Here is a 64,248-nt window from a genome sequence, read left to right as displayed (position 1 = left end):
TAAGAGGAATTGATGCTACGCCTTTGGCCAAGAATAAGCCTCAGTATTGGACCCAGTTGACCATGTGCATGGCTCCTGCACATCAGGAAGATATTCGCTTTTTGGTGTTGCATAATTTGCATGATGTGGTCGTGTTGGGTTTGCCACGGCTACAGGTCCATAATCCGGTATTGGACTGGAAATCAATGTCTATGTCCAGTTGGGGTTGTCAAGGGGTCCATGGTGATGTCCCATTGTTGTCAATTTCTTCTTCTACTCCTTCTGAAGTACCTGAGTTTTTGTCGGATTACCAGGATGTATTTGATGAGCCCAAGTCCAGTGCCCTACCTCCTCATAGGGATTGTGATTGTGCTATTAATTTGATTCCTGGTAGTAAGTTTCCTAAGGGCCGACTTTTCAATTTATCTGTGCCAGAACACACCGCTATGCGGAGTTATATAAAGGAGTCCTTGGAGAAAGGGCATATTCGCCCGTCGTCATCACCGTTGGGAGCAGGGTTCTTTTTTGTGGCCAAGAAGGATGGTTCTCTGAGACCTTGTATAGATTACCGCCTTCTTAATAAAATCACGGTCAAATTTCAGTACCCTTTGCCTCTACTGTCTGATTTGTTTGCTCGGATTAAGGGGGCTAGTTGGTTTACCAAGATAGATCTTCGAGGGGCGTATAATCTTGTGCGTATTAAACAGGGCGATGAATGGAAAACCGCATTTAATACGCCCGAGGGCCATTTTGAGTACCTGGTGATGCCATTCGGGCTTTTTAATGCTCCATCTGTGTTTCAGTCCTTTATGCATGACATCTTCCGAAAATATCTGGATAGATTCATGATAGTATATTTGGATGATATTTTGGTCTTTTCGGATAATTGGGAGTCTCATGTGAAGCAGGTCAGAATGGTGTTCCAGGTCTTTCGTGCTAATTCCTTATTTGTGAAGGGGTCTAAGTGTCTCTTCGGAGTTCAGAAGGTTTCCTTTTTGGGCTTCATTTTTTCCCCTTCTACTATCGAGATGGATCCAGTTAAAGTCCAGGCCATTTATGATTGGACTCAGCCTACATCTGTAAAGAGCCTTCAGAAATTCCTGGGCTTTGCTAATTTTTACCGTCGCTTCATCGCTAATTTTTCTAGTGTTGTTAAACCACTGACTGATTTGACCAAGAAAGGTGCGGATGTGGTGAATTGGTCCTCTGCGGCCGTTGAGGCTTTTCAGGAGCTGAAACGTCGTTTCTCTTCGGCCCCTGTGTTGTGTCAGCCAGATGTTTCGCTCCCTTTTCAGGTCGAGGTTGATGCTTCTGAGATTGGAGCAGGGGCTGTTTTGTCTCAAAGAAGTTCTGATGGCTCTGTGATGAAGCCATGTGCTTTCTTTTCTAGAAAGTTTTCGCCTGCTGAGCGTAATTATGATGTTGGCAATCGGGAGTTGTTGGCTATGAAGTGGGCATTCGAGGAGTGGTGACATTGGCTTGAAGGCGCCAAGCATCGCGTGGTGGTCTTGACGGATCACAAGAATCTGACTTATCTCGAGTCTGCCAAGCGGTTGAATCCTAGACAGGCTCGATGGTCACTGTTTTTCTCCCGTTTCGATTTTGTGGTTTCATACCTTCCGGGTTCTAAGAATGTGAAGGCTGATGCCCTTTCAAGGAGTTTTGTGCCTGATTCTCCGGGAGTTCCTGAGCCGGCCGGTATTCTCAAAGAGGGGGTAATTTTGTCTGCCATCTCTCCTGATTTGCGGCGGGTGCTGCAGGAGTTTCAGGCGGATAGACCTGACCGTTGTCCAGCGGAGAGACTGTTTGTCCCTGATAGATGGACTAGTAGGGTTATCTCTGAAGTTCATTGTTCGGTGTTGGCTGGTCATCCTGGAATTTTTGGTACCAGAGATTTGGTGGCTAGGTCCTTTTGGTGGCCTTCCTTGTCACTGGATGTGCATTCTTTTGTGCAGTCCTGTGGGACTTGTGCTCGGGCGAAGCCCTGCTGTTCTCGTGCCAGTGGGTTACTTTTGCCCTTGCCGGTCCCGAAGAGGCCCTGGACGCATGTTTCCATGGATTTTATTTCAGATCTCCCTGTCTCTCAAAGGATGTCGGTCATCTGGGTGGTTTGTGATCGCTTCTCTAAAATGGTCCATTTGGTACCCTTGCCTAAGTTGCCTTCCTCCTCTGATTTGGTTCCATTGTTTTTCCAGCATGTGGTTCGTTTGGATGGCATTCCGGAGAACATTGTGTCGGACAGAGGTTCCCAGTTTGTTTCAAGGTTTTGGCGGTCCTTTTGTGCTAAGATGGGCATTGTTTTGTCTTTTTCTACGGCTTTCCATCCTCAGACAAATGGCCAAACTGAACGAACCAATCAGACTTTGGAAACCTATCTGAGATGCTTTGTTTCTGCTGATCAGGATAATTGGGTGACCTTCTTGCCATTGGCTGAGTTTGCCCTTAATAATCGGGCCAGTTCGGCTACTTTGGTGTCTCCTTTTTATTGTAACTCTGGTTTCCATCCTCGTTTTTCTTCTGGGCAGGTTGAGCCTTCGGACTGTCCTGGTGTAGATTCTGTGGTGGACAGGTTGCAGCAAATATGGACTCACGTAGTGGACAATTTGACATTGTCACAGGAGAAGGCTCAACGTTTCACTAACTGCCGTCGCCGTGTTGGTCCCCGACTTCGGGTTGGGGATCTGGTTTGGTTGTCGTCTCGTTATGTTCCTATGAAGGTTTCTTCTCCTAAGTTTAAGCCTCGTTTTATTGGGCCTTATAAGATTTCTGAAATCCTCAATCCTGTGTCATTTCGTTTGGCCCTTCCAGCTTCTTTTGCCATCCATAATGTGTTCCATAGGTCGTTGTTTGGGAGATATGTGGCACCTATGATTCCTTCCGTTGACCCTCCTGCTCCGGTGTTGGTCGAGGGGGAATTGGAGTATGTGGTGGAGAAGATTTTGGATTCTCGTATCTCGAGACGGAAACTTCAGTATCTGGTCAAATGGAAGGGCTATGGTCAGGAGGATAATTCCTGGGTTCTTGCCTCCGATGTCCATGCTGCCGATTTAGTTCGTGCCTTTCATTTGGCTCGTCCTGATCGGCCTGGGGGCTCTGGTGAGGGTTCGGTGACCCCTCCTCAAGGGGGGGGGTACTGTTGTGAATTCCGTTCTCGAACTCCCTCCTGTGGTCAGGAATGGTACTTCTGTGAGTTCTGTCCGTGGACTCCCTCTGGTGGCTGAAAGTGGAGCTGCTGGTCTTGAAGTTGCTTCCTCAGCTGCCATCGTTTAGGACTGGGCTGGATTCTCTATTTAACTCCTCTCAGATCGTTGCTTGATGCCAGCTGTCAATGTATCAGTACTGGTTCAGATCTCTCTTGGATCTTTCTGATGTCCTGTCTACTTCAGTAGAAGCTAAGTCCCTGTTAAGCTCATTTGTTGTTCATTTGTGTACTGAATATATTTCTTAGTACTTGCTAAGTTCTAGTCCAGCTTGCTATCATGATATTGTCTTGCTAGCTGGAAGCTCTGGGTTGCAGAGTGGCACCACCGCGCCGTGAGTCGGTGCGGGGGTCTTTTTGCACAACTCTGCGTGGCTTTTGTAGTTTTTTGTGCTGACCGCAAAGATCCCTTTTTCTATCCTCTGTCTATTTAGTAAGACTGGCCTCCTTTGCTGAAACCTGTTTCATTCCTGCGTTTGTACCTTCCTCTTAACTCACAGTCAATATATGTGGGGGGGCTGCCTTTTCCTTTGGGGAATTTCTCTGAGGCAAGGTGAGGCTTAATTTCTATCTTTAGGGGTAGTTACCTCTTAGGCTGTGAAGAGACGTCTAGGCAGAGTTAGGTACGTTCCACGGCTAATTCTAGTGTGTGTGATAATAGGATTAGGGTTGCGGTCAGCAGAGTTCCCACTTCCCAGAGCTCGTCCTGTTTTTCAGTTTAACTATCAGGTCCTTCCGGGTGCTCCTAACCACCAGGTCCATAACACATTGAACACCAAAAAGGAGCCATTGAGTCTTCATTCTAGATGGACTAATAGCTTGGCATTGCATTGGTTTATTGGCAGAACCATTGGTGCAGATATTTCTCCAAAGTGTCCCAGGAGCCATTTTTCAAAACTACAACACCAGGCTATATGTTGCTTGTGTTATTTTGAGCCGTCTTCACGACCTAAACCTCCTCCCATGTCTGCAGCATCTCCAGACTTGTCTCCCCTCGAGCACATCTGGGACGCCATTGGTCGGTGACTGCACACGAGCTGCCAGCAGAGGATCTTGATGATTCACCCAAGTGTATTCAGCAGCAGAACCTTCATCAGTCGACCATTGATAATCTCATTGATAGCAGCCGATGCTGTAATTGCTGGGATTTCTGCACGTGGCTTGTACTCCACGCTGAATAAAGTGAAATTGATGAAAATGTTGTTTCTATTTTTCATCATTTACAGATCAGTAACATGTCTCCATCCTGTAATTTCCATCATTTATTTTCTTTTTCATTCATTTCTTTATTTCCTTTTTATTTTTCAATATTTATTTATAGATCTTTTTATGTTCTTTATTCTTTTAATTATTTTTTTTTCCTTATAGTTTTAATTTTTTTCTTATTATTTTTCTCATTTCTTATTTATTTTTCCAATGGAATTTGCCATATTTTACAAATATTATTTTACATCATTATTTCTTGCACTATTTTGTGTAACACACATATAATTATTTAATTTTTTAACACCTTCACATCATTTCATTTTTTGCATTCACATTCTGTTTTTTTATCTTTATTATTCTTTATTCACATCCATCAATGTATTTTGCTTCACCATTATCACTTTTGCTTTATCAATTCTACTCTATTTATTTTGCTGTACTCATTATCATTCTTCCTTTTCATTATCTATATTTCCACTATATTATTTTTCTTGTTTTTTTTATTTATGCATTATTTAATTTTTATATTCCAAACTTTCAGTCAAAGTTTGCTTTGCATTTATAGATACTTTTCTCCAGGTTTTCCATTTGTTTCTATTGCTCGTCATTCCCTTATTTCCCTTGTTAGTACTCTATGTCTGTCCTCCTAATGTTGGGCATGCGCTGGTCTCCAGTGGGCCAGCATATTTCCTTCCGTGTCTCTAGTCGATCGTAGTCCAGACTATGTGACTGCCCCACCCTGCCGGTTGACTTTGATTGGCAGTTGTCAGTTTCGGCAGAAAGTGGGCATCTATTTAAACCTCGGCTTTCTGGATCTGGAGCCGTCTGACTGAAGATTTCTGCACTGATGCATCTCCCCGCCCTCCCGCCTCTTTTTAATTGCTGTTTTCTTGTTGCGGCGTTTCTTTTTAGGGGGTCACCCTGTTAACTCTGGTTGGACAGGATTTTAATGTATTGAGGCAGTTTTTGGTATAATTATTCATTAAATATTTGATTAAAATGTATTATTATTTGAATTTACTTTGGGTAACCCTAAATAAACACTGCGGCCTTTATACCAACTTCTGTATGTGTCTCATAATTTTTTAATTACATAATATGTAGACTGTTAAGTTATAGGCAAGTATGAGCCCAAGAAGCCGGCTGCTCACAGAGTGCTGTATCCAAGCATATTAACCCTTTCACGACATGCGTGTCTCCCCATTTGATGTGGGCTCCGGCCGTGAGCCCACATCAAAGTCGCGACATGTCAGCTGTTTTGTACAGCTGACATGTGCGCGCAATAGCGGCGGGTGAAATCGCGATTCACCCACTGCTATTAACCTGCTAGGTCAAACGCAGACAGCGGCATTTAACCGGCCCTTTTGGCCGGGCGGCCGGAAATGACCTCATCGCCGACCCCCGTCACATGATCGGGGGTCGGCGATGCATCAGGATGGTAACCATAGAGGTCCTTGAGACCTCTATGGTTACTAATGCCGGCCTGCTGTGAGCGCCACCCTGTGGTCGGCGCTCACAGCACACCTGCATTTCTGCTACATAGCAGTGAACCTCAGATCGCTGCTATGTAGCAGAGCCGATCGGGTTGTGCCTGCTTCTAGCCTCCCATGGCATGGAGGCTATTGAAGCATGGCAAAAGTAAAAAAAAAATGTTTTTAAAAATATGAAAAAAATAAAAAAAATATGAAAGTTTAAATCACCCCCCTTTCGCCCCATCCAAAATAAAACAATAAAAAAAAATCAAATGTACACATATTTGGTATCGCCGCGTTCAGAATCGCCCGATCTATCAATAAAAAAAAGCATTAACCTGATCGCTAAACAGCGTAGCGAGAAAAAAATTCGAAACCCCAAAATTACGTTTTTTTGGTCGCTGCGACATTGCATTAAAATGCAATAACGGGCGATCAAAAGAATGTATCTGCACAATTGTGGTATCATTAAAAACATCAGCTTTAAACACAAAAAATAAGCCCTCACACGACCCCAGATCACGAAAAATGGAGACGCTACGGGCATCAGAAAATGGCGCTTTTTTTTTTTTTTTTTTAGCAAAGTTTAGAATTTTTTTTCACCACTTAGATAAAAAATAACCTATACATCTTTGGTGTCTATGAACTCGTAATGACCTAGAGAATCATAATAGCAGGTCAGTTTTAGTGAACTTAGCAACAAAGCCAAACAAAAAACAAGTGTGGGAATTGCACTTTTTTTGCAATTTCACCACACTTGGAATTTTTTTTTCCATTTTCTAGTACAAGACATGATAAAACCAATCATGACTTTCAAAAGTACAACTCGTCCCGCAAAAAACAAGCCCTCACATGGCCATATTGACGGAAAAATAAAAAAAAGTTATGTCTCTGGGAAGGAGGGAAGCGAAAAACGAAAACACAAAAACGAAAAAGGGCCGCGGCATGAAGGGGTTAATGGACAGTTGAGTGGAAGGAAAAAGTGTGGTAGAAAAAGGTGCACAAGCAACCAGGATAACCGCAGCCTAGAAAAGATTGTTAAGAAAAGGCCATTCAAAAATTTGGGGTAGATTCACAAGGAGTGGACTGCTGCTGGAGTCATTGCTTCACGAGCCGCCACACACAGACGTATCTAGGACATGGGATACTAGTGTCGCATTCCTTGTGTCAAGCCACTCATGACCGATAGACAACGCCAGAAGTGTCTTACCTGGGCCAAGGAGAAAAAGAACTGGACTGTTGTCAGTGGTCCAAGGTGTTGTTTTCAGATGAAAGTAAATTTTGCATTTCATTAGGAAATCAAGATCCCAGAGTCTGGAGGAAGAGTGGAGAGGCCACAATCCAAGCTGTAGGAGGTCTAGTGTGAAGTTTCCACAATCAGTGATGGTTTGGAGAGCCATGTCATCTGCTGGTGAAGGTCCAATGTGTTTTATCAAGACCAAAGTCAGTGCAGCCGTCTACCAGGAAATTTTAGAGCACTTCATGCTTCTCTCTGCCGATAAGCTTTTTGGAGATGGAAATGTCATTCTCCTGCAGAACTTGGCACTTGTCCACACTGCCAAAAGTACCAATACCTGGTTTACAAACAAGAGTATCACTAGGCTTGATTGGCAGCAAACTCGCCTGACATTAATCCCATAGAGAATCTATAGACTATTGTCCAGAGGAAGAGTGAGTGAGTGCATTTACTGAACATATATTTCAGTAGGCCAACATTTCGGATTTTAAAATAATTTTTCAAGCTGGTGTTATAAAGTATTCTAATTTACTGAGATAATGACGGTTTTCATTGGCTTGTAAGCCATAATCATCAACATTATCAGAAATAAACACTCCATATAATATATGAGACACACTTTTTGTATTGAAGAACTGAAATAAATTGACTTTTTGATTATATTCTAATCGTATATGAATGCACTTGTATATGAAAACATGTACAATAGTTTCCTAGGTTTATATTAGAAATCTATCCTTAAAAGTTGGATGCCGCTCCGAAGGTCCCTTTGGGATCCGATTATTTTATAGACTTGAATGTGTGAATCTCATCTGAGACAGGGAGGAAATTGATTTCAACTATGTACAGAACTCCTATATTCACAACGTTCTGCAGTCCTGTACAGCCTACAAACTGGGCGTCATGATCTTTGACGAGGTTTGATGAGCTATCCAACCTGTCGCAAAAATAAAAGTTCTACGCATTTGATTCAAGTGACCAACATTTCCCACCCCAGATTTTTGAGTCATGGGCACTGCCCCAGACCAGATCTCCTGTATACAGATCCCAGACCAGACCCCTGACCAGATCTCCTGTATACAGACCCCAGACAAGACCCCCTGTATACAGACCCCAGACAAGACCCCCTGTATACAGACCCCAGACCAGACCCCCTGTATACAGACCCTAGAGCAGACCCTCTTTATACAGACACCATATACAAACTCATTTATCTAGACCAGGTCTGCATAACATATAGCCCAGAGACAGGAGAGGGGCAGTGTGGGGTTACATTATGGAGAGGAGAAGTGTGGGGGTGGCATTATAGAGAGGAGCAGTGTGGGGTTACATTATGGATAGGGGCAGTGTGGAGTTACATTATGGAGAGGGGCAGTGTGGGGTTACATTATGGAGAGGAGCAGTGTGGAGTTACATTATAGAGAGGAGCAGTGTGGCATTATGGAGAGGAGCAGTGTGGGGTTACATTATGGAGAGGGGCGGTGTGGGGTTATGGAGAGGAGCAGTGTGGGGTTACATTATGGAGAGGACCAGTGTGGGGTTACCAGGCACGGACTGGGGCTGAAATTCTGCCCTGGCATTTGAAATCACACAGGCCCAAGCTGTCCCCATCTCCAAGCACCAGATGGGATATATTACTAATATTACCCTAGATGGAGGAAAGCAAGATTTACTACAAGACCAATATTTTTAACGATACCCATGGCCTGCTGGGGTAAGTGACTGAGTCAGCGACTTTGTGCTCCATCACAACCCTTAACAGTATGTGTGTCTTGAGAACACAGATTCTGCTAACAATGTAGCAGACAAGGTAACCCACGACCAGACAGGCCCTTCTGGCATTTGCCAGAATTGCCAGATGTCCAGTCCGGCCCTGGGGGTTACATTATGGAGAGGGGTGGTGTGGGGTCACATTATGGAGAGGACCAGTGTGGGGTTACCTTATGGAGAGGAGTAGTGTGGGGTTACATTATGGAGAAGAGCAGCGTGGGGGTGGCATTGTAGAGAGGAGCAGTGTGGGGGTTACATTATGGATAGGGGCAGTGTGGAGTTACATTATAGAGAGGAGCAGTGTGGCATTATGGAGAGGAGCAGTGTGGGGTTACATTATGGATAGGGGCAGTGTGGAGTTACATTATAGAGAGGAGCAGTGTGGTGTTATGGAGAGGAGCAGTGTGGGGTTACATTATGGAGAGGGGCGGTGTGGGGTTACATTATGGAGAGGACCAGTGTGGGGTTACATTATGGAGAGGGGTGGTGTGGGGTTACATTATGGAGAGGACCAGTGTGGGGTTACCTTATGGAGAGGAGCAGTGTGGGGTTACATTATGGAGAAGAGCAGTGTGGGGGTGGCATTGTAGAGAGGAGCAGTGTGGGGTTACATTATGGATAGGGGCAGTGTGGAGTTACATTATAGAGAGGAGCAGTGTGGCATTATGGAGAGGAGCAGTGTGGGGTTACATTATGGAGAGGGGCGGTGTGGGGTTACATTATGGAGAGGACCAGTGTGGGGTTACCTTATGGAGAGGACCAGTGTGGGGTTACATTATGGAGAGGAGCAGATTGGGGTTACATTATGGAGAAGGGACAGTGTGGTGGGACATTATGCAGAGAGGCTGTGTGAGTGTGAGGGGGACATGTTGGACAAGGGCAGTGTGTGTGTTGGAGAGGGGATGTTATGGAGAGAGGCAACGTGGGGAGCATATTATGGAGAGGTAAAGTGTGGGGGGATATTACTATGGAGATGAGCAGTTTGAGGGGAAGGATATTTTCTGCAGGAAACACAGTGATTGGAAATTATTTATTAAGGAGAACAGCATGGGAGACATTTTTATTTATGGGGCACTTTTATTTTTAAGGGCACCGTGTTGGGATGTGCTGCTGAAAATGAAGAAGAGAGAAGTCAGGAGAGATGAACTCTGGGCGTGAAATATCATCTCAAACTCTGTACTACATGAAGACAAAAGAGATGGGAGTGACTTCAATCAGAGAGTATGTCATCTATAAGGTACCTCAATGTAAATGTTTATTTGTGATACTGCCTGCATCTAATCAGCACTGTGGTCCCTATATGGTTCATAGTCTGATAATGGCTAGCAAAAGCAACTCCTAGTATCTCCTTACCATTATTAAGGGCATACTGGGAGTTATAGATTTATACGATACAATTGTATATGAGGCTGACCTGACATGGCAATTAATCGCTGTATTAAGCTTGGTGGTGTATTTATGTACTGATGGTGGTTCTGCTCATATATTCATGTACTGATGGTGGTTTTGACACTGCATTTATGTACTGAGGGTGGTTCTGGTGCTGCATTCATGTAGTGGTGGTGGTTTTGGTGCTGCATTCAAGAACTAACAGAGCTTCTGTCACTGCATTCATGTACTGACAGTGGTTCTGGTGCTGCATTCATATACATAAATTGCTTCTGGTATTGCATTCATGTAGTGATGGTGATTCTGATGCTGCATTCACGTACTGATGGTTGTTCTGGTACTGCCTTCGTGTGCTGATGTTGGTTCTGATGTTGTACACATGTATCAATCGAAAAGTATTTCATGACTATGCTAAAGCTTAAAAATCCTCAAAGCTACCCCTTTACATTTTTTGCAGCCCTTGGGATTGGTTCAGAACAGCAATGTAGCAGTTGGACCAAAACATGTTGTGAACCCCTAATCTAGGCCCTAAACCAGATCAATCTATATGAAGATCCCAAGCAAGACTCCTGTGGATACAAATTCCATATCAGACAATTTAATACAGACCCTGGACCAGACCCCACTGTATAGAGACCCCAACTCAGATCCCTGCGGATAAAGACTCCATACCAGGCTTCTTTTATATAGACTCTTTTGTATACAGATTAGATCTTGCTGTATAGAGACCTCAAAGCAGAGCCCCCTGTATACAGACCCCAGACCAAACTCGCTGCATACAGAACCCAGACCAGACCTCCCCCCTGTACACAGACCCTAGACCAGAGCAACCCTCTACCAATACATCAGGATGGCTGCTGAGAAAAAAAAGTAATATAAAAACGACATTATACATACACCTGCCCAGTCTTTTATTACTACTTTTAACTGCTTCAGGCTTCCCGAATGTAAAGAAATTCTGGAATTTTCCACTGTGGTGAAACCTGTATTTTAGCATTAATGTCTCCATCTGTTTCACTTTCATTATGAGTCGCAAGATTATTTTCTTTCAGTTTTGAGCCGTTGCTATAATAGGAAAAAGCAAACAAGAGGAAAAGACAGACGACCGGAGGCCGGAGAGGGAGCTGTGCTGTACGGTGAGGACCCGGTACTCCGCCATCCTGTGCTGTGTCATGTGCTGCGTGGGAAGGAGATGATCACTCCCATCATCCTCACACTTCCCCCAGCGACGAGGAATGCTTATGTGTATAATCTAGGCTTATATATAATCTAACATTACAGCAAGGGAAAAGTAAACTTGTACTTATTATCGAGGCACTGTTATATGGGTACTATATAGCACTGTTATAATGAAGTCGCTGTTATATGGATGCTATATACCACTGTTATTATGTGGGTACTCCTATATGGGTGCTATATGGCAGTTTTATTATATGGGTACTGTTATATAGGTGCTATATGGCACTGATATTATGTGGGCACTGTTATATGGGTGCTATATGGCAGTGTTATTCTGTAGGCACTGTTATATGGGTGCTATATTGCACTGTTATTATGAGGGCACTGTTATATGGGTGCTATATGGCACTGATATTATGAGGGCACTGTTATATGGGTGCTATATGGCACTGATATTATGTGGGCACTGTTTGGTACTCTTTAACCTCTTCTCACCCTGCATGTGCATGTAACAACTTTTCTAAACTCTCACTTGAACATGTTCCTCTATAACCATGCCCATTTTATAGGCCTCCACTCTAACACGGTCCCCTCCCCCAAAGTGCACTTTTGCCCCTGTAAAGCTGTGGTAGCTTCGTACCCAGTGAAGAAGCAGTGACCCACAAATTCGAACACAAAAGTCTCTTTTATTGTGTTACTTCACACAGTCAATATAGTAAACGGATTCTACATACAGTCCATTAAAGGGAACCCCGTGGCCATTTTCCTGAAGCCCCGGGCAGCAGAGCGCTCCATCTGCGCACGCGCGGCCACAGGAAAGATGGCCGCGCCCACCGGTAAATGGCTGAATAGCGCAGATCGCGCTGTTTTTCATCTCCTGGGCAGTGGCTATTCTCTTTGGACATGCGCACACCACTACGCCACCAACGTAATGATGAGCAGGATTCTGGGGGAGAAACAGCGCTGTCACCACGCCCATAGGACCAGACCAGCGTGAGTGACAGCAGAAAACGGCGACTTTACAAAGGTATTTCGGCAGCATAGGTGGGTAATAAAGGCACACAAAGACACTAATGTAACGCTCAGCTCTGCCCCTATTTAACGCTATTTTTAGCTCATCTTCAAAAAACGGGGTGACAGGTTTCCTTTAATAATGCATGGCTATATGACGCAGTCAATACACAGGCCGAACTTCCCTCTGTCCAGTTTCCCTGGGTGACCGCACGCCGGTAACAAGTCTCTGTACTCACTCAGCGCACTTCACTCTTTATCCTCTGGAGTGCAGCCGGGTACAAATAAGACAGCCCAAGATGCAGGGTGTCAGTCCTCTGTACTCACTCAACGTACTGCACTCTTCATCCTCTGGAGTGCAGCCGGGTACACATAAATGCATATAACTTCAGTGATCAGTTTACACCAGTTCAATGCAATACATATCACATGGCTTTAGATTTGCGGTCCCTAAACAGGCCAGACTTCCCTTGTCCAGTTTCCCTGGGCGACCGCACGCCATCTCAGACTCTATACATCTCCATACACACAGCCTCATATGTTGCAGACACTACTCACGCCAGCCCTCCTCTGACTAGTTCTCGTGGGTGTCCTGCATCGCTGTATCACAGTCTCTTGCAGACTCTTTACTCACACAGTCGTACACAGTTCAGGATATCCTCCGGATAGCAGCCGGGCACCATATCCACCTGTTTGCAATCGTTGCACATGCTAGTCCTCTTTCGGGCACAGGACATCCACCTCCGGGCACAGGACTGTCCACCTCCGAGACCAGTACCATGGACGACTTGCATCTCTGTGTACGCTGCGGGTGCCAGGCTATTCAGCTGCCCTGGGTGCTGGCTCTGCTGGCCTCCATGCACTCTGCAGACCAGCACACAACAGACTGACACTGACGTGCACCTCGCACACCTGGCCAGACGCCTGACACGGCCTGACACGGCCATACCCCTTACTGCAGGGCTTTTAAACACACACAAACCTGTGGCCTTCAGCCACCTGGAAAACCCGGACCGGAAATCCATGACTCTCATGCACACCTATGGACTTCATCTGTCTGCATGCACATTCTGGGGAGAACAAACAGCGCCCCCTAGCTGTATCAGAGGCCACATCCTCACACCCCCTAATAAGTCAGGATTCCAAGTCAAATATCAACAGGAACAACAGCCAAGTGAAGAATGTTAATGTAGCGCCCCCACTGCCGCAGGGCCGAGGGGTACCCGGTACCGGGCCTCTGAGTTTCTGCTCTGGGATTGTCACGGTGGCTAGGCCCCGGTCCGTGACCCTGCCGAGGGGCGCACAGTAAACGTTATGATGAATGGTGGATGTGGTGGTGGTGCGGTGCAGTAAATAACGAGGACACCAGGTTGCAGTCTCTTTACCTCTTTACTGAAGATCTCTGGGTCCTCAGTCCGGAATCCGGATAACCAGGCTGCGCAAGTCCAGCCGGTCCGATGGCACCTCCAGAGTTCTCTTTACAGGTGGAAATCTGTGCCTTCCTTCTAGCGCTATGTGTTGCGGTCCTTCCCTGCTGTGCTTACGGAAAGTCCCCACAACTGTTGTGTCTGTTTCTTAAGTTCCCTCACAACACGATTAGTTGATGTTCTGCTAATCTTCCGTCCCTCCCTGTTGTTACGGTTAGGACGGCACCCGTTTGACGGGTAGGCTCGGAGCTCTTCCGGGACCCTAGAGTCGCCCCTCTCCACAAGTTGCCCCCCAAGACTGCATAGGTGATTTAGGTGAGACAGCCCGCCTGAGACTGACTGTCCTGCCGTAGGTTCGAAGTATTGCCTGAAGCTGTATATAGAAATACTTCCTTCGGCGTTCCGGCCACCGGTTGTTTGCGCCTCAGTAGGATGTTGCCTCGGTCTTACAGCACGACCCCTACTGGTATTCTCCTTCTTGCTTTGATCTCGTTTCTCACTCAGCACAATCTATCTCTCTTCTAATCCTTCCTTGGGCACCGCCGCTATGCTGAGCAGGCACGGTCCCGTTACGTTCTTTCCTGTAGCCAGGCCTCTGTCAGGATCCCACCCCTGACAGGGACCCTACCGAATCTTCCCCTGCAACACCCTCTGCCACAAGGTGTTGCCTGGTTCCAACCCAGTCAGCTTTCTCTCTAACTTCCTGCCTGACCCCCAGTTTTACCAGTATGTGAGGAGTGGCCTAGTAAATAGAACCCTTAGCTCCCCCTGGAGGCCCGGCGGTGAAATGTATTGGTGTCTGTGATACCTGCTCAGATGAACTCCTTCAGTGCCATCAGACGTACCATAGCTCCCCTTAGTGGCGGAGCCACAGTACTGCAACGACCAGGACTCTGGGGCGCTGCACTCCCCCCCGGTTAAATCCAGTACTCCGGGACTGGGAAGAAAACAACAATACAGGTTAGCAAAAAGACATATAAATTGTTGAGTGCAATAACAATAAGTATGCTTGAACAGAGCTTCCCTTTATGGGAGGTGAGGACACTTGAACGTTACAAACATGGTTAAATATCATAGCAACATGCTATAAGTAACTCTTCTTACCCAACCGGGTATTCTACTTAGTACAAATTCTTGAACAATAATTTAACATTGTCTTTAAGGACGTACACTCTAAATCCGCTAAAGACCTTCTTATAATTATATTATAAGGCAATTTAACTTTTACATTCTCCTTCTTTAAATCTGCAGGACCGCCTGTCCTAACGGCACCAGACCTACTGCCTCTCCTTTCTTTACAGGACCGCCCCTTTCAGCCCGGGCCTACTGCCTTTTCAACTACTATACACAGTATAGAACATAACATTTTTCCTTCAGTTTAAGAGCGCCGAGCCATCTCTATATGGCTCCTAAGAGGACTCACCAACTAACCCCTACGGGTTCACTTTCTGTCCTCATTTTTCTATCAACATTATCAAACATTAAACTTCCATCATTACTTTTCTTACTAACATGTATGCAGGACACTATGTCTACCCCTACGGGCCTACTGCATCTTTCTTCTAGCTTTCACTTTCTACCAGAGAACATTATCAGCATTTCTTTACAATTAACTAGTTGGATACATATAACTTTTACGTGTAAGCATTATTATCACTTTCTCTTGTCAGGACATTATTGCTATCTGTCTGTCTTAAAGCGATACCATTCTTTAAGTACACAAGTGAACATCCCCTTTAAGAGGGGACCAAGTCTTTATGAGGTAGCACATCTTCTCAAGCTACCAGTCCATACTCAGCAAAGGCTCCGGTGCGGTATCTTCGCAAAGAGTCCTTCTTTAAGTAAAACCAGTAGGGAGCACCTTTAAGAAGGTGCAAACTATTTACAAAAAGTTTGTATCATGCACTGTTCATGATTGCGGCAGTTCTGGAAACTTGTGCAAAACTTAGAAAAACAAACAAAACAATAGGGATCCCGGGTCAACAAAGGGATCCCTCTTAAGAGTTAACCCTAAATGGGTTTAGCAGCAAAGATCGGGAAACAGACAGTTTGAAGAACTATTTACAAATAATGCAGTATCTTACTCATTTTTCGGTAACCCCCACCGAGGCTTCACCTGGCAGGTGGCCCTCTGCGGCCCAGGCAGGTCGGACTCCACGTTCACTCCCGCGGCCAGGTGCACCCCGTGGGTTCGGGTCTTCTGCACGACCAGGTCGTGCGCTGCAATAAGGGTCTGTGTGGGCCGATGAATGATACTGGCAGCAGCGGCGGCGGCAGCGGCGGCTTCAGCGGCGAGCTCCTCCCCCTCAGTGCGGGATACCGCCAGAACGGCGGTACAGCGCTGCATATCCCGGGCCCACCAGCTACTCCCTTTTAGGTGCCGGCGGTACATGTGTTATGACCCCAATGGCAGAGGGTCTCAGAAATATTTACTAAGTCTGCAAACACAAAAACCAGCTCATAGGGCAGTGGTAACTGGGCTGACCATATATCTAATCCTAGCACCACAAATAACAGCAGCCGGGAAACGTGCCTACGTTGATTCTAGACGTCTCGCGCCAGCCGGAGAACTAACTAACCCTAGAAGGGAAAAGAAAGACCTTTCTTGCCTCCAGAGAAAAGACCCCAAAAGTTGGATACAAGCCCCCAACAAATAATAACGGTGAGGTAAGAGGAAAAGACAAACGTAAGAATGAGCTAGGTATTTAGCAAAGAGAGGCCCACTAGCTAATAGCAGAATATAGTAAGATAACTTATATGGTCAGCAAAAACCCTATCAAAAATATCCACGCTGGAAATTCAAGAACCCCCGAACCGTCTAACGGCCCGGGGGGAGAACATCAGCCCCCTAGAGCTTCCAGCAAGGTCAGGAATCACATTTAGTACAAGCTGGACAAAAATGAGAGCAAGCAAATAACCCAAAAAACAAAGAAGCAGGACTTAGCTTAATTTAGCACGAACCGGGACCAGCAGATAGGAGCAAACAGAAAGGATCTGATTACAACGATGCCAGGCACTGGACTAAGGATCCAGGAAGTTTATATAGCAACACCCCTGGACTAACGGCCCAGGTGGGTGCAAACTGAGGGAAGAAACTCCCAGAGTAATATCACTAGTAACCACAAGAGGGAGCCAAAAAGTCTAATTCACAACATACGTGACCACATCCCCCGGCTTCAGGAAGGACTTGGCGCCGTCCCCGCACAGGCAGGGGGTGTGCACTTCATCCCGGGTGATGCGGACTCTCAGGGTTGTCCCGATCTCCTGCACGAAGCCCTTTCCCGTCTGGGGCAGGTAAACGATCACGACGCCCCACTTCGGCAGGGAGCCCTCCAGCAGTTCTCCGCGCGCCTCCCGCTCCACTTCTCGCTGGAACTCTGCGATCAGGTGGTTTCGATATTCCCCCCAGGGGAAGGGCCCGAGGTCATGCCCCCCCGGTGCATTGGTGCCAGACGGCGGGGACACCGGGGCGTCACTGGTCGCAGCAGTGGCCGGGCCGTGTGCAGGGATGAGGTGGCCTCCCCGGGGGTCGCGGCACTGGGTACCTTCACTTGCGGTAGCTCCTCCTGCGCCGCTCCCCTCTCCTGTGGAAGGCGTATGAACCGGGGACCGTCCAGGCACGGGATGCCCCATCGGCAGCTCCCAAGGATACAAGTCCTCCAGCGGGGGCATATCGGAGTAATCCACTGGTGACGGGGGTCGATGCGGGGCCATTCTTTTCTGCAGGCCTTCCCTGGTCTCCAGTTCCACCTCATCTGAGTCATAGTTTCGTTTCTTCGGTCTCCGCCCGCCATAGAAGATCAAGAGGCGGATCTCTCCTGTCGATGGGCCCGCCCTTAGAATGCAACAATATTTAGACTGGGCGGTCATTGTCCTTCGCGCTCTTTAGTTTGTCTACGCCTATTCCACGCCCCTCATCTTCTCCTGCGCTCTCCTCAGCGCTGCAATGGCGGCGGATTTTGGCGGTAAATGGCGCAGCACAGTTCTTGCAATAAAGTAGTCCAAACACAATAAATCGCAGTTCCAAGGCACACATGACCTGATTCTTCAGGCTTAAGTAGATCCTGTTCGTGACGCCAAGTTTGTAGCGCCCCCACTGCCGCAGGGCCGAGGGGTACCCGGTACCGGGCCTCTGAGTCTCTGCTCTGGGATTGTCACGGTGGCTAGGCCCCGGTCCGTGACCCTGCCGAGGGGCGCACAGTAAACGTTATGATGAATGGTGGATGTGGTGGTGGTGCGGTGCAGTAAATAACGAGGACACCAGGTTGCAGTCTCTTTACCTCTTTACTGAAGATCTCTGGGTCCTCAGTCCGGAATCCGGATAACCAGGCTGCGCAAGTCCAGCCGGTCCGATGGCACCTCCAGAGTTCTCTTTACAGGTGGAAATCTGTGCCTTCCTTCTAGCGCTATGTGTTGCGGTCCTTCCCTGCTGTGCTTACGGAAAGTCCCCACAACTGTTGTGTCTGTTTCTTAAGTTCCCTCACAACACGATTAGTTGATGTTCTGCTAATCTTCCGTCCCTCCCTGTTGTTACGGTTAGGACGGCACCCGTTTGACGGGTAGGCTCGGAGCTCTTCCGGGACCCTAGAGTCGCCCCTCTCCACAAGTTGCCCCCCAAGACTGCATAGGTGATTTAGGTGAGACAGCCCGCCTGAGACTGACTGTCCTGCCGTAGGTTCGAAGTATTGCCTGAAGCTGTATATAGAAATACTTCCTTCGGCGTTCCGGCCACCGGTTGTTTGCGCCTCAGTAGGATGTTGCCTCGGTCTTACAGCACGACCCCTACTGGTATTCTCCTTCTTGCTTTGATCTCGTTTCTCACTCAGCACAATCTATCTCTCTTCTAATCCTTCCTTGGGCACCGCCGCTATGCTGAGCAGGCACGGTCCCGTTACGTTCTTTCCTGTAGCCAGGCCTCTGTCAGGATCCCACCCCTGACAGGGACCCTACCGAATCTTCCCCTGCAACACCCTCTGCCACAAGGTGTTGCCTGGTTCCAACCCAGTCAGCTTTCTCTCTAACTTCCTGCCTGACCCCCAGTTTTACCAGTATGTGAGGAGTGGCCTAGTAAATAGAACCCTTAGCTCCCCCTGGAGGCCCGGCGGTGAAATGTATTGGTGTCTGTGATACCTGCTCAGATGAACTCCTTCAGTGCCATCAGACGTACCATAGCTCCCCTTAGTGGCGGAGCCACAGTACTGCAACGACCAGGACTCTGGGGCGCTGCATTAACCCCTTAAGGGCACAGACAATTTTTGTTTTTACTCTTTTGTTTTTTTCTGTCCCTTATTCATTTTATTCCATAGACAGCCATATGAGGGCTTGTGTTTTGCAGGATTAATTCTAGTTTTGAATGACGCCATTCAGTTTGCGAAGTATTGTACTGAAAAGTGGCAAACAAATTCAAAATGAGGAGAAACAGTAAAAAAATGTACTTCCGCCATTGTTGTGTGCGTGTGTGTTTGTGTGTGTGTGTGTGTGTGGGGGGGGGGGGGGTTAAAAATGACATGGCAACATAATTCTCAGGGTCAGTTTAATTACAGCGATAACAAGCATTTATGCTTTGCTTTTAATTTTTTTTCAATATTTAAAAAAGTATGTTTTTTTAGTTTTATGGCAACAACAGGCCCCCGATTGTCGTGACAAACCATTGGCACCCCACAACTACTTCAATGGGTGACCAAGGGGTGCCCCTCCAGGATTGTTCAACTTAAATGCCGCTGACAGAGATTGACTGCAGCATTTGATTGTTTGCAAAGCAGTGATCTGAGCTACCTCTGATTGCTACTTTTAGAGGGAAATGCTGGCTGTATCATACTGTCATGTATGTACTGTCATGTACTCAGTTTGGGGATTTTATCCAATGACCTGTTGCTCCGTAGTCAGTTCCTCTGTCTGCTGAGCTATTTCTTCTTCCCTGTCCAAATGCTGATGGTTCCCCCTTGTTGATTTGATCCTTTCCAGGTGTTTCCCATTTTCCCGTTTTAGTCTGCACCATTCTGGGTGAGGTTTTATATGTTCACCATTCACTGCATTTCCTTGCTGGCTATACTGGACTTCAGTTTAGGAGTTCCAGCCATCCAGCTAAGGGGTTTGCCTTGCATGGTAAACACCAGTTGAATTTCTTCTGTGAGTCTGTTCATATTCCTTCCCAGTTCCTCTTCCTTTCAGCTCTTTAGATTTCTGGGAGGTTATACTTGCTCCGTTTAATTTTGCTTCGCCTTAGATTCTCCTGTCTACTTTATATAAACGTGTTTTAATTTTCTCACGCGGGTTTTGTATCTTCCTGCACACTTTGTGCAACCAATGTGAGCAAAAAAAGCTGCAGTGTAAAGTATCCGGATGAATAAAACAGAAATCTGTAAAAAGAGATTTCAGACCACCGCAGACCCCTATAGACAGTGCAGCTGAGCCGTAGTCTCTGAGCATCGCGATGTCCTATAATCACTATGTTTCTGTCTTACAGAAGTAGAAGAAGTTGAATAAGAAGTAGAAGAACCCCACTGAGGATGGCTCCGCTCCTTCCTATGCCGCGGCCGATCTGCCTGATAGAAAATGTTCTGGAAATCTCACAGCCGGTGGTGGTGATCGCAATCGTAGGGAAATACCGGACAGGAAAATCTTATCTGATGAACAAACTGGCCGGGAGCAGAACGGGTGAGTGATAAAGGCGAGCGCCAAACATGTCCTATGTATGAAGAATGTATGATCGGGGGTCCGAAAATTGATCAGGGGGAGCGCCGCTCATCCACAGAGGTCACATGTCCATGACCGACCAATGCTCCACTCATTGTCTATGGGAGACCGGTCATACATGGACATTACTGCTCCACTGACACAGAAACATCGCACTAAATGTACTTATCATTATGTGTAAGGTGAAAAGATGTAATGTATGTATGTGAGCAGGTCGGAAGATGCAGTAACGGACCGGAGGCAGAGCAAGGGTTAACGTGGGGTTTAATTTAACAGCGGATACTCAGGGCAGGGAGAAGAGGAGGTAGGGTTGAATTAAGGAGGGGTTTTGTAACTAGGGAAAAACAGATGCAGGTAAACAAGACAAAGAGTTCAGAGATATTAGACTTATCAGTCTGACGTTGTCAGAAGTTGGATTCCCGGATTCAAGCGGTGGCGCCAAGGCCATGGCGCGTAAAGGTATCCGATGTAGTCCTGGAATAGGTGGCGTCCTGCATCGCGGCGGTGGTGATTCCTCGTGATCCTGATGGGGGTCCTGGATCCAGAGGGTAAAGAGCAGCCGGGGATAAAGTCTTTAACCCCAGCAGAGGCTATGGCTGCTCAGCGGTTAAATGCAGGCTGACCAGGAAACAGTTCACAGCGGGTCACCCGGCTTCCCTGCCGGTACGTGCAGGCATCTAAGCTCTGACCGCGGATCTTGTCACTACCGGTCAGCGGTGTCAATGATGTTGGCGGCGTCAGCGGTGTCACTGGACCTGGGGCATGCTTCTGTTGACAGTCTCTAGTCGTTGATCTGAGGCCCCTCGGGCTTAGGCCTGCTCCGTCTCGGTGTTCAAAGGTCGGAGTGCTGACACTGATCTCCTGCGCACTGTACATTCCCGACAAGTCTGCTTGGTTTCCCACGCGCCGTGGCTTTTTTAGCAAACCTGCGCCCCCAATCACTGAGTGCAATGGTTGGTCCGGGCCTTAAGCTTTCCCCCTTGCAACATAGGTGACAGCCCTCACAGTTCTGGATCCGTCACGGAAAAGGTACTCCTGATCCAGTTCTTCTCCTTACATGTACACAGTGACTGCACCAGCAGAATAGTGAGTGCAGCTCTGTATTATAATACAGGATGTAACTCAGGATCAGTAATGTAATGTATGTACACAGTGACTGCACCAGCAGAATAGTGAGTGCAGCTCTGGGGTATAATACAGGATGTAACTCAGGATCAGTAATGTAATGTATGTACACAGTGACTGCACCAGCAGAATAGTGAGTGCAGCTCTGGGGTATAATACAGGATGTAACTCAGGATCAGTAAAGTAATGTATGTACACAGTGACTGCACCAGCAGAATAGTGAGTGCAGCTCTGGAGTATAATGCAGGATGTAACTTAGGATCAGTACAATAGTAACAATATTAGAGATTAGCTATTTATTTGCTCTTTTATGCTACAGAAATAAATTGTTTGGTTGTAAATGTCTCCAGGTTTTGCTCTGGGATCCAGCATCCAGTCGAAGACTAAAGGGATCTGGATGTGGTGCATTCCTCACCCTCAGAAATCCGGACAGACACTTGTCCTCCTGGACACAGAGGGACTTGGTGATGTGGAAAAGGTGAGTTACAGCCTCTGTCTCATCTCCTATCGGTCAGACATTGATCAGTCTCTTGTCTCCTCCTTCCCTGTCAGGTGTTGTGGATCAGCAGTAATCTTTTTTTTTCCTCTTTTCCTCTTCTTGTTCTTCAGGGTGACTGTAAGAACGATGCCTGGATCTTCTCCTTGGCCGTCATGTTGAGCAGCTCCTTGGTGTTTAAGGGTATGTGTCCACGTTCAGGATTTGGTCAGGATTTTTCATCAGTATCTGTAAGCCAAAACCAGGAGTGGAACAATTAGAGGAAAAGTATAACAGAAACATATGCTCCACTTGTGCATTTATCACCCACTCCTGGTTTTGGCTTACAAATACTGATGAAAAATCCTGACCAAATCCTGATGCAATCCTGAACGTGGACACATACCCTAACAGTTTGGGGACGATTGACCAGTAGTCTATGGAGCAGCTGCAGTATCCAAAATACACTTCTTCAGAAACCTTTTTATTTCCATTAAAAGACGGCTTGTCATCTTCTCCCCTGGTGTAAATGCCGCTGTTGGGTATTCATCTGTCCCCCTGTGGGCCAGTACAAGCCTGTAGGTGGGGAAGAGATGGATGGAGTGTAATATGCAGACCCTCTGGCCTCCTCCCAGCACGTTCTTTTTTTGCCAATTTCAACACGACCCTTCCATGTGTCTTACGAGCCCCATTCACACATGGCAGGCTTAAAATCATGTTGCAAAACTTGCAATAAATTTTCATTACACATTCCAGCCTACTCAATAGAAAAGCTGAAATCCGTGGATGAAAAAAATTGGGGCAAAATTAGCATTTTTTAATAACTCTATTACCGATTTACATTTTCCATAACCGCAACGTCTCCCAGTTACGTCATTGAACTGACAAAACTGATCAAGCTGAAATCGTCTACTGAGGAAGACAACACCGGGGAGTATAAGAGATATTTCCCATCGTTTACCTGGTGCATCCGAGACTTTGCTCTGTTACTGGAGAAGGATGGAAAAATGATATCAGAAGATTAATATCTGATGTCTTCTCTGGAGCTCAAGAAAGGTAATAAATTAGGAGGACTTTGTTTTAGACTAGTGCGGTTGAGGAAAGAACAGGAATTTTTTTTTACTAAGAAATACATCCGTAAAATCACACTAGACTGATGTCAGCAACTTTTACTTCTGTTAATTTTTAGTAATTTCTGGATTCACTTACAGTTCTGAGAATTGAATTAGACAAGTTGTGCAACTTTTATTGTCACATTGATATCTGCAAAGATTTCCCAGCCTCATAAATACTATTTTATTGCTCCTTCACTTTCTATATTAAATGTTAAAGGGGTTGTCCAACACTGGGTAAGCCCTTGCTACAGGGTCCAGGGAGGTAAAATAAATTATATGTACCTCTTGAACAAGCTCTCCTCTTCTCCAGTTAACTCTGAGTCCCCCAATTGTCAACATCTGGATGGGGCATCACAGCCACTGATTGGCTGGAGTGCCAGTCCAGGAGGTAAATATCATATTTTTTTATTCCACCCATCCACTAAACCCATTAATGAAGGAACATCGTACATCATCATTGGTGGCAGCGGTGCGTAGTCACCTCTGTATTAATGCAATGAAGGCAGGAGACAGCATTACCTTGACACGTCTGTTTTCGAGCAAGAAGTCAAGTTCTTAAAGCCCGAAAAACTTGTCAACAGTCTTCACATTTTTTCTGGCTTCACTTAATCTATATCAACTCTTCTTATTTATGTCTTTAAGGTATTAACAAAAAAAATAAGGATTACAATTTACCCCGCGAGTGCATTCTGCACTTTTTCCACACACAAATGTTTTGTATTTGACCGTCCGGCATCAACGAATAAACTTCAGAAACTAGAAGAATTAGAAGAAAGTGAATTGGTAGAAGAGTTTGTGGAACAGGCTACAAGATTCTACAGTTACATGATACATCACAGTCGTGTTAAATCCCTGGCTGGAGGAGCTGAAGTAACTGGGAGAAGTATGTACCATTGTATGGTATGAATAAATAAGGACACCCTTTTTTATTTACAGACATTCTGATCTTATTGGCTAATGTGATAAATGGACAATCAAAGAAATCATTGGATTTAAAAATGAGATCATTTTACACTCGAAAAATTCCTCCAAAGTGCCGGCCATGAGGTGTCTCGTTTTGATCTAACTTATAGTTCACTGCCTGTTGTCAAGTGTAATCTGTTTCTGGAAGCAAAAATGCCACAATAGATTGCAGGAAGTGAGGGCGGGTCATTATTTCTCTACAGAAAGTGGGGTGGGCCTTTATCTCTGTAAAGAAAGTGAGGGAGAGTCTTTGTCTGTTTATAGAAAGTGTCATCGGGTCTTTGTGTCTCTAAAGAAAGTTTGTGGGGGTCTTAGTCTCTCTACAGGAAGTGTTGGTGGGTCTTTGTCTCTCTACAGGAAGTGTGGGTGGGTCTTTGTCTATGTACAGGAAGTGTGGGTAGGTTTTTGTCTTTCTACAGGAAGTGGGGATGGGTCTTTGTCTTTCTACAGGAAGTGGGGACGGGTCTTTGTCTCTCTGCAGGAAGTGGAGGTTTGTCTTTGTCTCTGTCCAGGGTTTTTGTCTGTTTATAGAAAGTGGTGGTGGATATTGTGTCTCTACAGAAAGTGTGAGTGGGTCTTTGTCTCTGTACAGAAAGTGTTGGTGGGTCTTTGTCTATGTACAGGAAGTGTGGGTAGGTCTTTGTCTCTCTACAGGAAATGTGGGTGGGTCTTTGTCTATGTACAGGAAGTGTGGGTAGGTTTTTGTCTTTCTACAGGAAGTGGGGATGGGTCTTTGTCTTTCTACAGGAAGTGGGGACGGGTCTTTGTCTCTCTGCAGGAAGTGGAGGTTTGTCTTTGTCTCTGTCCAGGGTTTTTGTCTGTTTATAGAAAGTGGTGGTGGATATTGTGTCTCTACAGAAAGTGTGAGTGGGTCTTTGTCTCTGTACAGAAAGTGTTGGTGGGTCTTTGTCTATGTACAGGAAGTGTGGGTAGGTCTTTGTCTTTCTACAGGAAGTGGGGATAGGTCTTTGTCTTTCTACAGGAAGTGGGGACGGGTCTTTGTCTCTCTGCAGGAAGTTGGAGGTATGTATTTGTCTCTGTCCAGGGTCTTTGTCCGTTTATAGAAAGTGGTGGTGGATATTGTGTCTCTACAGAAAGTGTCAGTGGGTCTTTGTCTCTGTACAGAAAGTGGGGGAGGGTATCAAACCGAAAATGCAGAGAAGGAAAAACAAATTATGTATACAAATACATTTTCACATTCACAACAGGCTTTATAGTCATAGAAAACATAACACAATGGTCATATAATTTCAAATGTCTGAATTTGTGTTGTATCTTTCAGTGTTAGCCGTTCTCACAGCCTCGTATGTGTCTGCAATTCAGAGCGGAACAGTCCCCTGCATGGACAACGCGATCCTGGCTCTGGCAGAGATCGAAAATACCGGAGCTATACAAGACGCAATGTCCAAATATCAATGTGAGATGGAAAAACGTGTTCTGAAATTTCCAACGGAGACACAACAAGAATTCCTAAACATGCACATGGAATGCGAGAAAGAGACCATTACTGTCTTCATGGGACGTTCCCTTAATGACAAGAATCAAAAATATCAACGGAAGCTCAAGGTGAGTTACTAGATTAAGAAGTAAGCCTCCCTTGAACCGTTAAGAATAACTTGCCCCTGGGATAATGGTGACTGGTAACAAGTCCATGATGCATTGCAAACCGATTTAACAAATTATAATAATTTTTATGCAAGTTAAATTGGTGGGATTGTGTCACAGACAGGAGCCAGAAGATCTCATACTCCTGCACTGATTAGGAGCACTTCACTTTCATATTAAATGGTGTAAGTTTCTTTTAGCAGTGCAGGGGTTAATCTGCTCAGTTGAAAGCTCCTGAAAGCTTTCCTGCATTTAGGCTCTCAGCTGTACACTGTTAGCCACTCCCATCTCCTATATAAACTGAGTCCTTGCTAGCACTTATTGCCACAGGTAGCTTTTGCTGCATGGACGTTGTTGGTGATTGTTATTGAAGAAGGCGTTTGGATTTATCTGTGACTGTTAGGTTTTGAGCTTGTGATAATTCCCCTTCTTCTACATTCACATTAACCCCATTCTCCTCTCCCTGATGTTTACCTCTGTTTTTGTGTGTATATTTGTATCTTTGATATTTTCCTTTATCCCTGTTCCTATTATCTTTTTAGTCTGGTTGATGTATTACGATACACTACTACTCCCCTCTTCCCTGGGTGGGGAAGGGTACAGACTAAAGGCGGGTTTAGGAGCTAAGGCAAGGAATGTGGCCCTAGCATCTTCACCATCAGAAGTTATCCGGGGAGCAGGGCAAGCTAGGGCGCATCTAGCATTAGGGACAGCGAAGGGAGTCCCTGGTCCTGTTAACCCGACAACAAAGCTGTGACAGATTGCCTGATGTTATTATGTAATGGGACCTTCCAAATCTGTCCTGAAAGTGGTTGTCATGGGAAAGATGAATTAGAAATGTTGGATTTGCAGTAACTGATCCTTTTCTTCTTTCCCCAAATTGATTCCTGTGTATGAAGGAGTCAGCAGGCATAGCTGTTGGCCAACCGCTATCTAATGTACATAGGTCTTTTATCTTCTGCACACGTCTATGATTTATCCTTGCTCCACTATTCGTTCTCTAACCCAAGCTTTTTTGTTTACTCTAGATTACATTATTGTATACTACATGTTCTTTGTCTTTTGTTTGACCTTCGCATCGAATGTCGCAAACACTTTGTCCTAGATGATCTGGATATATATGATTGCAAAATTAAAACCACCAAACCTAGCTCTTAAGTCCTCCAAGCACATTAGATGAATAATAGGCAAACCCAACAATTTTGGCATCACTGTCCAACCATCTGATGTGTTTGGGAGCCCTCACAATCCTCTCAGAAGGATCCTGTACTTGGAATTTCAATGCCCGATCCTTTTGGTTTCAGGAGAGATTATCTGATTCCAGAAGTGTTTGGCAGCAGCGTTCTACTCTTCCCTTTGAAAATGCATGAACACTCGGCCAAACAATGAGCTTGCGTATGAGGAAGTCAGGAGGGATAGCTGTCTGCCAAATCACCCGCTAGCTCATGTGACTCCCAGGTTTCCTTTCTCCTCGTCATTTATAACATTACTACAGTTTTCGAGATGATTATGGAGAACTTCATCATATCTTCACCATTACTTTTTTAACAGGAGCTAATTGATAATAAAGCAAATGAATATTCTGCAAAGAATGAAAAAGCTTCAAGAGATTGTTGCCGAAATCTTCTCCAGGAGCTCAGTGCCACTATGGAGAATGACCTATTGGCGGGAAAATATTCCGTACCTGGACGACACAAACTGTATTTAATGGAGAAGCTTAATGTTATGGAACGGTACAACACAAGACCTGGGAAAGGTATGAAGGTGAGTTTCGCAAAAAAATATAAAGGAAAAAAGTATAATAATGACATGTGTTGTTTTTTGGGGGGCCATAACTATTAGGGTATGCATGACATGTGTTGTTTTTTTCGGGCCATAACTATTAGGGTATGCTAATGGCCATCCTTCATCTGATCTGAGAGGACCTTTCAGCAGTAGAACTTTTACGTTTGACTTACTGTTTTGAGGGAAACTACTAATTTGAAAAAGCACAGAAAAAAAAGCCTGACACATCGTAACCCAGGGCCTTCCACCAAGATAGCATCTTTCCGGTTTTGGAGTGAAAAAAACATCTTAGTCCTATTTTCTGTCCAGTGACCTCTTGTAGTCCATACAGATCTCCATATAAGCATGTAAATAGTATTGGACAAGGGTCTACAGTATATAAGTAGGGTCAGACAGGCTTGGGGGTCACTTTGTAGTATACCATGATGGGGTTAAATTCTTATTTAGTGGGAAGTATGAAGGACTGACAAATAAATGACTCCGAAGTGAAATTTGGGATTTATATGGAACTTGCTCTGCTGTGTTTGGAGCTACTTCAGAAGTGAACGGACAGACAAGTCCAAGTTCAAGAGATAGGTAAGATTCTAAAAGATGTGACCTTCTTCCATAAAATACCAAGTTAGGTGCCATTCATGTGTAAGATAAGAATACTCCTTAAATTGCCATGTTATACCTCTTTATGTATTTATGCAAGTTAATCCCTTCACCCGTGTAATCAATTTCACTTTTCGCAACCAAAGGGTCTTGAAGTGATGCAGGAGTTTATCAATGAGAATAAGGACATTGAAGCTGCCATTGTTCAAGCAGATGAGACCCTGACTGACAAGGAGAGACAGCTAGCAGGTGAGACATGAGCAGTCGTAGTGACACCTACAAATGTCATGGACGTTGACTCAATTCTTCACTTACGATGTTTCTGAAACCAAATACTGGGCAAATTATAACATTATTGGGTAACCGTTTCCTGCCAAATTTAAAAAAAGTGGGTGGCCAGGATCTGGGAAAAGCTGCAAGACCCAATTGACTTGGTTGAAGCATTGAAAACAGTGAAGAGGCCTCATTGGTAAGTCAACCATAAAGGTCCTTCATTATCGTGACTGGTTGGATTACCGGAACTGTGATCTACTGTCTGATATGTAATTAGTAATACCGACTGTTAATCACACACCTGTTTCACTTTTTTAGAGGAACGTGCTCAAGCCGAAAACGCCGAGAGGGAAAAACAAATTATGGAGCAAAATAATAAAAATCTGCAACAACGCATGGAAGATCAAGAAAGAAGTTTTGAGCAGCATAAAGCAATGCTCATGGACAAGATGGAACAAGACAGAAATATGATGGTTCAGCAAAACGAATTGGTCATAGCTCAGAAGCTCAAGGTAGAGTATTACAAAGCCCAGCTGGATTTCCCCCAAATTGTCCGTTCTGGTTCATGTGATTCATGAAATGTGAATTATTTTGCATTCTCTCTGGTGGCGGCCAATGGGTCTGAAATGATGTTCATAATCCAGATTTATCAAACTTTTACTAGCGTATCAAGTTGCTTACCCAGAAAGTCTTTCTGGTGGTTCCTCATGGTTCTTCCACCAAAAATCTCAGCAATGACTTTGAAGCTTCCTCGAGAGAGATCCAACAATGTCTGTAAGACTACTGGAAAAAGTTGAGGGTTCTATTAGATGTTAAATTGGGGTAACAGGAGTCGTTACAAAAAATTGTTAGATATCATCTCAATTTATCAGCATTTTTATTGTTTCCGGACCACTCATAGACTTTCAATGTCTGGGCTGTCCAACTCCTATTCTTCAGTGACATTTTAAACCCACACTGCATAGGAGCTCAGGCAATCCTGTAGCTGCAGGAGTCAGACAGCCGGAGTCCCCGTAGAAAAGGCAGAGACGATTTATTACAGTCTGTGCCTTCTGCATCGCTTTATACACAATACTAAACAAGATCTGAGTTTTTAGTAATAGAAAGCACTGAAGGCTCTTTCTCCTTCATACACAGAAGTGTATAGTGAAAGCGCAGGAGCTCCACTGGGTAACATGAGATACACACAGCTCTGCAATGCAGCCAGGAGGTTGGATGTCCCCTGTAACTAGGGCTAATATATCAGCCCCAGTTACAGGGGAAATAAGATGGAAATGTAAATATTTCAATGTCCCTCACTCCTACCCACCCCCCCATTCCCCCTCCTCAAACGTCTTTATTACATTATGGGGAGGGTGGGTGAGCAATGCACAAAATAAATGAAAAATAAGGAAATAAAATATAACATGTAAAAAATAAATAAATAAAAATTTGGCATTGTCAATCCAAATTACTGTTACCAGCCTCGCTTCTGTAAAAAAAAAGTATCCAATATATAAAAATATTTTTTACAGAGCGGGCAACAAATTTTTAAATGTACTTTTAAAAACAAATGGAATGGGAAAAACAGACATTTATTTCCCTTATTTTTCCACCGATATCGGCAGATATCGGCAGATATGTGCAAAGAAAACAGAGACTATGACAGTGATACAAATGGAGCCCACAAAAAAGACCCAAAAAAACCTTGAAAATCTATACCTGAAAAAAAAATTACATCTCTTTAAATTGCATGTATGACAAAAAAAAGATGTGCCTCGTCACAAATGGGGGTTAAATGTCCCAGTCCTAAACTGTTTAAGTAATCATGGTTTTAATTTTTTTGTGTCGATAAATCTTTACCTCTTCTTACTTTTGTTTTTGTGTCCATTTTAGGAACAAGAAATAATGATGAAACAAGGGTTTAATGACAAAATGTCAGCCCTGGAAAACGAAATTCGACACCTACGGGAACAGAACAGATCAGAACCCGGAATATGTATTATAATTTAATTTTATTAAAAAAAGTGAATTAAAACAAACCTATCACCTGTTTTTTCCAAAATAAACTAAAGCCATCACCCTGAACTGCTCTATTCACTGAGACTTTCGTACTTGTGCACTTGAACTAAAGGCAAAGCACAGTCTTGTACTGCGCATGCGCCAGCACCGACCACTTCTGGGTTAATAAGTGCCTGCACATTATAAGACTTTGCTCTGTGCTTAGTAGGTGCAGGTACAATCCCTTTAAAGTCCATTTGTAGAAGATAAATATATTGGAACAGTAGAAGTCCTCTACTCTGGACCCCATAATCATTGTTGGTTCTTTGACAAAATGGAGACTGGTCCCTCCATCCTGCACAGCTAGAAGATCAGGGGATTGTCTGAATGTTCCTGCCAGGACAAAGATTGATGCACTTGGCGCCTGTCCACACTCCCAAAAGTACCAATACCTAGTTTACAAACAACAGTATCACTGTGCTTGATTGGCAGCAAACTCACCTGACCTTAACCCCATAGAGAATCTATGGGGTATTGTCAAGAGGAAGATGAGACACCAGACCCAACAATGCAGACAAGCTGAAGGCTGCTATCAAAGCAACCTGGGCTTCCATAACCCCTCAGCAGTGACACAGGCTGATCGCCTCCATGCCACGCCGCATTGATGCAGTAATTGATGCAATAGGAGCTCCGACCAAGTATTGAGTGCATTTACTGAACATACATTTCAGTAGGCCAACATTTCAGATGTTAAAATCATTTTTTCAAGCTGGTGTTATAAAGTATTCTAATTTACTGAGATGACTTTTGGGTTTTCATTGGCTGTAACCCATAATCATCAACATTAACAGAAATAAACACTTGAAATGGATCACTGTGTATGTAATAGCTATATAGAATATACAAGTTTCAATTTTTGTATTGAAGAACTGAAATAAATTAACTTTTTGATGATATTCTAAATTATTGAGATGCACTTGTATGTACGCATGTCTGTGCATGTGTGCATGTCTGCAGATGTGCGCATGTCTGCATAAAATGGCTGTGTATGTGTGCACGTTTGCATGTCTATGTATGTGCAGTTGTCTGCATATGTCTGCATATCTGCATATGTGCACATGTCTGCGTATGTGTGTACATGAGGGTGCGGGAATGGCTTTGCCCTCTCTGGCTCTGGTCTAGTCTCGCACAGACCGGCATAAACAGAGTCTCCAGTTGTGCTGCTTGTAATCCAATATTGAAACGCCCAACTCTTACCTGAAAGTTTAAATGGGAATCGTGGACATGGGCCACTTCCAAGATCCAGACTGGAGGGAGTGATCCATCCCACTACTTTCCTGCAGATCTCTCCAAAAATAAAAGCATGTGTCAAGTTCGCCTAAATCTGACTTGGTCAAATAGCTTGACAAAATCCACACTCTCTTTAATTTTACATTGTAACCACAGCTGTGGCTGTAATTACAATGCTCTCCAGTGGGTTCAGTGTGTTTTCTATGCACATCCTGGGGGTCACATATCTACCCTACTATATGATTCCCCTCACTGCCCCACAGTGTACATGGCGTATATGTGCATGTTTACGTATGTGTATACATTTCTGCATACTGTATGTGGGCATGCCTGCGTATGTGTCTGTGTATCGTGAATACCATGTATTTTTGTAAGATGCGTGTAGGTAATAGTGCATTGTGGTGTGTAAAAACATTCATATGTTTGGAGCACATTTACTAAATCTAAAAGCGCTTGTTCACATTTGTGCGGCGGCAGGAAGAATAAAACGTAATTTTCTCCTTGTAGCCAACACTTTCCAGTAAGCCGACTAACCAGGCTTTAATGGTTATTTACCTGCAGAATAACTCTATATCTAAAGATAAAAACCGTTTGTCCAGGTGACAAGTTACCTTTAAAGAGGTGTCCAATACACTTCCAGGATTTCATTCATTGTGTAATGTATTATTAAGATTCTGCTGTTTTCACACTCTCTGCACTTGTCACATCACTACTCCTTATGCAATTTGTATTGAGTCAGTCACGTGCCAACTGCTTTCTTTTCTGCTTTTCTCATTGTTTCAATTGAGAAAAGCAGAAGAAAAAAAGGTTGGCACATAATTTTAATTAGGCAAACATTGTATTGGCCGGTGATGTGTCAAGCGCAGAGTGTGGAAACAGCCGAATCCTAACAGTATTCTAAAAGTCTTGCATGCATCATATGTGATATGCTAGTGGGACCGCGGCCTAACATGCAATTTTCAATCCACAGACTTTGTATTCTGACATCATGATCTGTTTCCATATCTCTGTAGTATGCTTCAGTTTGCTCCTGTATCTGTTAGGGCTAGCGGAACGCACCAAATAATTAGAATAGATAGAGTAAGGTGCATTCACAGCCCGGGGTCCACCGTGCAGAGATGGAACCTGCTGCTAAGTAATGACGGACTATATGGCGGTACAATTTGAATACCCACACGAGTTAACCTCACCCTGTGTGAAGGAAGCGAACCCTGTTGCGTCACAGGGCCTCGGTACCGCACCAAGAGCGCAAGCAAGGAGTCTCAGAACTCAATCCCAAGACACAGGATTTGAGTTCATATAGACCTCTTGCGCTCGACACCGCAACTGAGGTGTCAGAGTGAAGGAAATAATATTAATAAAGATGCACGAGAGTGCATGCTGTGCCGCACTGGTGGACGCCACTAACCACCCAGGCTTGGGTCAGGAAAGCGCTGTGAAAGCGCACGGCGCCGCACTGGCGGTCACAGCAATAGACGCTGTTTTGTGTGTTAAGTCGGGCGCTAGAACGCAATCATCCACCTTACGCGAGCAGTCATCCAATAGGGAGGGGATATTTAAGGACGACTTGCACTCATCAACACAAACACATATACAAATGTACACTAGCGCATGGCCGTGCGGTCATGCGAACCTTTTATAGCTGCAGCATGTACAAGACCTTCCCAGAAGAACCAATGGGAAGCTGCCACAGAAGTTGAGCACCTTCAGGACCTTCGTGGAGGACCAATGGGATCCGCTGCAGTATCTGAGCATGTGACCCTCGATCTCCAATGGGAGATCTTGCCCTGGGCATGCTCAGAAAGGGAAAAGCAGGACTTAGTCCCAAAAGCGTGTGCTCGCCGCTGCCCAGCACTGGCTTCAATGGCAGAAGCTGGAAAAGCAGCAGTAGCCATATGCACAGAGTGAGACTGAGCAAGACGCTGGGACCGACATCTCCGCTGAGCAGACTCCACTGCGGCAGGAGATGGTTCGAGATTCCCCCCGTGAAGAGGCGGGAACTCGACACCTAACAGTATCTATGCAGTAAGCTCAGTTCTGGTGCTGTATCTATGTAGTAAGTTTGGTTCTGTTCTCACATCTATGAATCATCCAAAAGTGATTCAGTTCAACTCATTGTCCAAAAATGGAAGGAGTTTGGCACAACTGCAAAACCTACCAAGATGTGGCTGTCCACCTAAACTGACATCCCAAGCAAAGAGCGCACTAATTAAGAGAAGCACCTAAGAAGCCCATGGTCACTCTGGAGGAGCTGCATAGATCTGTAGCTCAGGTGGGAAAATCTGTCCTGTCCACAGGACAACTATTAGTCATATACTCCACAAATCTGGCCTTTATAGAAGCAGCAGTTTTCAGAAAGTTATGTAGGGGACACAGCGAATATGTATAAGGAGGTGCCCTGGTCAAATAAGACCAAAGTTGAACTTTTTTTTACCTAAATGCAAAATGTTATGTGTGGTGGAAAACTAATACTGCACATCAACCTGAAAATACCATCCACACCATCACACATGGTGGTGGCAGCATAATGCTGTGGGGAGGCTTTTCTTCAGCAGTGATAGGGAAGCTGGTCAGAGTTGATGGGCAGATGGATGGAGCTAAAGATAGGAAAATCCTAAAGGAAAACCTTGAGACTGGGGCATAGGTTCACCTTCCAGCAGGACAATGACCCTAAACTTCGTGCTAGAGCTACAATGGATGGTTTAGATCAAAGCGATCTCAATTTTCAGATTTATATTTGTTAAATATTTAGAGAATCATTCCTTTACACTTGACAAATACTTGCTACTTTGTGTTGGTATATCAGATAAAATCCCCCAAAAATAAATTTAAGTTTGTAGTAGTAACGTGAAAAATGTGGAAAAGTTCATGGAGTATGAATACTTTTTCAAGGTATTGTATGTTATAATAATTCACAAACATTAGCAGAGATGTAAAAAAAACAACTTTATTTTAGTGTAACAGCATGGTTATAGCCTTTTTGTTTCAATCATGTACTGAGATCTTCATCAGTCATTGGGTCTCGATCCCACAGTAGATCAAGCAGAACCCGGAATTTCCGAGTAAAAAGGATCCCAGTGATACACTCGCCTAACAATATTAAGATCTGAGATAAACTTTTTTTTTTTAAACTAAGTGAGTCCAAAAATCTGTACTACAAAATACACCCTTACATGGTTTGGACCACCTCACTTTCTTCTTAGTGTACAGCCACAAATAATGAAGCTTCGGTTCCGAGATGGAATTTACAACATATTTAGGTTTTGTGCTCACGCTTTCGTAAGCTCAAAGGAACCCAACGATTTTTTTTCAAGGAGAAAACGCTTTAGGAAACTTTTGTGATTTTTTTTTTGGTTATTTCCTAAACGTTTTTCCTATGTTTTTTTTTTAAAGAGTTTTACCATAGTTGCTGTGTTTTGGTTTGTTTTTAGCTGTTTAGTTTTCACTCCATCGAATAATGTGATTTTGTTTATGTAAAATGTATGGAAATTTAGCTCTGCTTTCGAAAATAGGAATGTTTATTCATCTAATGATATAACTCAACGATTAATTAGCACTGAATTTGGGCAATACAAATATAATACTTTTCCAAGGTAGATATTGATTTTAAATAATGTATTGCTTAGAGAATATTGTTTTTTCTTAATAAATTTCCTATTGCACCAGGTAAAATCCCGGTTATTATGTCTCCGAAAAGAGATGATGATGATAGTTTCTTGGTTTCTTCTTGCAACCTCTTAATGTCCTCCTCCATCATTTCAGCTCTCCTTTTAAATCCTTCATCCAGCATTTTCCTTTGTTCCTGCAAAGAAAACATTGGATTAATTCCTTCTGAGAATTCATTGCTAAAAACCCTCTGCTCTGTCCTGGGTATCATGCTTAGAAAGAGCCCTTTAACAAATCCTTAGCCTTGGTCCAGGGATATTTATATCCTTCATAACCAAGCCCCTTTTCCCGGCTACAAACTCTTCATGCCCAATAATCCCACTCCCTCCACCACCGAAAGGTCAGTTGGAAATGAGATAGCGCACCCCAGCCATCATTATCCAATGGCAGGTTTTGGCATTGCCCAGAAGATTTGCAACTCATACAGGAGTCTGGAGGCCAGAAGATTTTCCACCTCTTTCAGGCATCTGAAAGCCAGAAGATTTGCAAACTCCTTCAGGAGTCTGGAGGTCAGAAGATGCGCCAACTCTTTCCGGAGTCTGGAGGCCAGAAGATTTGCCACCTCTTTCAGGAGTCTGGAGGCCAGAAGATTTTCCACCTCTTTCAGGCATCTGAAGGCCAGAAGATTTGCAAACTCCTTCAGGCACCTGGAGGTCAGAAGATTTACCAACTCTTTCAGGCATCTGGAGGCCAGAAGATTCACAAACTCCTTCAGGAGTCTGGAGGCCAGAAGATTTGCCAACTCTGTCAGGAGTCTGGAGGCCAGAAGATTTACCAAATCTTTCAGGAATCTGGAGGCCAGAAGATTTAACAACTCTTTCAGGCATCTGGAGGCCATCAGATTTGCCAACTCCTTCAGGAGTTAGGAGGTCTGTAGATTTGCCAACTCTTTCAGGAGCCTGGAGGCCAGAAGATTTGCCAACTCTTTCAGGCATCTGGAGGCCAGAAGATTTGCCAAATCTTTCAGGAATCTGGATGCCAGAAGATTTGCCAACTCTTTCAGGCATCTGGAGGCCATCAGATTTGCCAACTCTTTCAGGAGTTAGTAGGCCTGAAGATTTGCCAACTGTTTCAGGCATCTGGAGGCCAGAAGATTTGCCACATTCTTCAGGAGTCTGATGGCCAGTAGATTTGCCAACTCTTTCATGAGTCTGTGATGTCTCTCAGTTTTCCAGGAGACAGCAGACATTCCAGAAGAGTTGGCAGGTATCAGATTAACGATGGGAGCTTTTTTTAAACTTAAATTATGATGGATTACCTTTAGCTTCTCTACTATCATCCATTCATTTTCTTTCCTCATATTCTCCTGTTCTTCTATCATTTTCTTTTCCAGCATTTCCACATGCATCTTATAAGTTTCGTTGTCATTCTCCTGTTTCTTCTGCAGCTCCATGTTGTGTTTTTCCAGGATCTCCTTCTCTCTTGCTGCATCTTCTGCCTGCTTTCTCTGCTCTGTTGAAATAAATAGATTTATCTATATAATTCACTGATAATCTCATCGGTTTTGATGTGTGCTACCTCAAGGATGCTGTGCTCACTTACTTTCTTAATGGTATAACATAAAGGTCCGGTCTCTGCCAACTACAGGGGTTGTTCAAGTTGCAAAAAACATACAACAATTCATGAAAAAACAAAACTGTTCATTACTTACCCTCCAGGGGGTCCAGCGCTGAGTCTCTGCTGCTGCCCTGGTCTTATTAATTAGCTGCAATGCTTACATCACTTCCTCACCACCGCAGCCAATCAGTGAGCTTAGCTGCTCTGAGTGCTCATGGCAGCGCCGCAGAGATCAGTGATTGCCTGCAGTGCTGTCTATATTGCAGATAATATCAGACACTGGAGCAGCAGTGGAGGCTTAGGCTTCTTTCACACTTCAGTTTTTTGGTGTCAGTCACTTCCGACATAATGACGGATCGACGGATCCGTCACAATAGTTGAAAAAACGGATGTAACGGATCTGTTTTTTTGACGGATCCGTTACTCAGGGGTTGTATATACTTTTTGGAGCATGCGCAATTGAAAAAATTTGAAAAAACGGATTGGGGCGACGGATCCGCCGAAATGACGGTCGCGACGGATCCGTCGCCCATAGGTGGCCATTCTATGAAATGACGGACGCGATGGATCCGTCGCGATCCGCCATTTCAACGCAGACAAAAAACGTTGCAATGACCGTCAATGTCTAGATGACGTCCGCCAAATTTTGACGGATCCGTCGCATGACGGATGGAACGGACGACCATCCGTCACAATCCGTCGCTAATGCAAGTCTATGGGGAAAAAAACGGATCCGTCGAAAAAAAAAGCGGATCCGTTTTTTGAGGAAAATGGCGGATTTAGACTGACGCCAAACAACTGAAGTGTGAAAGAGGCCTTAGAGTTGGAACCAGTAAGGGTGAGTAAATCAAGTTTCTTTCTTTTTGCAACAAATCTATCTATATAATCGTCTAAGGGTCACTTCCGTCTGTTTGTCTGTCACAGAAATACCACGTCACTGATTAGTCGCGGCCGGCTGGCCGTGACCAATCAGCAACGGGCACAGTCCGGCCGCGAGTTGGCCCCTCCATACTCCCCTCCAGTCAGTGCCCCCATTGTGGTTTAGCAGTCCGTTAAACGGACTATGTTACACCGCAGCATAACGCAGTCCGTTAACGCTGCTATTAACCCTGTGTGACCAACTTTTTACTATTGATGCTGCTTGTGCAACATCAATAGTAAAAAGATCTAATGTTAAAAATAATAAAAAAAAAATATATATATATTATCACTTTCCGGCACCTTCCCCGCTCCTCGCGACCCTCCGGTCCCAAGAATGCATTGCGGCAATGATCGGAGATGACGTAGCGGTCTCACGAGACCGCTACATTATCACGTGCTATTGCCGCAATGCATTCTTGGGACCGGAGCGTCGCGAGGAGCATCTCTAACGCCTGCGCTGGATCTAGGGGCCGCCGGAAGGTGAGTATATAACTATTTATTATTTTAATTATTTTTTTCACAGGGATATGGTGCCCACATTGCTATATACTACGTGGGCTGTGTTAGTACTACGTGGGCTGTGTTATATACTGCATGGGCTGTGTTATACACTGCATGGCCTGTGTTATATACTACGTCTCTGTGCTATATACTACATGGCTGTGCTATATACTACGTGGCTGTGTTATATACTACGTGGGCTGTGTTATATACTATGTGGGCCGCGTTATATACTGCGTGGGCTGTTAGATACTACGTGGGCTGTATTATATACTACGTGGGCTGTATTATATACTGCATGGGCTGCGCTATATACTACGTGGGCTGTGCTATATACTGCGTGGTCTGTGTTATATACGTCGCTGTGCTATATACTACGTGGGCTGTGCTATATACTATGGCTGGGCAATATACTACGTGGCTGTACTATATACTGTGTGGCTGTGTTATATACTTCGTGGGCTGTGTTATATACTACGTGGGTTGTGTTATATACTACGTTGGCTCTGTTATATACTGCGTGGGCTGTGTTATATACTATGTGGCTGTGTTATATACTACATGGGCTGTGTTATATACTACGTGGGCTGTGTTATATACTGTGTGGGCTGTGCTATATACTACTATACATATTCTAGAATACCCGATGCATTAGAATCGGGCCACCATCTAGTGGTATATATCAGATAACCTTTTCTTAAAGGGGGCAGCCTCTTTAAAAATCAACCTGCGTGGGTCATTTAGCCTGGCTCAGATAAGATGCCACCAGAGAATTCAGGTTGTTAAGGTTCACTGCAACCATGGCCTGTTTCTCAAAATTCAGCCTGATGCCAAACTTTGCCATGCTACTGCTGAGTCACATCTGTTATACTGCTACTACCCTAGCTCTACATTGGACTCTGTGACAAACTAAGCTCTGTTATTGCTAAGTCATATCTGTTTTACTACTACCAGCTCTACATTGGACTCTGTGACAAACTAAGCTCTGCTATTGCTGATTCAACTCTTTTATTCTGCTACCAGCTCGGCATTGCACTCTGTGACAAACCTAGCTCTGCTTTCACATAGTCAACCCTATTACTTCTGCTCTGGATTTTCTGACAAACTATGCGCTCCTATATCACTGTCAGTTCACTAGTTTCTTATCACTGAGTCTCTTTTAGTCCACTTTGCTACTCCTATCACCATTCTGCCACTGTTGCTCCTGTTGTCCCATTTGGATCCCCCTGCTGCACTAACGTTATCTGTCCGTGCTTCATTACAACAGTTCACCCGGACTAGGGGACTTGAGAATCCACTTCAACAGGTGAAGGACGGCATATAATGGGGCCTAGTAGATTAGAAAGTCCTGGACTTTCAGGTAATCTAAAATCCTACCAGCTAACTTTTTTTCTTTTTCCTCCAGAGTCTTGTCAGCCTGCAAGATGGTGGATTCAGTATGTTCCATTTCTTTATGAAACTCCTGCAAGACCTCCAGATACTGTGAAGAAATTCAATAGTAATACTATTATACAATAGTAATTCAACACAAAAGTAATACTAATATTATCGATGATTGTTACTAAGCATGAAGAATGGAAACAAGTAAATTTCGCACTGCTACATACAGTGCCTTGCGAAAGTATTCTGCCCCCTGGAACTTTTTAACCTTTTTCCACATATCATGCTTCAAACATAAAGATACCCAATGTTAATTTTTGGTGAAGAATCAACAACAAGTGGAACACAATTGTGAAGTTGAACGAAATTTATTTTATTATTTTAAATTTTTGTGGAAATTCAAAAACTGAAAAGTGGGGCGTGCAATATTATTCGGCCCCTTTACTTTCAGTGCAGCAAACTCACTCCAGAAGTTCATTGTGGATCTCTGAATGATCCAATGTTGTCCTAAATGCCTAATGATGATAAATATAATCCACCTGTGTGTAAGCAAGTCTCCGTAAAAATGCACCTGCTCTGTGATAGTCTCAGGGTTCTGTTTGAAGCACAGAGAGCATCATGAAGACCAAGGAACACAACAGGCTGGTCCGTGATACTGTTGTGGAGAAGTTTAAAGCCGAATTTGGATACAAAAGGATTTTCAAAACTTTAAACATCCCGAGGAGCACTGTGAAAGTTATCATATTGAAATGGAAGGCGTATCATACCACTGCAAATCTACCAAGACCCTCTAAACTTTCATCTCAAACAAGGAGAAGACTGATCAGAGATGCAGCCAAGAGGCCCACGATCACTCTGGATGAACTGCATAGATCTACAGCTGAGGTGGGACAGTCTGTCCATAGGACAACCATCAGTTGTACACTGCACAAATCTGGCCTTTATGGAAGAGTGGCAAGAAGAAAGCCATTTCTCAAAGATATCCATAAAAAGTGTTGTTTAAAGTTTGCAACAAGCCACCTGGTAGACACACCAAACATGTGGAAGAAGGTGCTCTGGTCAGATGAAACCAAAATCGAACTTTTTGGCAACAATGAAAACGATATGTTTGGCGTAAAGGCAACACAGCTCATCACCCTGAACACACCATCCCCACTGTCAAACATGGTGGTGGCAGCATCATGGTTTGGGCCTGCTTTTCTTCAGCAGGGACAGGGAAGATGGTAAAAATTGATGGGAAGATGGATGGAGCCAAATACAGGACTGTTGTGAATTTGGATTCTGGGCTCCCCCGGTGGCTACTGGTGGAATTGAACTGGTGTCTTCATCTTCTCTGTTCACCTGTTCCCATCAAGATGTGGGAGTCGCTATATAACCTTGCTGCTCTGTTAGTTGCTTGCCGGTCAACAATGTTATCAGAAGCCTCTCTGTGCTTGTTCCTGCTCCTAGACAACTACTAGATAAGTTGGACTCTTGTCCATGTTTGTTTTTGCATTTTTGTTCCAGTTCACAGCTGTAGTTTCGTTACTGTGTCTGGAAAGCTCTTGTGAACAGGAATTGCCACTCTGGTGTTATGAGTTAATGCCAGAGTTTTAAAGTAATTTCTGGATGGTGTTTTGATAGGGTTTTCAGCTGACCATGAAAGTGTCCTTTCTGTCTTCTGCTATGTAGTAAGCGGACCTCAAATTTGCTAAACCTATTTTCATACTACGTTTGTTATTTCATCTTTATTCACCGCCAATACATGTGGGGGGCCTCTGTCTCCTTTCGGGGTATTTCTCTAGAGGTGAGCTAGGACTGATATTTTCCTCTGCTAGCATTATTTAGTCCTCCGGCTGGTGCTGGGCATCTAGAATCAACGTAGGCATGCTACCCGGCCACTGCTAGTTGTGCGTTAGGTTTAGTTCATGGTCAGCTCAGTTCCCATCTTCCAAGAGCTAGTTCCTATATATGCTTATGCTATGTTCTCTTGCCATTGAGATCATGACAGTTTGACCGGCCCACTAAAGGGTTAAAATCCTTGGCTGAGAAAGGAGAGAAATAAGTAGTCTGCTGAAATTTTTTTTTTTTTTTTTTTTCTCTCCTTCTAATCTTTGAATGGCTCTGTGTCCACCTGTTTGTAATGGATCTTCAGAGTGTAACTGCAGGTTTGAATAATCTCGCCACGAAGGTACAAAATTTGCAAGATTTTGTTTGTCATGCACCTGTATCTGAGCCGAGAATTCCTTTGCCGGAATTTTTCTCGGGGAATAGATCTGGGTTTCAGAATTTTCGAAATAATTGCAAATTATTTTTGTCCCTGAAATCTCGCTCTGCCGGAGACCCTGCACAGCAGGTCAGGATTGTGATTTCCTTGCTCCGGGGCGACCCTCAAGACTGGGCTTTTTCATTGACACCAGGGGATCCTGCGTTGCTCAATGTGGATGCGTTTTTTCTGGCCTTGGGGTTGCTTTATGACGAACCTCATTTGGAGCTTCAGGCAGAAAAAACTTTGATGTCCCTATCTCAGGGGCAAGATGAAGCGGAAATTTACTGCCAAAGATTCCGTAAATGGTCTGTGGTTACTCAGTGGAATGAGTGCGCCCTGGCGGCGACTTTCAGAGAGGGTCTCTCTGATGCCATTAAGGATGTTATGGTGGGGTTCCCTGTGCCTGCGGGTCTGAATGAGTCCATGACAATGGCTATTCAGATCGATAGGCGTTTGCGGGAGCGCAAACCAGTGCACCATCTGGCGGTGTCCACTGAGAAGTCGCCAGAGAGTATGCAGTGTGATAGAATTCTGTCCCGAAGCGAGCGGCAGAATTTTAGACGGAAAAATGGGTTGTGTTTCTATTGTGGTGATTCTACTCATGTTATATCAGCATGCTCTAAGCGCACTAAAAAGCTTGGTAAATCTGTTTCCATTTGCACCTTACCGTCTAAGTTTATTCTATCTGTGACCCTGATTTGCTCTTTGTCATCTATTACCACGGACGCCTATGTCGACTCTGGCGCCGCTTTGAGTCTTATGGATTGGTCCTTTGCCAAACGCTGTGGGTATGATTTAGAGCCTTTGGAGACTCCTATTCCTCTGAAGGGGATTGACTCCACCCCATTGGCTAATAAAAAACCACAATACTGGACACAAGTAACTATGCGTATTAATCCGGATCACCAGGAGATTATTCGCTTTCTGGTGCTGTATAATCTACATGATGATTTGGTGCTAGGATTGCCTTGGCTGCAATCTCACAACCCAGTCCTCGACTGGAGAGCTATGTCTGTGTTGAGCTGGGGATGTAAGGGGGCTCATGGGGATGTACCTGTGGTTTCCATTTCATCATCTATTCCCTCTGAAATTCCTGAGTTCCTGTCTGACTATCGTGACGTCTTTGAAGAATCCAAGCTTGGTTCGTTACCTCCGCACCGAGAGTGCGATTGTGCCATAGATTTAATCCCGGGTAGTAAATACCCAAAGGGTCGTTTATTTAATCTGTCTGTGCCTGAACATGCTGCTATGCGAGAATATATAAAGGAGTCCTTGGAAAAGGGACATATTCGTCCATCGTCATCTCCCTTAGGAGCCGGTTTTTTCTTTGTGTCAAAAAAAGACGGCTCTTTGAGACCATGTATTGATTATCGGCTTTTGAATAAAATCACTGTTAAATATCAATACCCATTGCCGTTGCTGACTGATTTGTTTGCTCGCATAAAGGGGGCCAAGTGGTTCTCTAAGATTGACCTTCGTGGGGCGTATAATTTGGTGCGAATCAGGCAGGGGGATGAGTGGAAAACCGCATTTAATACGCCCGAGGGCCACTTTGAGTATTTAGTGATGCCTTTTGGTCTTTCAAATGCTCCGTCAGTTTTCCAGTCCTTTATGCATGATATTTTTCGTGATTATTTGGATAAATTTATGATTGTGTATCTGGATGATATTCTGATTTTTTCGGATGACTGGGACTCTCATGTCCAGCAAGTCAGGAGGGTTTTTCAGGTTTTGCGGTCTAATTCTTTGTGTGTGAAGGGTTCTAAGTGTGTTTTTGGGGTACAGAGGATTTCCTTTTTGGGATATATTTTTTCCCCCTCTTCCATTGAAATGGATCCTGTCAAGGTTCAAGCTATTTGTGATTGGACGCAGCCCTCTTCTCTTAAGAGTCTTCAGAAATTTTTGGGCTTTGCTAACTTTTATCGTCGATTTATTGCTGGTTTTTCGGATATTGCTAAGCCATTGACCGATTTGACTAAGAAGGGTGCTGATGTTGCTGATTGGTCCCCTGATGCTGTGGAGGCCTTTCGGGAGCTTAAGCGCCGTTTTTCCTCTGCCCCTGTGTTGCGTCAGCCTGATGTTGCTCTACCTTTTCAGGTTGAGGTCGACGCTTCTGAGATCGGAGCTGGGGCAGTGTTGTCGCAGAAAAGTTCTGACTGCTCCGTGATGAGGCCTTGTGCCTTCTTTTCCCGTAAATTTTCGCCCGCTGAGCGGAATTATGATGTTGGGAATCGGGAGCTTTTGGCCATGAAGTGGGCTTTTGAGGAGTGGCGCCATTGGCTTGAGGGGGCCAGACATCAGGTGGTGGTATTGACTGACCACAAAAATTTGATTTATCTTGAGACCGCCAGGCGCCTGAATCCTAGACAGGCGCGCTGGTCATTATTTTTCTCTCGGTTTAATTTTGTGGTGTCATACCTACCGGGTTCTAAGAATGTTAAGGCGGATGCCCTTTCTAGGAGTTTTGAGCCTGACTCGCCTGGTAACTCTGAGCCCACAGGTATCCTTAAGGATGGAGTGGTATTGTCAGCCGTTTCTCCAGACCTGCGGCGGGCCTTGCAGGAGTTTCAGGCGGATAGACCTGATCGTTGCCCACCTGATAAACTGTTTGTTCCTGATGATTGGACCAGTAGAGTCATCTCTGAGGTTCATTCTTCTGCGTTGGCAGGTCATCCTGGCATTTTTGGTACCAGGGATTTGGTGGCAAGGTCCTTCTGGTGGCCTTCCCTGTCACGAGATGTGCGAGGCTTTGTGCAGTCTTGTGACGTTTGTGCTCGGGCCAAGCCTTGTTGTTCTCGGGCTAGTGGATTATTGTTGCCCTTGCCTATTCCTAAGAGGCCTTGGACGCACATCTCGATGGATTTTATTTCAGATCTGCCTGTTTCTCAGAAGATGTCTGTCATCTGGGTGGTGTGTGACCGTTTCTCTAAGATGGTCCATTTGGTTCCTCTGCCCAAGTTGCCTTCTTCTTCCGAGTTGGTTCCTCTGTTTTTTCAAAATGTTGTTCGTTTGCATGGTATTCCTGAGAATATCGTTTCTGACAGAGGGACCCAATTCGTGTCTAGATTTTGGCGGGCATTCTGTGCTAGGATGGGCATAGATTTATCTTTTTCGTCCGCTTTCCATCCTCAGACGAATGGCCAGACCGAGCGGATTAATCAGACCCTGGAGACATATCTGAGGTGTTTTGTGTCTGCTGACCAGGATGATTGGGTTGCTTTTTTGCCATTGGCGGAGTTCGCTCTCAATAATCGGGCCAGCTCTGCCACTTTGGTGTCCCCGTTTTTCTGTAATTCGGGGTTTCATCCTCGATTTTCCTCTGGTCAGGTGGAATCTTCGGATTGTCCTGGAGTGGATGCTGTGGTGGAGAGATTGCATCAGATCTGGGGGCAGGTGGTGGACAATTTGAGGTTGTCCCAGGAGAAGACTCAGCTTTTTGCCAACCGCCACCGTCGTGTTGGTCCTCGGCTTTGTGTTGGGGATTTGGTGTGGTTGTCTTCTCATTTTGTCCCTATGAGGGTCTCCTCTCCTAAGTTTAAGCCTCGGTTCATCGGCCCGTATAAGATATTGGAGATTCTTAACCCTGTTTCCTTCCGTTTGGACCTCCCTGCATCCTTTTCTATTCATAACGTTTTTCATCGGTCATTATTGCGCAGGTATGAGGTACCGGTTGTGCCTTCCGTTGAGCCTCCTGCTCCGGTGTTGGTTGAGGGTGAGTTGGAGTACGTTGTGGAGAAAATCTTGGACTCTCGTGTTTCCAGACGGAGACTCCAGTATCTGGTCAAGTGGAAGGGATACGGCCAGGAGGATAATTCTTGGGTGAATGCATCTGATGTTCATGCCTCTGATCTGGTTCGTGCCTTTCATAGGGCCCATCCTGATCGCCCTGGTGGTTCTGGTGAGGGTTCGGTGCCCCCTCCTTGAGGGGGGGGTACTGTTGTGAATTTGGATTCTGGGCTCCCCCGGTGGCTACTGGTGGAATTGAACTGGTGTCTTCATCTTCTCTGTTCACCTGTTCCCATCAAGATGTGGGAGTCGCTATATAACCTTGCTGCTCTGTTAGTTGCTTGCCGGTCAACAATGTTATCAGAAGCCTCTCTGTGCTTGTTCCTGCTCCTAGACAACTACTAGATAAGTTGGACTCTTGTCCATGTTTGTTTTTGCATTTTTGTTCCAGTTCACAGCTGTAGTTTCGTTACTGTGTCTGGAAAGCTCTTGTGAACAGGAATTGCCACTCTGGTGTTATGAGTTAATGCCAGAGTTTTAAAGTAATTTCTGGATGGTGTTTTGATAGGGTTTTCAGCTGACCATGAAAGTGTCCTTTCTGTCTTCTGCTATGTAGTAAGTGGACCTCAAATTTGCTAAACCTATTTTCATACTACGTTTGTTATTTCATCTTTATTCACCGCCAATACATGTGGGGGGCCTCTGTCTCCTTTCGGGGTATTTCTCTAGAGGTGAGCTAGGACTGATATTTTCCTCTGCTAGCATTATTTAGTCCTCCGGCTGGTGCTGGGCATCTAGAATCAACGTAGGCATGCTACCCGGCCACTGCTAGTTGTGCGTTAGGTTTAGTTCATGGTCAGCTCAGTTCCCATCTTCCAAGAGCTAGTTCCTATATATGCTTATGCTATGTTCTCTTGCCATTGAGATCATGACACAGGACCATTTGTGAAGAAAACCTGTTGGAGTCTGCAAAAGACCTGAGACTGGGATGGAGATTTTTCTTCCAACAAGACAATGATCCCAAACATAAAGCAAAATCTACAATGGAGTGCTTCCCAAATAAACGTATCCAGGTGTTAGAATGGCCAAGTCCAGACCTCAATCCAATCGAGAATCTGTGGAAAGAGCTGAAAACTGCTGTTCACAAATGGTCTCCATCAAACCTCACTGAGCTCAAGCTGTTTGCCAAGGAAGAATGGGAAAGAATTTCAGTCTCTCAATGTACAAAACTGATAGAGACAAACCCCAAGCAACTTGTAATCGCAGCAAAAGGTGGCGCAACAAAGTATTAAGTTAAAGGGGTCGAATAATATTGCACGCCCCACTTTTCAGCTTTTGAATTTCCACAAAAATTTAAAATAACCAACAAATTTCATTCAACTTGACAATTGTGTTCCACTTGTTGTTGAATCTTCACCCAAAATTTACATTTGTTATCTTTATATATGAAGCATGATATGTGGGAAAAGGTTGAAAAGTTCCAGGGGGCCAAACACTTTCGCAAGGCACTGTATATATACACTAGTGCATTTGTGAAATTAAAAACCCCAATTGCTTACCAAGCATGACATTTTAACAGCACAATGGTCCAAAACAGGTCTATGTACCTTCAACCCTTTGCCTGTAGCCTTCAGATAATTAATCTCCAATGTTTTCTTCTCTTCAGTGAATAATTTATATCCTCCGGCCACCGAGAACTTGCCGTCATTTATTGCATTTTTCATTCCAGCACTTAACTCCTCTAGTAAGGCTTTGCACTTCCTCACGGATGCCTCTTCATTTTGACTTATATATGTTGCCTTTTTACTTTCCAATTCTTCCTACAAAAGAAAAACAGGAAAGAAAAAGTCCAGTCAATAAATGCATGATCCATAAATGGTAAAAGAATCGTTCTTCGTGCCCTCGAAAGCCGAGCTGGAGACAGACAAGGTAAGAGCACCGAAGAACAAAATGCATCTGTACATGTAATAATAGAAAATTGGGCAGAAGAGGTAGAAAATAGTGCCCCAGTAAACCCAGAGCTTACTAAATTACAGAGCTAGAGCTTGGAGTAAAACCAAATTGACCTTCAATCAAGACAAGGGCACCTAGTCTACAAAGTGACTGATAGTAAGGGAAGTTCAAATACTGTCAGTACTTCTAGTCATTTTTTTCCCAGGTTATATTATTATTATTTATTATTATAGCGCCATTTATTCCATGGCGCTTTACATGTGAGGAGGGGTATACACAATAAAAACAAGTACAATAATCTTAAACAATACAAGTCACGACTGGTCCAGGAGGAGAGAGGACCCTGCCCGCGAGGGCTCACAATCTAGGGATGGGTGAGGATACAGTAGGTGAGGGTAGAGCTGGTCGTGCAGCGGTTTGGTCGCTCGATGGTTACTGCAGGTTGTAGGCTTGTCGGAAGAGGTGGGTCTTCAGGCTCTTTTTGAAGGTTTCGATGGTAGGCGAGAGTCTGATGTGTTGTGGTAGAGAGTTCCAGAGTAGGGGGATGCGCGAGAGAAATCTTGTATGCGATTGTGGGAAGAGGAGGTAAGAGGGGAGTAGAGAAGGAGATCTTGTGAGGATCAGAGGTTGCGTGCAGGAAAGTACCGGGAGACGAGGTCACAGATGTATGGAGGAGACAGGTTGTGGATGGCTTTGTATGTCATGGTTAGGGTTTTGTACTGGAGTCTCTGGGTAATGGAGAGCCAGTGAAGGGACTGACAGAGGGGAGAGCCCGGGGAATAGCGGGGGGACAGGTGGATTAGTCGGACAGCAGAGTTTAGAATAGATTGGAGGGGTGCGAGAGTGTTAGAGGGGAGGCCACAGAGCAGGAGGTTACAGTAGTTGAGGCAGGAGATGATGAGGGCATGGACTAGGTTTTTTTGAGATTTCAAATGTACAGATCCGTGAAATATTTTTGAGTTGAGGTCGGCAGGAAATGGAAAGGGGTTGGATATGTGGTTTGAAGGAGAGATCAGTGTCAAGGATTACCCCAAGACAGCGAGCTTGTGGGACTGGGGAGAGTATATTGTTTTAAAACTATCCACGTACCTATTGTATGTAATGTAATAACAATGTAGTAGAATATTTTGCAGTGATAAATATGTAGCTGGTTGTATCACACACACCCACATTCCAGAAAAATCAACTGTTTGTTGGAGGTCTAAAAACCTAATACGTTGTCGATCAGGCTTTTTTTTATATAACTTTACTTACAACGAGCTTTGCCTGGTATTCTTGATTTTCATCCTTGAAGGAAACTTTCATAAAGACCTTCAGTGCTTCTGACTGACAAGCCTTGTCTAGGTTTAGGAACTCCTCACAGGTCTCAGTTGGAAATTTGCTTGTATTTTGACTCATCATCTCGTCATACTTAGATGAAGCTTCTACTACGGCTCGAGAGTTCTCAAGTTTGATCAGGGCAAGAACCGCATTTTCCAAAGAAGGAATTGAACCACTACGAATTGCCTCTACGTAGGAGACTGCAAGGTCCCCAAGACCTAATGATATAGAAGAGTGAGAATGAGACCATTATGAGTTGGAAGATCACACAGAGAAGTGAGAAAAGCCATCCCATACAGTGAGGACCTACCTCTCCCGGTAATTTTGTACCCCCCTGATATGGATTTAACTTGACTGTTTCTATAAATGTAGTTACAGAATGTCTTTGTCTGTTCTACAAAGGAAGCATCTAGCTGAGTTTCTTCAATGTTATCCAGGTTCTGGAGAACTGTCTTAGATGCCGGCCGATCAAACACAAAACATTTGTGTGAATTGAAGTAATGGAGGAGACACTCCCGGGGAAGGTTGTAGTTTTGTACTGCAAGACTCAAGCCTAAAAAAAATTTAAAGATTTGATTTATATCCGCACATTAATATATATACCATCAGGTTTGGGGATGATGCTCTAGAAGTGGATATATGTAGCAGTCACACCTCTAATGGAGAGGAATAAGGATGTCACCCTCTGAAGATTTGCAACTGTTGACTTGAAGCTAAAAAGTATTATATAAGTACAAATTCTACATCTCCGAAGAGTATCCTACTGATTCTGTGTCTTTTTCAAAAAGCAATAACATATGGATCTGATATAGAAAAGAAGATACTTAACCCAAAGTGTATTGCCTCATAGGAGCTCAGGTCATTTTCTTTGTCAGGACATATTGGCTGGTTCCATTAGGAATCAGCAAAATTGTGATTATACGGAGTGATTCACTTCAGTATTTTACACGGAAAAATTACTGTAACCTCTAAAAGATACGATCTATCATACTGAAATTTTGACTGTAAATTCCTTGGTTCATAAGAAATTGATGTGTTAAAGCAGGTGTTGAAAATGACAACCGTTCACATCCAAGCATGTCTGCACGCACCATTCCATATTGTTCAATGTATTCAGCAGGACGTCTGGGGTCATAGCCTGGATTTCTCGCTATATGCTCTCTCGGAGTGCCTGAATGTTCGTGGCTTGTTACTGTACACCTAACCTTTCAAATGGCCCCAAAAGAAAAAACTATGGCCGTGTTAAATCAGACAATCTTGGTGGCCACAGTGCCATGGTGATTACGATGTCATCAAAGAAAGCTTCAATACATGGTTTGGACGGCAAGTCTATCTCGTAGTGGAGATGACAAGTTAGAGATACCACTCAGCGAGAGGACTTTTCAAGTCACTGTCACTGAGGTTAGTTGCACTCTCTTCTCGTGAACCAAAGTAAGTACAGTCCAGAATTCAGTACGGCCGACCGTACTTACAGCTATTTTTCCAGGTAAAGCAGTGAGTGAATCACCCTGTACTTACCGGTACAAGGATTAGGCAACATAGCACTGATTGAACAGTATAATCATACGGACACATCCCACTGACAAGTGGGAAACTCCCAGTTGTTAATTTATAAACACAGAGTTCTAAGAAAAGTATAATCTATAAAAATGTGTACCTTTCTTTAACCTCAAGGCATTTTTCAGATACTCATCCTCGGTGCTGTCCTTTCCATCAATTTTCAGCTCTAGGCTAAAATCTCGAACACACCACACAAATGACGGGAATGTTCTCTTGAACTCTGATGAGTCGTCTTCCAAATCTGCCTCCAGCTCGGAGGATTTTATTTTTATCTTGTCAGTAAGTTCTGTGACATAACTATGAGAAGATAAGGAATTATTTCTGTCAGCTGAATAAAGGAGTTATCTTTCCTTTTAGAAAAGTTAAAAGGAAAAAATGACCCCTGAAATAGTTTTCCAAATTGGGTTTTAGATTCTGTTCATATGGAAAAAGTTATAGGGCTCATGTGAAGGATACTGAAGTTGGTCCATGGCCTGTTGGTCAATTGTCCCTACACTGTTAAATACCAGGGTGCTGCTAAGAAGAACAGCGAGGGCGAAAATCCAGGAATCGTTTTTGCTGTTTCCCTGAAAAACAAGAAAAGTTTTTGTAACACAAAATGATATTCAATCCCCAATACCAGACTTACAACTCAAGAATCCAAAAATGCACAATAAGTAAAGATTTCTGGCCTTCAAAATCAATCCTCTCTCCCATTAGTAGATACACCATTCATAATCATTAAGCAAGGATAAGAAGGTTCTGCATGGTGGCTCATAGAAGGTGATCTCCAATGGAGAACCTTCTTCTAAAGTAGATGAGCTGTCCATTTTTGGACAGACTGTTTAACTTTTGTATATATGGCCGATAAAAGAAATGGGACAGGTGACATTCTGAAAAACAAGAGAAACCTTTGGTGTAAATAGAGTGAAGCTGGCATCGTAACATATGAATGTCCAATCTCTACCTAGAGAGGGTCAACTTTAGGTCTACAATGGTTTAGATTCCACTGACCTTCTCAACATCACCCAGTCCTTCTGTATCTATCAGCACCAGGGTTTGCTCTTTGTTAACAGGGTGAGGGACACACCACATCCAGATACCTTTAGTCATGGACTGGACTGTCGATCCTAAGGAAAAGCCTGTATGGACAGATAAATGATAGTATAAGGAATGGGTTGTGAAAAAAAGAGACAAAAGGCATAATGATGAATAATGATGTCCATGAATGGAAAAATAAATGATGACGTGGTAAGAGAATGGAGGACAAAAATGGCAGATACTTCTTTACAAAGCCGTACTGTCCTTCTTATGAGTTTGGAGGCCCATGTGTATAGGGTTCTCTCCATCTGATATATGGTTGCCAAAATGGATCCAATATTCATAACAGAGTACCTCTACATATTATATGTCATGGAGAGAAAGAAGAGGCCAAATTCTGTTCCTCATATACAAGAATTGTCACTCAATGTTCCAAAAGTGTATGACTTTCAATTGCTGTCAAATTGTCAATGCATGACCATCGGATATTGACGTGGACTGGGAATGTTGCTCTATATACTTATTTCTGGTCCCTGTCGTACTTCTCTTACCATTTTTACTTCCTGCCAGTCTGTTCATCAGATAAGACTTCCCAGTACGGTATTTTCCAACTATGGCGACAACAACCACCTTCTGAGTTATACCGGATAAGATTTCTAGAGCATCCTGATTAACTTGGATTGTTCCATCTTCGTGGTTCTCTATCAAACACACTGGATGATTCATATTGGAAAGTCTATCAATGATAAAAATGTAAAATAAAATATCCTGTACTGATCCTGAGTTACCTCCTGTATTATACCCTAGAACTGCACTCACTATTCTGCTGGTGCAATCACAGTGTACATACATTACATTACTGATCCTGAGTTCCATCCTGTATATTACCCCAGAGCTGCACTCACTATTCTGCTGGTGCAGTCACTGTGTACATACATTACATTACTGATCCTGAGTTACATCCTGTATTATACTCCAGAGATGCACTCACTATTCTGCTGGTGCAGTCACTGTGTACATACATTACATTACTGATCCTGAGTTACATCCTGTATTATACTCCAGAGCTGCACTCACTATTCTGCTGGTGCAGTCACTGTGTACATACATTACATTACTGATCCTGAGTTACATCCTGTATTATACCCCAGAGCTGCACTCACTATTCTGCTGGTGCAGTCACTGTGTGCATACAGTACATTACTGATCCTGAGTTACATCCTGTATTATCCTCCAGAGCTGCACTCACTATTCTGCTGGTGCAGTTACTGTGTACATACATTACATTACTGATCCTGAGTTACTGTTATGGACCTGGTGGTTAGGAGCACCTGGAATGACCTGATAGTTAAACTGCAAAACAAGACGAGCTCTGGGAAGTGGGAGCTCTGCTGACCGCAACCCTAATCCTATTATCACACACACTAGAATTAGCCGTGGAGCGTGCCTAACTCTGCCTAGACGCCTCGTCACAGCCTAGTTAACTACCCCTAAAGATAGAAATAAAGCCTCACCTTGCCTCAGAGAAATTCCCCAAAGGAAAAGGCAGCCCCCCACATATATTGACTGTGAGTTAAGAGGAAGGCACATACACAGGAATGAAACAGGTTTCAGCAAAGGAGGCCAGACTTACTAAATAGATTGAGGATAGAAAAGGGATCTTTGCGGTCAGCACAAAAAACTACAAAAAGCCACGCAGAGTGTACAAAAAGACCCCCGCACCGACTCACGGTGCGGTGGTGCCACTCTGCAGCCCAGAGCTTCCAGCTAGCAAGGCAATATCATGATAGCAAGCTGGACTAGAACTTTGCAAATACTAATAAATATATTCAGTACATAAATGAACAACAAATGAGCTTAGCAGTGACTTAGCTTCTGCTGGAGTAGACAGGTCATCAGAAAGATCCAAGAGAGATCTGAACCAGTACTGATACATTGACAGCTGGCATCAAGTAACGATCTGAGTGGAGTTAAATAGAGAAGCCAGCCCAGTCCTAAACGGGGACAGGTGGGGAAGCAGCTTCAAGACCAGCAGCTCCACTTTCAGCCACCAGAGGGAGTCCACGGACAGAACTCACAGAAGTACCATTCCTGACCACAGGAGAGAGTTCGAGAACAGAATTCACAACAGTACCTGTTGTGAATTAGACTTTTTGGCTCCCTCTTGTGGTCACTAGTGATATGACTCTGGGATTGTCTTTCCTCAGTTTGGCACCCACCTGGGTCGTTAGTCCAGGGGTGTTGCTATATGAACTTCCTGAATCCTCAGTCTGGTGCCTGGCATAGTTGTAATCAGTCCTTTCTGTTTGCTCCTGTCTGCTGGTCCTGGTTCCTGCAAAATTAAGCTAAGTCTTGCTTCCTTGTTTTTTGGTTAATTTCTTTGCTCTTATTTTTTGTCCAGCTTGTACTAAATGTGATTCCTGATTTTGCTGGAAGCTCTAGGGGGCTGGTATTCTCCCCCCGGGCCGTTAGACGGTTCGGGGGTTCTTGAATATCCAGCGTGGAAATTTTGATAGGGTTTTTGCTGACCGTATAAGTCATCTTACTATATTCTGCTATTAGTCAGTGGGCCTCTCTTTGCTAAATACCTAGTTCATTCTTACGTTTGTCTTTTCTTCTTACCTCACCGTTATTATTTGTTGGGGGCTTGTATCCAACTTTTGGGGTCTTTTCTCTGGAGGCAAGAAAGGTCTATCTTTTCCCTTCTAGGGTTAGTTAGTTCTCCGGCTGGCGCGAGACGTCTAGAACCAACGTAGGCACGTTCCCCGGCTGCTGCTATTTGTGGTGCTAGGATTAGATATATGGTCAGCCCAGTTACCATTGCCCTATGAGCTGGTTTTTTGTGTTTGCAGACTTGGTATTTACTTCTGAGACCCTCTGCCATTGGGGTCATAACATTATGCCAGGCCAAAGTTGAATGTTTAATGCATTGCAGAAGTGGGATAATAAGAAAGGAAATTCTGAGTTTTTTTTTTTTTTCCTCTCTTTCTTCCTCCCCTTTACCTCTGAGTGGCTTAAGCTTGCTGCAGACATGAATGTCCAGACTTTGATTACAAGTGTGGATCACCTTGCTGCTCGTGTGCAGGGCATACAAGATTTTGTTACCAGTAGTCCAATGTCTGAACCTAAGATACCTATTCCTGAACTGTTCTCTGGAGACCGATTTAAGTTTAGGAATTTCAGGAATAATTGTAAATTGTTTCTATCTCTGAGACCCCGTTCGTCTGGAGACTCAGCTCAGCAAGTTAAAATTGTTATCTCTTTCTTGCGGGGCGACCCTCAGGATTGGGCTTTCTCGCTAGCGCCAGGAGATCCGGCATTGGCGAATATTGATGCGTTTTTTCTGGCGCTCGGATTGCTTTACGAGGAACCCAATCTTGAAATTCAGGCAGAAAAAGCCTTGCTGGCTATTTCTCAGGGCCAGGATGAAGCTGAAGTGTATTGCCAAAAATTTCGGAAATGGTCCGTGCTTACTCAGTGGAATGAGTGTGCTCTGGCCGCAAATTTCAGAAATGGCCTTTCTGAAGCCATTAAGAATGTGATGGTGGGTTTCTCCATTCCTACAAGTCTGAATGATTCCATGGCGCTGGCTATTCAAATTGATCGACGTTTGCGGGAGCGCAAAACTGCTGATCCTCTGGTGGTGTTGTCTGAACAAACACCTGATTTGATGCAATGTGATAGAATTCAGACTAGAAATGAACGGAAAAATCATAGACGTCAGAATGGGTTGTGTTTTTACTGTGGTGATTCTACACATGTTATATCAGCATGCTCTAAACGCCTAATAAGGGTTGTTAGCCCAGTCGCCATTGGTAATTTGCAACCTAAATTTATTTTGTCTGTGACTTTAATTTGCTCATTGTCTTCCTACCCTGTTATGGCGTTTGTGGATTCAGGTGCTGCCCTGAGTCTTATGGATCTGTCATTTGCCAAGCGCTGTGGTTTTGTTCTTGAGCCGTTGGTAAATCCTATCCCTCTTAGAGGTATTGATGCTACGCCATTGGCGGAAAATAAACCGCAGTTTTGGACACAGGTAACCATGTGCATGACTCCTGAACATCGGGAGGTGATTCGTTTTCTTGTTCTGCATAAAATGCATGATTTGGTCGTTTTGGGTCTGCCATGGTTACAGACCCATAATCCAGTCTTGGATTGGAAGGCAATGTCTGTGTCAAGTTGGGGCTGTCAGGGAATTCATGGTGATTCCCCACCGGTGTCTATTGCTTCCTCTACTCCTTCGGAAGTTCCTGAGTATTTGTCTGATTATCAGGATGTATTCAGCGAGTCCAGGTCCAGTGCTCTGCCTCCTCATAGGGACTGTGACTGCGCTATAGATTTGATTCCAGGTAGTAAATTTCCTAAGGGAAGATTATTTAATCTGTCTGTACCTGAGCATACCGCAATGCGTTCGTATATCAAGGAATCTCTGGAGAAGGGGCATATCCGTCCATCCTCTTCCCCTCTTGGTGCGGGATTCTTTTTTGTGGCCAAGAAGGACGGATCTTTGAGACCTTGTATTGACTATCGGCTTCTGAATAAAATCACTGTTAAATTTCAGTATCCTTTGCCTCTGTTGTCGGACTTGTTTGCCCGGATTAAAGGTGCCAAGTGGTTCACCAAGATAGATCTTCGTGGTGCGTACAACCTTGTGCGCATTAAGCAAGGAGATGAATGGAAAACTGCATTTAATACGCCCGAAGGTCATTTTGAGTACTTGGTGATGCCTTTTGGGCTCTCTAATGCTCCTTCAATGTTTCAGTCCTTTATGCATGACATTTTCCGGAAGTATCTGGATAAATTTCTGATTGTTTATCTGGATGATATTCTGTTTTTTTCTGATGATTGGGACTCGCATGTAGAGCAGGTCAGGATGGTGTTTCAGGTTTTGCGTGAGAATGCTTTGTTTGTTAAGGGCTCAAAGTGTCTCTTTGGAGTACAGAAGGTTCCCTTTTTGGGTTTTATTTTTTCCCCTTCTGCGGTGGAGATGGACCCAGTCAAGGTCCGAGCTATTCATGATTGGACTCAACCCACGTCAGTTAAGAGTCTTCAGAAGTTCTTGGGTTTTGCTAACTTCTACCGTCGTTTTATCGCTAATTTTTCTAGCGTTGTTAAACCTTTGACGGATATGACCAAGAAAGGTTCTGATGTTGCTAACTGGGCTCCTGCAGCCGTGGAAGCTTTTCAAGAGTTGAAGCGCCGGTTTACTTCAGCGCCTGTTTTGTGCCAGCCTGATGTCTCACTTCCCTTTCAGGTTGAAGTGGATGCTTCTGAGATTGGGGCAGGGGCCGTTTTGTCGCAGAGAGGCCCTGGTTGCTCTGTAATGAGACCATGTGCTTTCTTCTCTAGGAAGTTTTCGCCTGCTGAGCGGAATTATGATGTTGTCAATCGGGAGTTGCTGGCCATGAAGTGGGCATTTGAGGAGTGGCGTCATTGGCTCGAGGGTGCTAAGCATCGTGTGGTGGTCTTGACTGATCACAAGAATCTGATGTATCTCGAGTCTGCTAAACGCCTGAATCCTAGACAGGCCCGTTGGTCATTGTTTTTCTCCCGTTTTGACTTTGTGGTCTCGTATTTACCAGGTTCAAAGAATGTGAAGGCTGATGCTCTTTCAAGGAGCTTTGTGCCTGACTCTCCTGGAGTCGCAGAACCAGTTGGTATTCTTAAAGAGGGAGTAATCTTGTCAGCCATTTCTCCGGATTTGCGACGTGTGTTGCAGAGATTTCAGGCTAGTAGACCTGACTCTTGTCCACCTGACAGACTGTTTGTTCCTGATAAGTGGACCAGCAGAGTCATTTCCAAGGTTCATTCCTCGGTGTTGGCAGGGCATCCGGGAATTTTTGGCACCAGAGATCTGGTGGCTAGGTCCTTTTGGTGGCCTTCCTTGTCACGGGATGTGCGGTCATTTGTGCAGTCCTGTGGGACTTGTGCTCGGGCTAAGCCTTGCTGTTCTCGTGCCAGCGGCTTGCTCTTGCCCTTGCCTGTCCCGAAGAGGCCTTGGACACACATTTCCATGGATTTCATTTCAGATCTTCCGGTGTCTCAAGGTATGTCTGTCATCTGGGTAGTATGTGATCGCTTTTCCAAGATGGTCCATTTGGTATCTTTGCCTAAACTGCCTTCCTCTTCCGATCTGGTTCCCTTGTTATTTCAGAATGTGGTTCGTTTACACAGCATTCCTGAGAATATCGTGTCTGACAGAGGATCCCAGTTTGTTTCCAGGTTCTGGCGATCCTTTTGTGCTAAGATGGGCATTGATTTGTCGTTTTCGTCTGCCTTTCATCCTCAAACTAATGGACAAACGGAGCGAACTAATCAGACTCTGGAGGCTTATTTGAGGTGTTTTGTTTCTGCAGATCAGGATGATTGGGTGACCTTCTTGCCGTTGGCTGAGTTTGCCCTTAATAATCGGGCTAGTTCCGCTACTTTGGTTTCGCCATTTTTTTGCAACTCTGGTTTCCATCCTCGTTTTTCCTCGGGACATGTGGAGCCTTCTGACTGTCCTGGGGTAGATTCCGTGGTGGATAGGTTGCAGCAGATCTGGAATCATGTGGTGGACAACTTGAAGTTGTCACAGGAGAAGGCTCAGCGTTTTGCCAACCGCCGCCGCGGTGTGGGTCCCCGACTTCGTGTTGGGGATTTGGTATGGCTGTCTTCTCGATTTGTTCCTATGAAGGTCTCCTCTCCTAAATTTAAGCCTCGCTTCATCGGTCCTTACAAGATATTGGAAATCCTTAATCCTGTGTCCTTTCGCTTGGATCTTCCGGTGTCGTTTGCCATTCACAACGTGTTCCATAGGTCTTTGTTGCGGCGGTACGTTGTACCTGTGGTTCCTTCTGTTGAGCCTCCTGCTCCGGTGTTGGTTGAGGGCGAGTTGGAGTACGTGGTGGAGAAGATCTTGGATTCTCGTCTCTCCAGGCGGAGGCTTCAGTATCTGGTCAAGTGGAAGGGCTATGGTCAGGAGGATAATTCCTGGGTGGTTGCCTCTGATGTGCATGCGGCCGATTTAGTTCGTGCCTTTCACGCTGCTCATCCTGATCGCCCTGGTGGTCTTGGTGAGGGTTCGGTGACCCCTCCTTAAAGGGGGGGTACTGTTGTGAATTAGACTTTTTTGGCTCCCTCTTGTGGTCACTAGTGATATGACTCTGGGATTGTCTTTCTTCAGTTTTGGCACCCACCTGGGTCGTTAGTCCAGGGGTGTTGCTATATAAACTTCTTGAATTCTCAGTCTGGTGCCTGGCATCGTTGTAATCAGTTCCTTTCTGTTTGCTCCTGTCTGCTGGTCCTGGATCTTGCAAAATTAAGCTAAGTCTTGCTTCCTTGTTTTTTGGTTATTTGCATTGCTATTATTTTTTGTCCAGCTTGTACTATATGTGATTCCTGATTCTGCTGGAAGCTCTAGGGGGCTGGTGTTCTCCCCCCGGGCCGTTAGACGGTTCGGGGGTTCTTGAATATCCAGCGTGGAAATTTTGATAGGGTTTTTGCTGACCGTATAAGTCATCTTACTATATTCTGCTATTAGTCAGTGGGCCTCTCTTTGCTAAATATCTAGTTCATTCTTATGTTTGTCTTTTCTCCTTACCTCACCGTTATTATTTGTTGGGGGCTTGTATCCAACTTTTGGGGTCTTTTCTCTGGAGGCAAGAAAGGTCTATCTTTTCCCTTCTAGGGTTAGTTAGTTCTCCGGCTGGCGCGAGACGTCTAGAACCAACGTAGGCACGTTCCCCGGCTGCTGCTATTTGTGGTGCTAGGATTAGATATATGGTCAGCCCAGTTACCACTGCCCTATGAGCTGGTTTTTTGTGTTTGCAGACTTGGTATGTATTTTTGAGACCCTCTGCCATTGGGGTCATAACACTACCCCTAGAGAGAAAGCAAAGCCTCACTTGCCTCAGAGAAATAACCCCAAAGTTTAGACAGCCCCCCACAAATAATAACGCTGAGTTAAGGGGAAAATACAAACGTAGGAATGAAAAACAGGTTTAAGCAAATGAGGCCCGCTAACACTAAATAGACAGAAGAAAGCAAGGGATCTGTGCGGTCGGTATCAAAACTATCCACGCAGAAAGTACAAGAACCCCCACACCGACTCACGATGTGAGGGGCGCACTCTGCACCCCAGAGCTACCAGCAAGCGAAAAATCACATATAAGCAAGCTGGACTGAACACATCATATACTGAGAAACATATTCAAGGAAACAATGAGCAAAAAGAACTAGCAAGACTTAGCTTCTCAGAAAGAGACAGGTCACCAGGGAGATCCAGGAGAGGTCAGAACCAGTACTGAATATAACGACAGCAGGCAACAAGTAAAGGTCCAGGTGGAGCTAAATAGGAACCAGCATAGCAGGAAATGAGGCAGCTGAGCCCAGCTCCAGACCCGCAGTATCGCTAAAGGCCACCAGAGGGAGCCCAGATGGAATTCACAACAGAGGACCCAGCTGATCATAGAAGCTTACACTCTGCAGGAAAGAGAGAGGAGCTCGCTGACCATAAGAGCTTACTCTACAGGAGAGAGAGAGAGGACCTCACTTACTATAAGAGCTAGTGTGAGCATGTTGCGGGATGCAGTAACGGACAGGAGGCAGAGCAAGGGTTAAAGTTAACTTTACTGATACAGGGGTATACTCCACACAGGGAGGGGAAAGTAGAGGCAGAAGTATGGCAGGTGATAGGAGTAGAATAGGTGTGCTGAGAGAGGTAATGAGGGCAAAAATGTAACAACTGTGCATTAAGGGTAAACTTATCAGTCCAATGGCTTCCTGACTGCAGAGTCTTACTGTAGGTTCTAACAGTGGTGCCAACGCGGTGAGCACGTGATGAATCTGGCGTTGTCCTGCAGGCGTTGATGATCCGGTTCCTGGCCATGGCGATTGGTCCTTGACGTCTTGCACGGGGTCCTGGGTTCAGGATGTGGGTTGAGGGTGAAGATTGGTCTCCAACACTGCCGGGGCTTAATGACGCTTGGCAGAAATAGACAGGTGAGAAAGGGAACAGTTCTCGGTAAGTCACCCGGGGTTTCTTAGGCGGCACCTAAGTAGTGGGAGTAGTGTCAGCCAACGGGCAAAATACAGCACTCCGGTCACAGTCTCTGTAAGTGGCAGCAGGGATAATATAGCGTGGGCCTGTGCTGCGACGGTGCTCAGAGGACAGAGCACCAAACTCCCCCTGCTACGCCTGCGTGTTCACGCCAAGTCTCTTCGACTTTTCACGCGCCTTTTTAGCCTAGCTATACCCCCTGCTGTCCAGTGCAAAGGTCGGTTCGGGTCTCTAAGCTTTCCCCCAGACAACAAAGGTGACAGTCCCGGACCAGCGCAAGAAAGGTACCCCCGATCTGGTGCTTCTTCTTACACTCCCCCTCTCCTTTTGCTCGCCATTCAACGGGCGAGAATTCTTGTAGGTTGCATTGATATTCTTTTGGTCCTTGAACGATTTGTTGCCAAATAAATTGGTCTTGTTCGCATCTGTTGGGGGGTATTCCGGCTGTGGCCTGTTCAGAGCGCCTTAAGCCAGAAGGAGTAGTCGAATCAGGTTGAGTAGGTGAGTCGGACAGATGAGGTCAGGGATGTGCCCATTTCCAACGGAGCAACCACTTCAGGAACCTCAGGAATTTCAGCTTCAGGAACTTGTCCCTCTCTTGGATTTACAGGCGACAGATCAGGCAACTCTTCTCCATAAACAGCAACGGCCGGATTTTGTATCATCTCTCTGGTGGTGGCCACTGGGTCTGAAATGATGTTCAAAATCCAGATCAAAAATTTACTGGCATATCAAGTTTCTTACCCATAAAGTCTTTCTGGTGGTTCCTCATGGTTCTTCCACCAAAAATCTCAGCAATTACTTTTTTAGCTTCCTCGAGAGAGATCCAACAATGTCTGTAAGACTATTGGAAAAAGTTAAGGGCTCTATTAGATGTAAAAGTGGAGTAACTGGAGTCATTAAAAACATTTGTTAGATATCATCTCAATTCATCAGCATTTTTACTGCTTCCGGACCACCCACAGACTTTCAATGTCTGGGCTGTCCAGGTTCCTGTTCTTCAGTGACATTTTAAAACCTCACTGCATAGGAGCCTAGGCAATCCTGTACCTCCAGGCAGGGCCGGCGTTAGGGGCAGGCAGACTAGGCAGCTGCCTAGGGCCCCCGCTGCCCTAGGGGCCCCCAGCCAGTGGTGGACATATTGCTGATGGCACTGCTCTGGGGCCCAGAGGTGGAGGGGGGCCCCTGCAGGCAGGCCCGGTATCAGGCAGGATCGGGCCCCTCTCACTCCCTCCTGTAATCATGGAACACCGGGTGCCGGGGAGAGAGCGGGGCGCGAAGTAGTGATGTGTCATTCGTGAACGAGCCGACACAAAGAGCCGGTTCCCTGCTGTGAATGAAAGGAGTCGGCTCTGCAGCGTGAGTGAGCCTAGTCTTTTTTTTTTTTTTTCCTTCCTTGTCTGGCGCCTGCAGCCTATCAGATTCAGGCAGTGAAGTGTGACTGTGACTCATGTGGGAGGAGCAGTCAGCAGAGAGGAAGATGTGGAGTCTGTGGAGTGTAAATAAATGCATGTGAGTCCAGTGATCACACAGTGATCACCTATAGTACGGCCAGGCCATCAATGTTAGTCATGGACAATCTCTTTAAACTTGTTCTATGTGTAATACTACCTCAATTATATTTACTGTAACTTAACTGTTAATAAAGTTGGTATGTAACTAGGGTTGCAGTGCCATATTCTCTTTGACTTGCTGGGATTTGTAGTGCTGTGCACCACCAGCAGGAGAAGTTGATACCATGGTATAGTAGCATTTATACATTTCTGTTCCACGTTGTGTTGAAATAAACTGAGTTTACTATTCAGTATGCTTTGCAGTGTGTGTGTGTGTGTATGTACAGTGTATATACAGTGTGTGTGTTTGTACAGTGTATGTGTATACATTGTGTATGTATACAGTGTATGTGTGTGTAGTGTGTGTACAGTGTGTGTATACAGTGTGCGTGTAAGGCTACTTTCACACTAGCATTGTTTGGTGTACGTCGCAATGCGTTGTTTTGGAGAAAAAACGCATCCTGCAGAATTGTCTGCAGGATGCGTTTTTTTCTCCATAGACTTTCATTAGCGACGCATTGCGACGTATGGCCACATGTCATGCGACGGATGCGTTGTGTTTTGGTGGACCGTCAGCACAAAAAAAGTTCCATGTAACTTTTTTGTGCGTCGCGTCCGCCATTTTCGACCGCGCCCCCTCCTCCCCGGACCTTACAATGGGGTAGCGGATGCGTTGAAAAACTGCATCCGCTGCACCCCGTTGTTCATTTCTTTCACAACGTGCGTCGGTACATCGGGCCGACACATAGCGACGGCCCCGCACCGATGCTAGTGTGAAAGTAGCCTTAGCACAGTGCTTGCAGCATGCCTTTATTTTTATGAATTACAATCTTATACAGCACCAACATATAGCACAGCACTTACTAATTCAGAAAGGACGTGTACAAAAAACGGCCCATATTACAAAGTAATACAGGTTAGGCTGGGTTCACATTGCGTTAATGGTGTCCGTTAGATGGACTACGTTACACAGCAGCATAAACGCGGTGTAACGTAGTCCGTTAACGCCGCCATTGAATGCAATGTCTGACGCATCGCTAGCGCATGCCCACAATGGGCGTGCGCTAGCCATGTGCCGTCATTGAGTGACGGACCCTGAGACGCAGGCTGCAGCGTTTCCGGGTCCGTCACTGCTAGCGCAGATAGAGCTACCAGAGCTCTATCTGCGCTAGCGCTATGTAACGTCGGCACTTGCATTAACAGCAGCCCGTTAGCGTATGTGCTGAACGGGCTCCTGCTAACGCAGTGTGAACCCAACTTAGGACTACAACCGAGTAGCGCAGGCTCTGTTCACAAGAGCCAACAATCTGCGGAAACAGCAATGCTAAAAAACAGTCTTTACTGCTTCACTAAATACTTATACAGGTGTATCATGAGGCTGTCACTTTACAGGCAAAGACCGGGAACGATGACAGTGTAAAATCTATTTTTATTTAAAAAAAGAGCCGGTTCACGAGCCGAAAGAGCCGGATCACCATAAAGAGCCGGATCACCATAAAGAGCCGGACTGCCCATCACTAGCGCGAAGTGCAGAGATCAAAAAGGGGCGTGTCATGCAGGAAGAGACGCTGGCCAATGAACGCTTTCCTCACTAGACTGAGGAGAGCGCTCACTGGCTGCCGTCTGTCCCCCTGCATGACGCGTCCCAATGGTGAGTGCTCACCTACAGTCAGGGGCACAGCACATAGAGACAGCTGTGGAGGAAGAGCAGGACTTACAGGGGGTCCTCTGCTCCCTCCACTGTTCTAATCAGAGCAGGCTGCAGCGTCTCCTCACAGAGAAGAGATGGGGGAGGAGCTCACTGCACGGGACAGCACAGCAGCACCAGGGGGCTGATATCAGTTTGCTCTGTGCCCCATCCCCCACAGTGGGTTCTGCAGCCCTCTCCTGCTAAACTATGTGACCTCATCCAGGGCTCATCTGATCACCTGATATCACAGATTAGTATGTGTGTATGTATATGCTTGTATGTGTATGTATGTATGTGTGTATGTGTGTGTATCTATGTGTATGTTTCTATCTGTGTGTATCTG

The 64,248-nt window shown here is 44.8% G+C and overlaps 1 protein-coding gene and 1 pseudogene across 2 annotated transcripts; one reads left to right on the top strand and one right to left on the bottom strand.

Moving 5' to 3' along the window:
- Window positions 1–20,238: 20,238 nt before the first annotated feature.
- LOC143770386 (guanylate-binding protein 2-like) lies at window positions 20,239–30,567 on the top strand (annotated as a pseudogene). The gene is made up of 11 exons (XR_013214625.1): window positions 20,239–20,526; window positions 22,041–22,168; window positions 22,300–22,364; window positions 22,574–22,618; window positions 23,034–23,221; window positions 23,923–24,163; window positions 25,526–25,809; window positions 27,400–27,612; window positions 28,374–28,476; window positions 28,819–29,012; window positions 30,376–30,567. The product of XR_013214625.1 is annotated as a guanylate-binding protein 2-like (transcript).
- A 4,177-nt stretch (window positions 30,568–34,744) lies between these two features.
- On the bottom strand, window positions 34,745–52,363 carry LOC143770380 (guanylate-binding protein 6-like). Its single transcript, XM_077259981.1, has 10 exons — window positions 52,174–52,363; window positions 51,596–51,723; window positions 51,059–51,168; window positions 50,700–50,899; window positions 49,353–49,595; window positions 48,977–49,260; window positions 47,377–47,589; window positions 39,793–39,895; window positions 36,695–36,888; window positions 34,745–35,572 (listed from the first exon to the last, which is right to left on the bottom strand). The coding sequence occupies exons 1-10, from the start codon at window positions 52,346–52,348 to the stop codon at window positions 35,393–35,395; spliced, it is 1,830 nt and encodes a 609-aa protein (XP_077116096.1). The 5' UTR covers window positions 52,349–52,363; the 3' UTR covers window positions 34,745–35,392.
- Window positions 52,364–64,248: the final 11,885 nt, after the last annotated feature.

Source organism: Ranitomeya variabilis, chromosome 4 (genome assembly GCF_051348905.1).
Source record: "Ranitomeya variabilis isolate aRanVar5 chromosome 4, aRanVar5.hap1, whole genome shotgun sequence".
Classification (NCBI taxonomy): Eukaryota; Metazoa; Chordata; class Amphibia; order Anura; family Dendrobatidae; genus Ranitomeya; species Ranitomeya variabilis.
Note: the sequence above shows the minus strand (reverse complement) of the source record. Positions and strands in the feature narration are given on the sequence as shown.

Excerpts from the sequence above, each read along its gene's own strand:
- LOC143770380 (XM_077259981.1), bottom strand. The coding sequence starts at position 52,348 with ATGAATCATCCAGTGTGTTTGATAGAGAACCACGAAGATGGAACAATC. Across the intron at positions 51,724-52,173 it reads ACTGGCAGGAAGTAAAAATG|GCTTTTCCTTAGGATCGACA; the intron begins GTAAGAGAAGTA and ends CTGTCCATACAG. Across the intron at positions 49,596-50,699 it reads TGCCTTGAGGTTAAAGAAAG|GCTTGAGTCTTGCAGTACAA; the intron begins GTACACATTTTT and ends AATTTTTTTTAG.